Below are 71,827 nucleotides of genomic sequence, written 5' to 3'. Positions count from 1 at the left end.
AAGATAGATACACAAATACCAAAGTACAAATGGACAACATCGAAGACAGATCTTCTGAGGTGACATGGGGACCAGCAGGCAGGATACTCCAAGCGACACCAAAACCAACCTGGTACCTGAAAAAGATAGTGTCCACGGGGGTGAGTTCAACAACTCAGCGAATACCAATAGACATGCCTAGTAAGATATATCTATCAGCAATAAACATGGAATACAGCTTTCTAATTATATATAGGAAATATGCAAAACTGAAAGGTAACTGAGAAAGCTGTACTCACCAGGAACTCCTATCCAGAACAAAAGGGTCGTCAAACCAGATACACAATATGCCTCCTGTATGCATGTCAAACAAATGCATCCACCAAAATGCAGCATATAAGTGCAGCAAACACAAGCAACTAAATGCAATAAATGCATATGATGCCAATGACATGGTCACCCCTGACGCCAGTCAGTCATCTCACACACAATGGTGAGACTGAGTGGGTAGGGTTATGACAACCGTGCACTCTGACGTCACTGCTCCTGATGAGTGACCAAGTAGACGGGATGCTGTTGGAGTACACACATACTCCTACCTCAAATCATAAGTGGGGGAGCGCAATGCTCTCATCTCCCGGTACACCATGACGGGGAGGGATCCCTGACGTGCTACCACGCTGCATCACACTACCCATGAGCGGACCAACGGAGCACCGAACAGAGCAAAACTGATGTGCTACCACGCTGCGTCACACTACCCATGAACAGACCAACGGAGCACCGAACAGTGATGAAACTGGCGATATGCTCTACAATAATGGAGCAGCATACTACGCAGCATGCAATCATGCGAATGGTGCATGAAACTAAGCATGACAATATCCTGAACCAAATCCACATATATATAAAAATGTGTACCCTAGTACAAGTAAATCAAATCCACAGATCTAGGGTATACAGGTCATCTATGGTATGACAACCTAGGTCCTGAACATATCCACCTCCATAAAATATGTACCATCAATGTACATGGATCAAAACAAAAGGTCTAGGTACACAGATCAGGTATGATATAAAAATATAGATACACATGTCAGATAATAAAAATCCAGAATCTAATCCTAAACTCAGTAAAGCATGGTATGTCACTTACTCTAGGAACTAAGGTACTCATGGCAATAATCACGACGTATAAACATGGATACATAACAAGCGACAAAACAGAACATGCTATGGGTATCAAACCGTGACATACCAAAGGCAAACATGACCATTGCTTGTAGCTATAAAATACTATGCATATCCAATTGACAATATCATAAAAGATAAGTCAAGAGGTACCCGCCTCCAAATAGCAGGTCCAATCCAATCAAATCCAACGTTGAGATACTCGTCTCACGTCAAAGTCCTGTGACACATAGTATCCAGATTTAGCTAATTACATATAAATAAATTAGCTAAATCAAATCCTCGAGAAGCTAACAAAAATCCATATACAATTATAAACCCTAATTGTATCATCTAACTCCTCAATCGGTTCTACAAATCTATTCGAATTAGGATTTACAATAAGCATAATCAATCATAGCATCTTCCTAGTTTAGCCCTAATTCAACACATATCAAATCCTTATGCCTTACCTCAAATCACAGCCTTGTTACTGCTGATGGAAATACGACCCAAGGGGTTCACCGCTTAAGCTGGATCGCCGGAACTGTGAATCACCCGTAATCCGTATTAACCGAAATTATACTGACTATACAAGCATAAAATCTGATACAAACCATACACACCAGATTCTGAAACCTCAGCTGAAGCAAAATCACTACAGCAATTTCCAAAAGCCCTAAATCAGAAATATCATCACAACCATATCAATGTTTCCAACCAAAAGACTAAATCCAAATACTCACCCTAACATAAACGCCCAATCTGTTGAGTCACTGTCGTATGTGGTTGCAGTCGGATAACGTCGGAAACCAGTGGCCGGAACAAAACTCCAAGTCCAGTGGTCGTCACAGAGGAGAGCAACAACCCTCAGCCGGCAGTGAAGAACTAGCAGGGTCCGGTGGTGTCTGTTGGCGTCGACAGCGGCGCTAGGGCACAACAAGAAGATGGCAGCCAACACGAAGGCAGAGAGGGGAAGCACTCAACACTGTGGCTCGCGGCGAGAAGGAAGACTAGGGCATCGACTTTGGGGTGGTGCTCGGGTGGTAGTTATTGGCGTCGAAAGAGGCACAGTGTATCAACTCTAGGGCACGACATTGGTGAAGAGAATCCCGGCGATCGTTGGCTGCTCTAACAAGGAATAAGGCGGCAGTCGGCGCTGGGGTCTAGGGCACAGCGGCGTCATTTGTGGTAGCCGGCGCGATGAAGAAGATGGAGAGGAGAAGATGATTTTGCGGTGCCGGTGGGTGGAGCAGTTAGGGCAGAGGGATCGGGAGGCTCGGCGTCGGGTATGTGGGTTCGGCGAGGGAAGAGAAAGAGGAAAATAAGAGAAAGGAAAAAGAAAAATGAAAATAAATAAATAAATTCAACTTTTCCTCGCTTAATTGGGGTACCTTAAACAGGCCTTTCTCGGGCCCCGTTTTTATCCCCGTAAACTCGTCCATACAAGCTCCGAAAAATTCTCGAAAAATTTCCAAAAATTTCGGAAAATTCCCTTATTATTATTCGTCATTTTCTGGTATTTTACATTTTTATTGGAGGTATTTTGTCGATTAAATCTATGTTATGAAATGTACACATGTGTTTGAGTGTTTTATTGGAGGTATCTTATCGACTTAATCTGAGTTGTGATATGTGCAGATGTGTTCGGTGTAATATTTGAGGAATCTTGTATATTATATGATTGTTCTGAGTGTATACTCGTGTTGATTATGATTTGTTGGAAGTATTACGTTGATTATACTCTTGGCATATGTGTATATATGTCATGTGAGTGTTGTTGAGGTGTATTGTCGATTAGATCTATATTGGTATATGCACACAGGTTCGGTATGCATTGTTGGAGGTATCACGATGATTTTTACCTGTGTTATGAGTAGGTTTGGTGTGAACTAAATGGATGATCATGTCGATCATCCATATTTGTGTGTGAGATGACTGACTGGCGTCAGGGGTGACCATGTCATTGGCACCATATGCATTTATTGCATTTATTTGCTTGTGTTTGCTGCACTTATATGCTGCATTTTGGTGGATGCATTTGTTTGACATGCATACAGGAGGCATATTGTCTATCTGGTTTGACGACCCTTTTATTCTGGATAGGAGTTCCTAGTGAGTACAGCTTCCTCAGTTACCTTTCAGTTTTGCATATTTCCTATATATGACTAGGAAGCTGTATTCCATGTTTAATGTTGTTAGATATATCTTACTAGGCATGCCTGTTGGTATTCGCTGAGTTGTTGAACTCACCCCCGTGGACACTATCTTTTTCAGGTACCAGGTTGTTTATGGAGTCGCTTGGAGTATCCTGACTGCCGGTCCTCACGTCACATTAGAAGACCAGTCTTCGCATTATATTTATGTTTATCGTGGTATATGGTATGTGTGTATTTGGCCTGGTGTTCCAATTTTGTTTCCGTAGTATTGTGTTGTTGTGTGGTGTAAGCCTAGCCGGCTAGCAGTCTTGTATATTTAGTTTTCTATCCTTTTTCGCTGTATTTTAGTTATTTGGTATCAGCCGAGTAGGCTGTATATATAACTGCGTGGTTGAGTGTATATTCCAGCCGCCTGTGGCTGAGGTATATTGTGGATGTAGAAAGTTTCAGATTGTCCGCCGTACAGGGGAGGTGCTGCCGAAATTTCTTCGGACAGGGGCTCCTCCGGGGCGTGACAAGGTAGAATACACAAGATTCAACGTAGACATGTCTTCGACAAAGCTTCCTTGACATACTATCATCCCAATCCATTCTGGTGCTATGTTATAGGGTTTAGTAAACATTTTTAACTAATCATTCTAAGCTAAGTAAACTAAACCTACTCCTAATCATGGAAGGTAGATTGATCAAGTTGGTTGTGTTGGAACCCCAAGGTTGTTTTGATGTGATCAACAAGTTAAGTTAGGTCCTGTGGTGTTTTAACTTTGTGTCTAAGTGTGCAGGAGCTTAGAAGCACATGGGGTCGAGTGGAAGACGTAGCTAGTGAGAAGGATATGTTGGTGCGGGAAGCATCCGACGATCGAACCCAAGTTTTGATAATGGAAAAGGGATTCAAAGTTAAGTTGTTTTGTTATCTAACATGTGTGAATGAGGTTTTTCAGGAAAGTCCTAACTGTGGTTAGGCAGGCGGAAAAGCCTAAGGGGCGATAGCCTTAGGTCCTAGGGGGTGGTAACCCTAGGTGGTGGAAATCCTAAGGGGGATAACCTTAGGTCCTAGGGGGAGGTAACCCTAGGTGGCAAAAAACCCTAGGGGGTGGTAACCCTAGGTCCTAGGGGGTGATTACCCTAGGTGGTGGAAATCCTAAGGGGGGTAACCTTAGGTCCTAGGGGGAGGTAACCCTAAGTGGCGAAAAACCCTAGGGGGTGGTAACCCTAGGTCCTAGGGGTGGTAACCCTAGGTAGAAAGTCCAGTCGGTCTGGAGGATCGGATTGGCATCAGGTCTGCTCTCCTGAGTGGAGTAGGTGAGGACGCATTCCCAGCTAAGGGAACAATAGGCGTCTGTTCGACCTAGGGTTTTCAGTCGGAAATCTGAAGTCAGAACCGGACAATCCGAAGATTGTCAAACTTATTTTTCCAATATATTATCTGTTATGTTCTAACTCTATTTTGCAGGAGACTAACATTTTGTGTAGGGGTAGAACTGACCGGGATCTGTCGACCGAACGTTTGGATCGATTGACTGAACCCCCCAAGCAGTAGGTTAGATTTCCAGCGAGTGGACCGAGCTCGACCAGGGGATCAGTCGATCGAACCTGGTTATCGGTCGACCGAACCGGAGATAGGAGTTGACCAGATCAAAGCGGAGCGAGCAGATCGAGCGGATCGGATGAGGAGGAGATCATCTGATCGGTCGACCGAACGTGGGGATCGGTCGACCGAACGTGGGGATCGATCGACCGAACGTGGGGATCGGTTGACCAATCCGCCTCGGGTCAAACCTGATCCCGAGCTTTGAGGATCTGGATCAGTCCTGCGGAGCCTATAAAAGGAGCCTCGAGAAGTAGCTTCAACATCAACTCGAACAGAACATCCTGTGCACTTGTACATTGCTCTGAATGCTTAAACGACGCTCCGCTGCTCCGACAACTGGCGACGAACTTTCCTCATCTTTTGTGTTGTCGGTATTGTAATTCTTTATTCAACACTTGTAATTTTAAGTTGTAAAAGATTTACGGATTGATAGTGATTGCCCACCGAAAACGATCAACGATTGCGGGCCTTGGAGTAGGAGTCGCCCAAGGTTCCGAACCAAGTAAAAAACTTGGTATCTTTGTTCTTTGTGTTTGTCTTTATCTTATTTCCGCTGCGAGTTTTCCGAAACGCGAGTGAAAGCCATGAGCATTATTCCCCCCCCCCCCCCCCCTCTCTAACGCTTCGAACAGGTGAAACCACCTTTCAAGCAAATTTTTCGTGGTATTTTCAATTTTTCGGAGTCGATCAGAATTAGTATAATTGCTATATTCAGATCTATCTTTATCGAATCGATTTTTGCTCGAAGTTGGTGCAACACCACTCGAGTTCATTTGTTTTCTTTTTCTTCCTGCACTATTAATCCAAGACCAAGTCTTGGAATAGATTTTTCCTATTTTTATGTGTGCAAGTTTTCAATGGCTCAACAAGAAGACTACGGCTACTGCCCGCCCACCGCTCTTCACCGGAGAAGACTTCGGCTACTGGAAGGGTCGAATGGAGTCATACATGCAGATCCAGTTCAAGATGTGGATGATCGTCAAGACCGGACTCGAACTTCCAACTGACGGCGTCGACAAATCGATACCTTGCGAGAACTAGGATGCAACCCTAATCAAGAAGGTAGAAGCAAATGCCAAAGAGACCTACACCCTCCAGTGTGGCCTAACAAAGGAGGAACTCAACAGAGTAGGATCTTTCTCAAGTACAAAGGAGTTGTGGCAAAAGCTAATCGAACTACACGAGGGTACATCAGACACAAAGGTAAGCAAGAGAGACCTTATTTTAAATAAACTATATAACATTAAATTGTAGGAAAATGAAACGGCAAGCCAACTGCACGCCCGCATACAATACCTATTGAACGGACTCCACACAATCGGCCAAAGGGTGGAGAATCGCGACATATTGAGGTATGCCTTAAACGGCTTTCCGAGGAATACCTTGTGGGCATCTATAGTTGATGCGTTCAAGGTTTCTAAGGATCTCTCTTCAATCAAGTTAGATGAGTTATTTGTAGAATTTGAATTACATGAACAGATTAACTCATGTCCGGCCAAGAAGGGTATAGCTTTGGTTGCAGGTACAAGCAGAACCCAAGAAGCTAAAACAAAGCGCAGAACCAAACCAGAATCAAAAGAAGAACTAGATTCAGACGACGACGACGATGAGCTCACGGCCGAACTCGTCAACCTGGTGAGGAAACTCTACACAAAGAAGAGTGGCTTCAACAAGAAGGATGTCAAAAAGGTAATCCAGTCCAAGGAGGCCCAACCAAAGGTGAAGTTCGAGGTGACGTGCTACGGATACAACCAAAAGGGGCACAATAAGGCCAACTACCTGAACCAGAAAGATGCGAAGAAACCAAGAAGGAAGAAGGCCCTGAAAGTGACTTGGGATGAGTCTTCTTCGGAAGAGTCTGACGGTGAAGAACTCGAACAGACAAGTTTCCTCGCAATGATGGCCCGGTACCAAATCAATGAATCCGGAAGCGAGGACGAATCGGAAGCTGAGTCCGAGAGAAGCCACGGATCTGTATCCATTTATGAAGGGTCAAACCCCTCTGTAACTACATTTTGTTTGTATAATTTAATAAATTACTTAATGCGTAAACTAGCTAAGTCTAATGGTCGAATCAAGTCACTTCTAAAGGAAGTAACATCCCTTAAAGAAGTGACTAATACCGAATCCTTGGCTGACCCTATTCAAACTGGAACCTCAACTCAAGTCCAAAAACTTGAGGAAGAGAATTCCAGCCTAAAAATTCAAGTCAAGGATTTGAAAACTGCATTGGAACGGTTTACACTAGGTTCCAAGAATCTTGACTTAATTCTTGGAAAATAAAAAGTCGTATACAATCGATCCAGACTAGGATTTAAAGCTAAAAAGAAATATTAATCTTATTTATCGCTTGTTAACAGACCGAATAGAAAGATAGTCCAAGCATGGGTACCTAAGTCCAACTTGGTCAATCAAGTTGGACTTGGTCAATATTGGGCCCCCAAGGATCAAGTACATTATCTTGATAGACCATATCGAGGCTATGATCCAGAGGGACCAATAGAAAAACTATCTTAAAAAATAGATAAAATTGCTTGATGTTTATTTACTTTTTTCTTATAATAAGCATGTTTAGACTAGGATAGATTAAGGACCTAGGCATAATTTACACTTATTTAGTTAAACCTAGGGGTTTCAAAAGGGAAATTAAATATATATTTTCTTTGAAAGGCTCTGTCTAGAAGTGGTGGATGATCCTATACTCAAGAAGGCCTAGTGCCTCGCCACAATCTGGGAGCCAATCTTCGAAATGTATATTTAATTAATCAATTGGAAGCCCTAAGTTTTACTCAAATATAAATTAATCCTTAGAAATAATCTAAATTAAGATAATCATCTCACAAAACTACTCAAGGTTCCCTGATTGATAAACTTAGAATCGGGTGATATGGATCTTGGTTGAACTTAGTCTAATCTAATTAAATAATTTAATCCAATCCAATTAATTAACTTAATAATTTAATCTAAGTAATTAACAATCAACTTAATAATTTAATCTAATTTAGTGAATAATTAACTCAATAATTTCTAATTAATCAATTTAATAACTTAATTAACTTAATAATTAACTAAAATCTAATTAAGTAACTTAACTAATCGACTTAACTAATGAATTAACTTAATCAACTTAATAAACTAAAATAAATTAACTTAATCAACTTAATAAACTAAAATAAATTAACTTAATTAACTTTATAATTAACTAAAATCTAATTAATTAACTTAACTAATTGACTTAACTAATAAATTAACTTAATCAACTAAATAAAATAAATTAACTTAAACCAATTAACTTAATAAACCATCTCACAAACACCCATAGGAATACCATGGTTGATCATCTAAACTAGGTGAGATGGAACATTAAGTTAATTTAGTCAAATTATTTTCTAAATCCATCAAATTGACCCAAATCAAATACTTTATGTAGGAACATAAAGAATTGGATCAATGGATGCTAGATAGTGAATGCTCCAGGCACATGACTGGAGACAGACTGAAATTCACTAAACTGAAACTCAAGAACCTAGGGTCGGTTGCATTCGGTAATAACTGAACCCTTAAGGTAATCGGAATGGGTAATATCCAATTAAATTCTGATTTTTATATTCGAAAAGTGTTATTAGTTGAACAATTTAGTTTCAATTTACTTAGTGTTAGCCAGTTATGTGACTCAGGATACTTAGTCACTTTTTCAAAAAAATGAATGCATAATTAAGAATATTAATAATCCTGAAATCACACTTAAGGGAATTAGGAAAAAGAATATTTATACAATAGACCTACCTACCTCTTCACAAGAGTGTTTATTGACACAACAAGAGGAAACCGAGTTGTGGCACAGGAGACTGGGTCACACTCATACTAGACTCATTTCAAAAATGAGTCAAAATGGTTTAGTTAGAGGTCTACCTAAATTAAAATTTATTGAAAATTCAACTTGTGATGCTTGTCAGCAAGGTAAACAAACCAAGTTAAACCATAAGTTAACCAACCTAAACAAAACAACTTCTATACTTGAGCTCCTTCACCTAGACTTGTTTAATTCACACGGAGCCAAGTCACTAAGCAAAAACCAATATTGCTTAGTGATAATCGATGACTACTCAAGATTTACTTGGGTAAAATTCATAAAAACTAAAGATGAAACCTTTGAAGTTTTTAAAATCTTTTGAAAATTAATAGAAAATGAAAAAGACACTCAAATAAAAAGAATTAGAAGTGACTATGGGGGAGAATTTGAAAATCATAAATTTATTGAATTTTGTGAAATTAATGGCTATAAACACGAATACTCATGCCCTAGGACCCCCCAACAAAATGGTCTAGTAGAACAGAAAAACAAAATCCTACAAGAAGCCGCTAGGACCATGTTGAATGAATACAAACTATCTAACCAATTCTGTGATGAAGCAATTAATACAGTTTGTTATATACAAAATAGAATTTTACTTAATAAATATCAAAATAAAACACCTTATGAAATATATTATAATAAAATTCCTAACTTAAACTATTTAAAAGTATTTGGCTATAAAGTATTTATTTTAAACACCAAAGACTATTTAGGAAAATTTACATAAAAAACAACCCCAGGAATATTTTTAGGGTACTCAACAACTAGTAGGGCATATAGGATTTACAACAAAAATACCCTAAAAGTTGAAGAAACTACAAATGTAATTTTTGATGAATTACCTAATGTAGTAAATGAAAATATCAATATAGAAAATATTAACTCAAGAAATTTAGAAGATGATGAAGAAATTCCACTTGAACCTAGTGAATTACAAGAACCAATTACTGACCCAACTATAAGACCAACAAGAATAAATATTAATCACCCATCTGACCAAATTTTGGGTGATCCAACTCTAGGAGTCAAAACTAGGTCATCCTATAGGAACCTAAGCCAAATAGCCCTGATTTCCAAAATTAATCCAAAACTTTAGACGAAGCCTACCCGACCCAGACTGGACACTAGCAATGCAAGAGAAATTAGCCCAATTTGAAAGAAATCAGGTCTGAGAATTAGTACATAAACCCATTAACAAGACCATAATTGATACTAAATGGGTTTTTAGGAACAAGTTAAATGATCAGGGTGAAATAGTTAGAAACAAAGCAAGGTTAGTAGCTAAAGGGTTCAACCAAGTAGAAGAGTTAGACTATGATGAGACCTATACCCCTGTAACCAGACTTGAATCTATTAGGATATTGTTGGCCTATGTAGCACATAAAGGATTCAAGCTTTATCAAATGGATGTAAAATCCACTTTCTTAAACAGATTTATTAAAGAAGAGGTATATGTATGTCAACCCCCCGGATTTGAGGACTTAGAATATTCAAATCATGTCTTTAGGCTAAAAAAGGCCCTATATGGACTAAAGCAAGCACCTAGGGCTTGGTATGAACGTCTATCCAATTATCTAATATCTAAAGGGTTAACCAAGGTCAAATAGATCCAACCCTATTTGTAAAAAACCCTAGAAAATTATATTTTTATAGCTCAAATATATGTAGACGATATAATTTTTGGCTCAACTAATTTCAAATTTTTAAAAGAATTTACCAAATTAATGAAAAATGAATTTGAAATGAGTCTAGTAGGTGAACTTAACTTTTTCCTAGATCTACAAATTAAACAAACCAAAGATGAAATTTATATTTTTCAAACTAAATATGCTAAGGAATTAATTAGAAAATTCGGAATGGATAATTCAAAAATTACTAATACACCAATGGCTAGCAACATAAAATTGACTCAGACTTAGAAGGAAAACCTATAGACCTGAAATATTATCGAAGTGTGATAGGAAGTTTACTGTACCTAACTGCGAGTCGACTGGACATTCTTTTTGCAGTAGGTATGTATGCAAGATATTAATCTTATGCAAAAGAGTCACACTTCACATACGTTAAAAGAATACTTAGGTATATTAAGGGAACCCTAAATGTAGGATTATGGTACCCTAGATCTTTCACCCTTGATCTAACCGGCTATTCTGACTCAAACTATGTCGGGTGCAAACTAGATAGAAAAAGCACAAGTGATAGCTGTCAATTTCTATGTCAGTGCCTAGTAAGTTGGTCAAGCAGAAAGCAACGCTGTGTTGATTTATCTACCACTGAAGCTGAATATATAGCCCTAGGAGAATGTGCATCTCAATTATTATGGATGATGCATACCCTAAAAGACTATCAACTAGGATATCAGAAAATAAAAATTTCAATTGATAATATAAGTTCAATTAATCTAACCAAAAACCCAATTCACCACTCAAGGACTAAATATATAAAAGTAAAGCACCACTTTGTAAGGGATCACGTAGCTAAGGGTAATATTGTACTTAACTATGTTGAGTCAAAATCAAACCTAGCTGACATATTCACAAAGCCCTTACCTGAACTTGAGTTCAGTTCACTTATAAGACAAATAGGGATGTGCTTAGTAGAATAGAACTTATTTTCTGCTTACTATATTTTCTCAACTTGTTTTTAAAATTAGTTTTAAACTCCTAGGAAAATTATTTTTCAAAATTTCAACTTTTGTTAGTTTTTCAAAAATCTAGTTTAGCCTAGGATTGCACCCCCTAGAAATCATGTACCCCTAGTTTTAGCCAGAGCATCTCGCAAGCACCCTAGGGTTAACTTGCTTGTGTTTGAAAATACTTAGAATGGTGTGAGAGGCATAGGGACTACCTGGATTTCAGTATGCTTATGTATGTGCATCGATATAAGTCTGGGTTATAAATACCTAACTTACATTAATCAAGTTAAGTTATCCAGACTTAGTCAAAAATAACTGGATCACTAACCTAACTTGACTAACAAGTGAAAAATTGTTGTTCTCTATGTAGACAGTTAGTAGCTAATGGTTATACATGTGGCCAAGAAATTAAGTATTGAGTTTTATTTTTTTTTACTCATGCTTGGACTATAGGACTTTTTGAATGTTTTTTTAGGGTGGCCTTAGCTAAAATTATTTAAATCAAGTGGTGGTGCTAAAATTTAAGCTAAATTTAAATCAACTTCTTAACCCAAAAAAAGTTCTTTTCTATAAGATTTTTTAACATTTTATATACTTTAAAGTTTTATCATCTACAAACTTTTTAGCTAAGTTACTTTTCAAATCAAAACTTTCCCTGAGCTAAATCTATTTCTAAAATCAAGTTTTGAGATTTTGAGTTCACTTAGCTAAAAAATCTTACAATAAAATTTCCTCTAAAAAGCTAAGTGTTCTTGCAAAAAGTTTTTCAAATTTAACTAAGTATTTTGTAAAAGCTTTTTAAATTTGGTTAAGTATTTTTCAAAAAGTCTTTCAAAATTGGCTAAGTACTTCAAATTTGGCTAAGTATTTTTCAAAAGCTTTTCAAATTTATCTAAGTAAAAAAGGCTTTTCAAAATTTAAAAGAAAAAGCCTTTTTAAATTTATGATAAAACCTTTGATTTCACTTAGCTAAAAGTGTTACAAGAAAATTTATTCTAAAAAGCTAAGTATTTATCAAAGTATTTCTAATTCTCTATGTAAACGTTCTAAAAAGATAAATTATCTCTCAAAAAGAAGTTATTCTTAGCTAAGGCCACTGATTATTTTCCTATTTTGTCTTTACTTTCTTGCTTATTTTGATATATGGCAAAGGGGGAGAGTATAAGAAAATTCAAACAAAGAAATTAAAATTCAAATTAAATTTTTAAGAGGAGCTTTTATTAAGGGGGAATTTTTGTAAGTTTTTATTAAGGGGGAGTTCTTTTTCAAAGTTTATGTTTGTCCTATTTTTATACCGTTATGATTATGCTGTCTTTGAAAATCCTTTATAGTATTGTTTTACTTAACTTTAAATTTTCGTTGTCATAATCAAAAAGGGGGATATTGATGGTGCGTGAAGCATCCGACGATCGAACCCAAGTTTTGATAATGGCAAAGGGATTCAAAGTTAAGTTATTTTGTTATCTAACATGTGTGAATGAGGTTTTTCAGGAAACTCCTAACTGTAGTTAGGCAGGCCGAAAACCCTAAGGGGCAACAAAATTAGGTCTTAGGGGGTGGTAACCCTAGGTGGTGGAAATCCTAAGGGGGGTAACCTTAGGTCCTAGGGGGAGGTAACCCTAGGTGCCGAAAACCCCTAGGGGGTGGTAACCCTAGCTAGAAAGTCCAGTCAGTCTGGAAGACCGGATTGGCATCAGGTCTGCTCTCCTGAGTGGAGTAGGTGAGGACTCGTTCCCCGCTGAGGGAATAGTAGGCGTCGGTTCGACCTAGGATTTCCGATCAGAAATATGAAGTCAGAACCGGGCAATCTGAAGACTGTCAAACTTATTTTTCTAATATATTATCTGTTATGTTCTAACTCTGTTTTGCAAGAGACTAACATTTTGTGCAGGGGTAGAACTGACCGGGATCGATCGACTGAACGTTTGGATCGGTCGACCGAACCCCCAAGCAGCAGGTCAGATTTCCAGCGAGTGGACCGAGCTTGACTAGGGGATTGGTCGACCGAACCTGGTTATCGGTCGACCGAACCAGAGATAGGAGTTGACCAGATCGAAGCGGAGCGAGCGGATCGGGCAAATCGGATGAGGAGGTGATCATCTGATCGGTCGACCGAACGTGGGGATCGGTCGACCGATCCGCCTTGGGTCAAACCTGATCTTAAGCTTTGAGGATCTAGATCAGTCATGCGGAGCCTATAAAAGGAGCCTCGAGAAGCAGCTTTGACATCAACTCAAACAAAACATCCTGTACACTTGTACGCTGCTACAAATGCTCAAACAACGCTCTGCTGCTCCCACAACTGACGACGAACTTTCCTCATCTTTTGTGTTGTCGGTATTGTAATTATTTATTCAGCACTTGTAATTTTAAGTTGTAAAAGATTTACGAATTGATAGTGATTATCCACCGAAAGCGATCAACGATCACGGGCCTTGGAGTAGGAGTCGCCCAAGGCTCCGAACCAAGTAAAAATCTTGGTGTCTTTGTTCTTTGTGTTTGTCTTTATCTTATTTCCACTGTGAGTTTTCTGAAACGCAAGTGAAAGCCACGAGCGCTATTCACTCTCCCCCTTCTAGTGCTTCTCGATCCAACAGGACGCCACGGGAGAGTGCGTTTGAGGGACGAGGCGCTACTGAAGAGTACACCGGCAGACGAGAAGGAAGCATACGGTGTTTCCGAGGGATAAGAAGCTGGAGCGGAAGATTGCTCGGAGAGCAAGAAACACAGCTAGCGAGAAGGTCGGCACGGGGTGCGACCGAGGGACGAAGAGCTGCGGATGAGTACACTGGCGAACGAGAAAGAAGCACGCGACGATTCCGAGGGACGAGAAACCGAAGCGGAAGTCTGTTTGAGAAGGCTAACATTAGATTCGGGTGAGCCTTATTTCGGTTGGCCGAAATCACCCAAGCGAGCCAGAGTGAAAGATCTGGACCAAGACGAACGGAACCGGAGTAGAGGGCCCGAACCAGAAAAAGTCAACTCTATTGACTTTCTTGGTCCGAGTGCTTGAATCTGAAGTTTATCAAGATCGCGGTCAAACGCGATCTATGTGAGAAGGGATAAAGTTTGATCTCCTCACAAGCGCCTGGAACCCTTCCAAGCACCCCGACCAAGGCTATAAATATAGCCTTGGTCCAAGAAGATGATCAACTCAAGCAATTAGCATTTCCAACACTTGTGCGCTCCATTTGTAGTTTAGCTTCTTTATTTTCTGTGCTTAAATGTTGTAAGAGACTTCTCCGCCTGAAGGTGATAGTTAGTGCGCTTCAACTTCCTTGGATTCACAACCTCCCCGGTTGTAACCAAGTAAAACTTCTTTGCCTCTTCTTCCCTGTTTTATTTGTTTACATTATTTATGGAAGTGTTATTTTGAAAGATCGAGAAGGGTTGTGTTTTTAATTTTTACAGGGTTATTCAACCCCCCTTCTAGTCAGTCCAGCGGTCCCAACAGGTTGAATTGTTTTTCTACTTGCTCCCCCTGAGTCATAGCTTAGATATGGTCTATCTAAGTAATGGATTTGACTCCTAGGAATCAAGTATAAATTTGGTTTGATTGGTTTGATTAAATATTTTATTGGAACTCATGCTTGGACTTGACTTTTAAATATTGTGAGTGTCTAATATTAATATTTTTAAAGTTTAGGAAATAATATTTAACCTAAATAAAATAAAAATAAAAAAATATATTAGATTCTCATGAAGTGCCCACAAATGGATACGTAAGATAACAAAACTTTTAGGAGGTGTATTCAATGTTGAACTTTTAATTATTTTGAATGACTTTTGTGGATTTTAAAAGTCTAGGCATATTCAATCTAGACTTTTATAAATTTTATAGAAATGTAGTAGTATTTAAATTAGATTTTTATAGAGTTTAAAAAGTCATATGGTATTCAAACTTGACTTTTTTAAAACTCTATGAAAATCTTTTGATATCAAAAGTTTCAATAGATTTTTATAGATTCTTTTAGAATTTCTTGGATACAAATTTTAACCAATAAAAGCTCTCCAAAATACTTAGTACAACTTTAAAAATAAAATAAAATAAGTCTGCTCCTCACCCTTGAGATTTCTATATACTTCAAATCTCCTACGAATAAGTCCTTTCTCTTCTCGATTTTAATTATTTCTTTGATCTTAAAGGTCCTATCCTTTTTCAACCTTTTAGCAGCCTACATCACCTTTTGCATGCCCCAATCGTTCCACTCTTCGAGTTCCTTCTCGAGTATGCATTTTATGCAAAGCCGAGAGTCCTCTAAAGTATTTTGTCAAGTGCTCTCGCAGCTATGTTTGCTCGAATGCCTGACAATTTGCTCATTGATTGTAGATAGGAGACTTTTCGAGTCCAATTGTGACTCGATTTGAAAGGTAACAAAAGTGTCCAATTGCTCAAGATTTCTAGAATAGGCACAACAAACATCAAGGTCGAGTCGCAGCATCAAGCGCCACAAAACCTCACCTTTACTGAGTGACTTGTTTGCCTTACTGATCACATCATTGACCATCTCTTTCGAGATTCTCATCTTCTTCTTCTTCAATTCGTCATAAGCTTTCAGTTTATAAAAATGATCTGTATATAACATTTTTGTTAGAATAATCATGGGATATAAAGGCTTTAATTGCTGTTCAACCCACAACTTGTACCAACTAACCCGATAATCTATAAGCTCAGATATTTTATTTTGAGTTTCTTTCTTTTTCTCTTTTTTCATGCATTTTTCTTTTTGGGTCATCGTGAATTTTATTGTTTGTGTTTATCTATTAATCTATTAATTTGAATTAACTTTTTGAATTCATTGTTTTTTTATCTTTTCCCCTGGTATCCTCTCCTCTAGCAAACCCTTTATCCTATTACTGTGCCTTTATAGTTGATTCACGATATATTAAAAACTATAATATATTTTATTTTTTCTCAAATTATGATTGTTTTTTTTTCTTTCAATGCAATACTTTATTAAAAGTTTGACCAAATTAAATAATAAATCAACATTTCACGATAATTTTGATCAAATTTATAAATAAACAATATTTAAAATTATTATAATATTGTTGGATTTAAAATTATATTATTTTTTTTTAAGTATAAAGTGAGACGTTATTCTATTTTTGTTTTAGCCAAAATAAATTAAAAGTATAAAAAGTTGAAAAAATTTCTTATGTACAAATTTGTTATTTATTATTTTATTAAAAAAATAAATTTAATTGTCATGGAATGATTTTTCAAAATATTTTGACAACTAATTGTAACTTTGATTTAAGATTCATATATATGCTCAGTGGGGGATCTATCCATAATTCAAATATTTGACAGATGTTTTATCAAGAAATAACGGGCTTAAAATTCCACAAAGTATATATATTTTATTCTATATATTACTTGCTTTTTTTTTTTTTTTGTAATTTTTCAAAATTGCATATGTTATTTATATTTGGTCTGGTTTTATAGGTAAATATTATTTAGTAGATAGTGGATATACAAATTGGCATCAATTTTTGGCTCATTTTGAGGTATGCGATATTATCTCTAGGAATTCACTGACCAAGGTCGTCACCCAAAAAATGAAAAGAAGTTGTTCAATCATTGTCATGCCTCCTTGAGGAACATCATTGAGAGGGTATTTGAAATATTTAAATCATAATTTAAAATATTCAAAACAACTCTTCTATTTTCATATACTATACAAGTCGAGCTTGTTTTGGCTTGTGCCAGATTACATAATTTTCTTCGTAAAGAATGTTGTTCTGATGAATTTTTAGTTGAACCAGATAATGAAGCTTCATCATCCTTGTCAAAATAAGTTTATGGTGTTGATTGTTTTGATCAATTATTTGATACTCAAGAACAACAATGAACAAATGTCAATGCATAGAGAGATATAATAGCGAATCGAATGTGAAACGATATTTATCATATTGGCAATAACGAAACTTAAAATTTTTTTTTCCCGTAAATTCATAAGTTTTCATAAAAGTTTACAAATATTTATAAAAGTCTTACAAAAAAAGTCTATAGAACTCCATGAAATTTTTTTCACAACTATATGAGATTTTATAAAAATTAATAAAAATCTATTAATTTTATAAAAATCTATTATTAAATAAAATTAATAAAAAACATTCCATCTCTTAATTAAATACACTCCCTAAACTAACACTAAAGTTTGATTTGAATTTTTTATATTAAAGACATGTAGATAACCCGTGGAACATCGAAAGGTCAAATTTAAATAACAATTAAATACATTTTATTTTAATATAATATCCATATTAATCTAGTCATATTATTTATATTTTAAAATATAATTAGGTAAATATTAAAATCTTAATTAGTTTTTTATGTTTTAATAATATTATTATATAATTAAAAAAAATAGACACTGAAGCTCATGGCTCCGTCTGGCTGGGGCATGGGCCATCTGGACCCAAGCCCGTTTTCGGGAAGGTCAAGAGAGTTTTGAGTTATGCCCGAACAACCCGTTTAAAGCGTATCAGGTCATACGCAGCTTGAAAAACGCACCAGTACCCAACCCGACCGGCCATACCTTTGGCTTCTTCCGGCGGTCAACTTCCGCCCTTTTCTTACTCTCTCGATCGCAGTGTCTTGAGTTGGAGCCATTCCTTCTTCTTCGGGGTTTCTTGATTTGAACTGGTAGCTTAGCAGATGGGTTCAAGAGAGATTGCTCGCCCTGCGGTCCCATCTTTCGATCAGACTGAGATTAACTGGGACAAGTAAGCTGTTATTTCCTTCTTTTCCCTTTGAGATTCGACTTTCTTAGTGCGATTGGATGTTGCTAACACCGTTTGTGTGTTTATTCTCTGTTGATACGCTGATCTTGTTTTTGTTTACTTGGGTGTGAGTTTGCCATTGGGGGTCTTCATGATGTTTTGTTCGGTTTTGTTTCCATCAAGTTTAGGGTTTCTGAGTATTCCAGGTTGTAATTGTCTTCTGGGTCCGGATCTTGCTGATAACCTGAATATGTTCTTGTGAGGTTTGTTCATTTAGACCGTTCTTGTTTTTCTATTTGAAAGATTCAATATGTTTGGCGTCACCCTAGATCTATTACATGTTGAGGTTATTTAGCTGACAACATTTACACTTCTTGCGTATTGTGCTTGCTGTTATTTTTCTCCGCCTTTTCTTTTTTGAAAAAAAAAAGTATTTAAATAGATGTAATGATGGAAGCTCGGTCTATTTGATGAAATAAAATGCTCTATTTTGTCATAAACAAACAACTATGATTGAATCATTAGGTTTGAACCTTGAGATGTTATATTAAGAAAAGTTTGTTCTGAAAGATGAGATTTGAGATATAATGTTTGGCATCCATGGGAAATGCTGCAGATGAGAACAAATTGATCCACTTCATTTTCAATTGTACGGAGGTTATTTTGCTATGATTTCCCTACAACTTGTCCATTTCATTATTGTTGAAAGGTGTTCATGCCAAGAACACTGATTTTACTCTCTTCCTAATTTATGTGTCGTAGTTATGTTTCTGTTTGTTTATTACAACCTACGTTTCTTCATCATTCTAGTTTCTTGTTATAGTTGCAACTTGTGTTTTATTCTGCAGGCTTGACAAGACCAAATTATATGTTGTTGGAGCAGGAATTTTCAGTGGTGTTACTGTGGTACTGTATCCTCTATCTGTAATAAAGACCAGGATGCAAGTGGCTTCAAAAGATGCTGTGCAGAAGAATGCATTTTCGGCTTTCAAAAATATTCTGAAGACTGATGGCATACCTGGTCTCTATAGGGGGTTTGGGACAGTAATAACTGGAGCTATTCCTGCCCGGATCATTTTTCTCACTTCTTTGGAGATGACAAAGGCAGCTTCGTTAAAGCTGGTGGATCCATTTAAGCTTTCTGAACCAGTTCAAGCTGCTATAGCTAATGGCATTGCTGGCATGTCAGGGTCTCTATGCTCGCAAGCTGTGTTTGTTCCTGTAGATGTGGTATGAAATTTATTCCAACAGGCAACCACCTAGGGATTTCATCTGCATGCTTTGCCAACATCTTTGTTAGTTTTAAGATTCTATCAAATCACTTCAGGGATTATCTACATTCTACTTTAATGCAACTCTATTCATCTTTAGTACTACGAAAAGGAAGTATCTTTTACTGTTTTTCCTGATAAGTTGGATATCTGTTAGGTTAGCCAAAAGTTGATGGTTCAAGGATACTCTGGTTTCGCTAAATATAATGGTGGATTTGATGTTGCTCGCAAAATTTTGAAGTCTGAAGGAATCAGGGGACTTTACAGAGGATTTGGTCTGTCTATCATGACATATGCTCCTTCTAGTGCTGTGTGGTGGGCAAGTTATGGATCAAGCCAACGGATTATATGGAGGTTTGATGCTGATTCCCTCCCTTTTTAATCATTTGAAAAGCTTATTCTTTTTAAACTAATAGACGAGTGGATAATATACTGCTTGCTTTATTGTCATAACTTATGTTCATTTGTTGGCATTTCCTTTTGATTGCATGTACAAGCATACCTGAGATAATGCTTTCTATGCTCATTCTTTTTGGGAAATTATGATTCATCACTCTTCCTACGTCCACCAAAGATGCCTTCCTTGATCTTGTCCACTCATGTATTGTCTGGCTTGTTTAAATATGCCAATTCAGGCTTTTTCCCCGGCATGGGTGGACTTAGAGGATTAGATCCAACATCAATAATGTCAATCTGTGTTTGTCACTATCCTCCTATTCTAAAAATTTACATTCCGGGAATCATCTCTATTGCTCTTTGGCATCACAAACCTTTTTATATCTGCTTTTATTCTCTTGAGACTCTTTAGAATTCTATGGATGGCTTGTGATGCCTTTAATAATGAGCATGTTTGTCTTTATCCATCCTTATCATAATTGACCACATTGGCAGCCATGTCATCCTTGCTTCTCTCAAACTAAGCATCATGAAACGATTCATTGCTAGTCATTGTGGTCTTCTTTGATAGATTGCATAATGGTTCATAGATCAGGTGGCTCCAATATGACATTACGTGGGATTCTGGGCTTTAGTATTGTGGAGATGCTGCATAGATTATATCATCACAAAGTTTGTGAAGGTCATCTTCTAGGCAAGTTGTCTCATACGAGCTGATTTGGTAACCTGGAAACACCAATGTCTGATGCACGTCATATTGTTCAGTTTGAGGGAGAAGAGAGTTGTTAACAACTACAGTGAGTCCATAGCTCAGAAATTATCTACTTTCCCATAATGCTATTGTTTCATTTTTTTTCTCATGATAATTCTGTAGTAATTGGGCTTTGCTCAAGCGAATAAATAATCCAATTCCCCTATCCTGTTGATTCACAAGTCACAACATGCGATAATATTGTAGGTCCGCTATTCTTTTCACAAGGATTTCTTTCCCACAAGAAGGGGAATTCTCCATTGATATCCTCTCTGGTCTCTCTTTCCTATAGCATGGTCTGGGACATGTTTAAATTCAGTCCCTAACCCTAGGTCCCCTGACCACATCTTTGTTAATCTTTAGTCAATCAATTTTCTTCTTATTTTGCATGTCATGTCTCAACAGTTCTAATTTTGTTGGATGATGACAGGCTTTTTGTCATTGGCTTGCAAGGAAAAAACTCTCATGTTAGAGATTCTCCTCTTGATACAAATGTTTAACCTTATACAATCTGGAAGTGTTATGTTATATTGGCTATACCATTCTACTGCTAATAGCTATAGGATTCTCTCAAGAAAACCATTTTCCTCAGGAAAAATCTGCTTCTTTTGTTGATGCATTGTATCATAACATCTCTTTTTGATGAAATGATCAGTCTATGCTGGATCAATTTTGCAGATTCTTAGGTCATGGCAATGACAAAGAAAATGTTCCTCCTAGTCAGTTGAAGATAATTTGTGTCCAAGCAACTGGCGGTGTTGTTGCAGCTTCTGTAGCATCATGTATCACTACACCACTTGACACTATCAAGACCCGACTGCAGGTAGCCATCTTCACTTTAACAGTTCAGATTGGTTTTTAGTACTTCAAATAGTTTATTCTCACTGATAAAGTTTAGTCATCAGATCATAAACTGAAATTGAATGTGTTTAGAACATTCTTGATCCCTACAATACAAACAAGGAGCATCACCTCTTTAATCTCAATTAGTAAATGAATTATAGATCTTGAAATTATATTTTGATTTGTGATAAAGATGCCATACACTGGGATTCACCTTAATTGTCTTATGAATTGTTTTATTGTCCAGTCACCTTTTTCATGCTTCTACATTAGTTATTTTCAAGGTAGTTCAGTCAAGATTTTTTTTTTTTTAAGGTTATGGAAATACCCAGATACCTCAGTTGAATCATGAATTTTCTGTTTAGGTATTGAAATACCCATATAGCTCCTGCTCATTCAAAATTTTTGTGTTTAGATTATGGACAATGCCCAGATGTCTCCAGTTTAATTAATAATTTTCTGTTTAGGTTATGGACAATACTCAGAAACCAAATGTAAGACAAGTGATTAGAAGATTGATTGCTGAAGATGGATGGAAAGGCTTTTATAGAGGGCTGGGTCCCAGGTTTATCAGCATGTCAGCATGGGGTACTTCAATGATTGTAGCATATGAATATATGAGTAAGGAGATTCATCTTTCTCTGAAAATGATTGAATATTTTAGATAGGCCATGCATTCGGACTGTAGGACTTTATTATGGTTCACTAAGCTTCTTCCTAGAACATTGATCTTGTTTCTGTTTTTCTGTGAGTGCAATTATTTTTCTAATTTTGATCTTCTTGGTGTTTCAGAGAGGCTTTGTGCTATAACTGAAGAGAGTTGAGTGTGAGAATCCTATTTGAAAAAGCAAGTTATCTGCATCTTCAAAGTGGAGATATACGAGGATCTGATACTATTAGCCTTGTGCGGTAGTGAAATCTCTCTTAGACCATCATTATACCTTAAATTCATTTACTGAGGGATCCTTGTGAGATGCATTTACGGTCACTAAACAGCTGAGGCCTCATTTTGTTTCATCCTTTTGACGAGGAATTTTACCCAGTTTAACTCTGGTAAGTAATTGATTCTCATTCAAAGATATGATTTTTTTCCCCCCAACTCAGGATCGTAGTATGAAGAATTCCATTACGGTTTACAGTTGAACCATGTAATAAAACAACTAACAACGTTTTCTTCCTAACATTATTCTTGGTGTCAGTATGATGTTTGTTTCTTATTATCGTTTTTAAAAAAGTGATTAAAATAATGTGTTACCATTTCATTCTAATTTCATTTTCCGATTCATCTCCTTTCACTTCCTAATTCAGCTTTGATTTTTTTTTATTTGAAATGATATATTTTCATTTAGCACATTAATCTATTATCATATTTAATTTCATTTTCCTTATCATTATGTGCAATCTTTGTGATAATCACTTCCGTCCATAGGTTTTTTGCATAAGATAACCACACTTAAGCTTTTGCTTTGCTTCTTGCGTATAACTGAATTGACATTTAGATTTATGGTTGCCTCTAAAACGAACTTTCGAATGCCTTTCGTGGGACATTTCCTATCCATCTTTGGCACTTTCAAAGCATCTTCTCTTGCGTTGTATCTGTCCATCATAAAATGTCGGTCTTGAGGTGAAATAGACGATGCGTAAAGGGCTGTTTACCATGTTGACAAACAAAAAACATGGTACTGCCATGTTAGTGGTCTCTAAATTGACAAATATATGAGTGGAGATATATAGATTTGATAAAATTCTCTATCAAATTTTGATCCCCTAACTACTGCCATCATTATCACATATGTATTTATCAACTAAGTCAGCCCTGACCTAACCTAACCCCTTTGACAAATAATGGTAGTAAAAAAGTGAGATCCATTATTGGCGCAGCGGGTCGGTAAGAGGGGAGGAGGGGAGGGATGAATTATCTGAAATAAAAAAATATTCTCTTCGTTCTTTCAACTCTTAAAATGCAACAATACATAAAAAAAATAAAAAAGTAGAATTAAAGAAGAGACTCAGAGATTTATTTGGTTATAATATAGGTGGTTGTTAATTCAAGGCGGTTGCAAAGCTCAGAAAGAATCTTCTTCTCTGAAGGCGGAGAAGCCTTTTACACACAATGAAAGCTTAACAGTTGTTAGGAATTGAGTACAAGAGTTATGATTAATTCCCAGTTCTAAGACCCTTTTTATAGGGCCTGGAAACTCTATCTTCAGTTTGAGGGCGCCTCCCACAAGTATGGAGGACGCCTCCAGCGTGGCATTTGGATAAAGTTTTATCTAAATGCGAAACGGTCATTTTGACTGGTTTGAGGACACCCTCAATGGAGGGCATTGAGGGCACCCTCAATGCTGCAGCGTATAAATAACTCCAACTTTTCTTTAGATCTTCCACTGCTCCGTTCGCTTGGGTGATTGCGGTCAATCGAAATAAGACTCACCCGAACTCAATTTCCGGCCTTCTCCTCGAGCAGGCTTCCGCTCCGGCTTCTCGTCCCTTGAACGTCGCGTACGTTCTTCTCGTCCACCGGTGTACTCTTCCGCAGCTCTTTCGTCCCTCGGACGCACCGAGTCTATCGGTTCCCTTCCCGTGTCGTCCTTCTCGCCAGCTGCGTCTTCCGCTCGACTTCTTGTGCTCCTAAGCTCCTGCACACATAGACATAGGGATCAAAACCAAACAGGACTTAACCTAACTTGGTTGAGGCCCAACAATCTCCCCTTTTTTTATGTGCATCAACCGATGTTCAAGTTAGGATAAAAACTGATAAGTAGTAATTGAAAAATAAATATTTTAAGTATAAATTTGCAATAAAAGAAATTACAACATAAAATGTAATTCAAAATTGAAAAAAAATCTTGAATAATAAAAACTTAACTCCCCCTAATCCCCCTAGAACTTATATATATTTCTCCCCCTTTGATCACATCAAAAAGAACGGGATACAAACATTAAAAAAAAATTGAAATTTTAAAAGATAATTGACAAGGATTTAAAAGCATTATCAGTTCGTCAATTAAACATCAGTTCAGATCTTCTGTCCCCATTTCTCTCTGTCCCCGTGTCCCATTATCGATCAGACGGATCAGATTACATCTCAAAGATGTTTTACACATCACGAGGATACTGCATATAGTTTAAAGATATCATGATGTCTTGAGATTTAATCTGATCCGTCTGATCGATAATGGAACACGGGGACAGAGAGAAATGGGGACAGAGGATCTGAACTAATTAAACATTCAATTCGATAATCGGCTTCCAGGCTGTGGCGAGGCACTAGACCTTCTTGGTTATTGAATCATCAACCATTTTTTGACAAAACCTTTTAAGGAATTTAAATATTTAATTTTTCTGAAAGCTTTAAAAAAAATTTAAATTAAGTACGATTTCGAAATCCAATATAGGTTTCTTCCTATTGGGTTGGTTAAATATCTTAGGGGTACATATCCTCTAGGTATTCTTCTAAGTTATCCTTGATGTTTTCTAATGTACCAGTTTAACTTTCCATAAATTCTAAGTTTTGATTTTTTTAGAGTTATTTGATTTTAAGCATGCATTTGTTTTCAAACTTTCAATTTACATTTTTAATTTATCATTTTATGAATTTAAATTATCTAGCTGTCTTTTTAAATCAACAATCTCTTTTTCTGAATTCATTAAATCTTTTGTAAGAACTTTGATAAACTTAAAAGACTACTTAGAAGATAGAGTACGTACCTCACTTACCTCAAATTCTGATGCTCCCTTTCATCGCAGCTTTCTTCTTCTGATCTCCCCTTTCATCGATGCTCATCTCCGAGCTTATCTCATCTTCTACTTGGTGATTTGTTGTTAGGGCAAGTCTAACGTAGGCTTCGACTTTATATTCGGAGGACGACAAATCATCCCACGTGACTTGGAGGTTATGTTTGGGTCGAACTAGTTTCTTGTTCTTTTCTTTATTTATGCTCTTCAGTTTTGGGCAGTCATCTTTGATATGCCCTTCTTCGTTACAGTTGTAGCAACGGACCGTCTTTTTATTTCGATACTGCTTACTCAACCGTGATTTAAATTTAATAGTTTTAATAAATTTATTGAACTTTCTTACTAGTAGAGCCGCTTAATTTTCGTCGATCGATGCTTCGGAGTCAGGATCGCCCATCTTGACTTTTAGGATAATATTGAGATTTGACTTTTCTATTTCTTTAGGTTCTGTAATTCGAGATTCATGAAGTTCAAAAGTAGAAAACAAATTTTCTAGCGTACTTACCTTAAAATCTTTAAAGATATAGTATGCATCTACTAAGGAAGCCTATTCTGAAGTTCTCGGGAAGGCGTTGAGCACATATTGAATTAAATTTCGGTTTGTTACCGATTCTCCAAGATTATTTAGTTAAGTAATCAGTTCCTTGATTTGTGCTTGGAGTTGCGCTACCTTTTCTCCATTGTTCATCCTCAGGTTCGTTAGTTAGGTTCGGAGAATGTCTCGCCTTGCTAACTTTGCTTCCGATGTGCCTTCGTAGAGTCCTAGGAACTTCTTCCAGAGATCTTTGGCGGAGTCATAGCTACCAATTCGATTGACCTCCTAAGGTGGAAGAATACTAAGCAAATGGAACTCTGCTTTACCGTTCGCCACGAAGTCAACTTGCTTCTTTTTCGTCCATTGGTATTCTTCTTTATCTTTTGGAACTACAAAGTCATATTTTATAATTAACATAATTTCAAAATCTGTTTTGAAAAATGCCTCCATCCGACGTTTCCATTATCCGAAGTCTCCGTCGAATTTTGGAGGGTGAATGCTTGCACCGGCCATCGTCTTGATCTTGATGCTTCAGTCGGCGGTTAGTCTTTCTCAGGCGGTTGGGCTCTGATGTCACTTATTAGCGCAACGAGCCGACAAGAGGGGAGGGGTAAATTGCTTGAAATAAAAAAAAAATACCCTCCTCGTTCTTTCAACTCTTAATGTGCAACAATAAATAAAAAAAATAAAATAACAGAATTAAAGAAGAGACTCAGGGATTGACTTGATTATAACTTAGGTGGTTGTTAATCCAAGACAATTGCAAAGCTCAGAAAGAATCTCCTTCCCTGAAGACGGAGAAGCCTTTTACACACAATGAAAGCTTAACGGTTGCTAGGAATTGAGTACATGATTAATTCCCTAGCTCCAAGACCCTTTTTATAGGGCCTGTAAACTCTATCTTTGGCTTGAGGATGCCTCCCATAAGCATGGAGGGCACCTCTAGCGTGGCATTTGGATAAAGTTTTATCCAAATGCGAAATAGACACTTTGACTGGTTTGAGGGCGCCCTCAACGCTATGGAGGGTGCCCTCAATGCTGCAGCGTATAAATAGCTCCAACTTTCCTTTGGATTTTCCGCTGCTCCGTTCGCTTGGGTGATTGCGGCCAGCCGAAATAGGACTCGCCCAAACTCAATTTCCGACCTTCTCCTCGAGCAGGCTTTCGCTCCAGCTTCTCGTCCCTCATACGTCGCGTCCATTCTTCTTAGTCACCGATGTACTCTTCCGTAGCTCTTTCGTCCCTCGGACGCACCAAGCCCGTTGGCTCCCTTCCCGTGCTGTCCTTCTCACCAATTGCATCTTCCGCTTGACTTCCTGTGCTCCTAAGCTCCTGCACACTTAGACACAAAGATCAAAATCAAGCAGGATCTAACCTAACTTAATTCATCCCATCAAAATAAGGATCCAACATCCTTCTCCCAAACATAGAAGATCCTATACACGATTGATGACAAGAATCGATTATTTAATTTCCTGTTAATTTCTGATTGAATCCGTTGGCATATGATTTACTTCATGTCTCAAAGATAAAATATTACTCCTTATGGCACACACTTCTCTTGGGAGGAGACAAAAACCAATACGCATTGTAAACTTGCGAACCGCTGTGATCATAACAGGTTAAACCAACAGAACATTCTGCAGTAGACCACCAAGGCATTCTGCAGTAAACCACTACGAACCTTAGTGGAGCTAATGAAAATAATTTATGCTAAAAGGTGAACAATATACAGACTAATGAACTTGTAGAAACTGAAGCTGCAGTTGTTCGTGATGCAGAATGGACTTAGCAAGTCACTCATGTCGAATTTATTCTGGCAACCACAGATGAAAGTAGTAAAGATTCAGCAAAACTTATCAGCAACAGGATGCAACACCAGACAAATAGAATATTACAGCATCCTTAAAAGATTGAATCAGAGATTAATTTTGAAGCATTGCTGTGACAACCACCTGGCAATCCTTCCTCCAAAACCAAATTGCCTCTATGACCTGCCACAACCCTCAAAACTTCCTAAGACGACCTTCATTCAAATGAACTTAGAAATGAATACAAATTTCCATTGAAGAACAAGGCTTGAACTCACGAGCATGACCCCCTTGCGAAGTGGATGCCTTCTAGTTAAATTGGCGATTTACATAAATGAAGATCTCCAGATGTCTTTAAGGCCACCAATTCAGATTATAAAAGTTCAATGCAGTCTTACGTGCTAATGCCAAATCTCTTCTTATTTTTTTTTCTCACTAATCAGACGATTATCAAGGAGGATTCCACAGCGATACTAAACCAGAGATTTCATCAAAAGCTTCATATTTTTCACATCCTCCTCTGTATCTGTGAATTTCTGGGGCTTTAACAGTTTCCACATGTCAACTGGATGTCTCGGTTTAGCTTCCCTAACAGCTTCCCTAACAAGTCCCCCAAAAATCTTCTCGCACTCTGGATATGGCTTCACAAAAAAATTATAAAACTTATGCCTGCTGAGCCTCACTAGATGCTTCAGTCCGACATTAAAACCTAGTCCTCCTCGTGATATTAGATGCTCGACGACATTGAAGCGTGGGATTATTTGCTTGTCAAAATTCACACCCAAGTAATCAGGAAATTCAACCAGGTGCTTGATGCACAAGTCTAACTTGGAAATCAGAAAGTCTATCTTCTTTTCTACATCTTCTAAGTCATATATGAGCACTCTTGGTTCAACAAACAATATCTTGAAAGCTTCGCGACGGATCAAACCATATTGGCACAAGAAATCCACTCTGAGCTTCACGTTGATGCATGCGGCTAATCGTCCGTTACTCAGGATCATCTTCTTGATTGGCACCCTGCATTTCAAACTATTCAAGAGATCTAGGTACCGAGTCAGCTCCCCATGTTCCATGCTTAGAAGCAGTTTGGGGTGGTTGCGAAATGCTTGCTTTACCTCATCCAACCTAAAGTTCAAATCTTGAAGCTCTCCAAACAAAAGTCTCAACCTGCCATTAACATTACATGCTAAGAGTCCAGGAAAGAGATGACAAATCCTATCTATATCTTCGCTATTGAATCCAACACTTTTTAGCATATCCATCGTGCGTCTAATATCTCCGGAATGCTTGATGGTCGCCAAAGGAAATTCTTCCAGAACTTTAAAAATGGTCTTACCACTCAAGTTCAGGCTTTTCATCAACTGCACAGCATAATGAAGGTCACTCGGTTCAGTTTTGAGCTTTGCAGACTGCTCAAGTGTTCTCTGCACGACCGAAGGAGCAAGATTCTGACATTCTAGCTCCGAGAATCCCACCTTCCATTTCGAGAGGAACCCTAGTTCTAGAGTTTGAGGGCAGGATGAAATGATCGAGACCAGAGAATTCTGATTCAGACCGTAGGACAGGAGGATCCCAATGCACTTCTCGACATCAGAAGGCGACGAATTCATCAAAAATCGGTGCTTTCGGAAGAACTCGTGCAGCTGGCTTTGGGGGAAACCGTACCTCAGCAGCAGGCTGGCGATGGAAATTTGCCGAGAGAAGTGAGAGGCTGACGAGGATTCTGACAGTATTGCTCCATGACGAGCGGAACTTTCCGAGAAGAACCGAGTGTTATGGGTTGAAGTTGAACGAGTAGGGAGAGATTCGAGGAGGATGCGAGAGAGATGGAGCTTGACAAAAACCCTAATCGACATTACGGCACGACCGGACTCCGGAGCCCAGGCGGCGATTTCGGGAGTCAGGATAGAATTGGGCCGGGCCGAAGCTAATTAACAATAAGATAAAATACAGAGACCGTTTGATTAATTTTCGACGGTTGATAAAAGTAGAGCAACGAAACCCGGGAAGGGCAGAATTCGAGAAATACTACTTTTTGAAGTTCTATTCAACAACAACAAAAAAAAAAACAAACTTCTAACAAAACTGATAATGCTTTGAATTCGCTAGTTAACAGTCGCTTGGAAGGTAAGCAGATAGCAGAAGATTCTGGTTTGCTTGCTTAGCACCAAGCTCTTTGTTTTCTGCTTGCCTTTTCTTGACAATTAAATGCACCTTCCTCACCAAGAACTTCGTCGATCAAATCTCTGAATATACACCACTCTACCTCTAGGACTACCGTCTGTAATTCAGCACTAGAATAAAGCCAATCTTCTGATTGCCACAGTAGTAATTGGCTTCCAAGACTACATATCGAGACACTAGGCCTTCTTGGGTATGGGATCATCCACCACCGCCTAGACAAAGCCTTTTAAAGAAATCTAATATTTAATTTTTTATATAACTCTAGGTTTAACCAAAAGGAACAATCGAATCACAAATTCGAAAAAACAAAACAAAAGAAACATAACTTCGAATATTTAATCCAAAAATTTAGAATCACTAGCCTCTTGTGTTTGGAATTCATACAAAGAAAACTAGTATGATGCGGAAAACAATTACTAGTTATACCTTTTTTTGTAAGTAATAACCTCTTGATCTTCTACCGTATTCCTCTTCTTATCTCGGACATTGTGTGGGCAACGATCTACCGAGATGAGAACCATCAACACCTTCCTTCTTGCAAGATTCGTCCACCAACCTTCAAGCTCCAAGGGATGCAAGAGCAAAGCCTCCTTTCTCTCCTTCTTCTCCTAGCTAGAACCGGCAAGGAGGAAGAGAAAAGGAGAAGAGCAAGGAACTTATGGCCGACCACCACCAAGGAAGAGAGGAGAGGAAAATAGAATAGAGTTGTGTCCCATGAAGGCACCCCTCCCTCTTTTTTATAATCTTTGGTCTTGCCAAACAAGGAAAATTTAAATAAAAACTTCTTTATTTTTTTTTGCCATGAAAAGAAAAATTTAATTGATTAAAACCAATTTCCTTTACTTAAATCATCATGGCCGACCACCTCATAGCTCCAAGCAAGAAAAGTTTTAATAACACAAGAATTAAAACTTCCTAATTTGCTTCCGAAATTTTTAATAAAAATTTCTCTAATGATTTTTCCCTTCATGGTTGGTTATAAAAGGAAATTTTTATAAATTAAAATCTCTTTATTAAAACATATGGATGATTTCCAAAAAGGAAAGTTTTCTTTAAAATTAAAATCTTCCTTTCAATCTACAAATAAGGAAAGATATCAAATCTTTTCTTAATATTTTGTAGAAACTTATAAGAGAAAATATTTAATTATAAAACTCTCTTTTAAATCATGAACATGGTTACAAAGAAAGAAAGTTTTATCAAAAATTAAAATATTCTTTTTAACTACAAATAAGGAAAGATATCAAATCTTTCATTTAATCTTTTGTAGAAGGAAAAAATTTAAATTTTAAACTCTTTTTTAAAACCATGATATCCATATAAGAAAATATTTTAAATAAAATCTCTTTTATTTTTCTAGTGGTCGGCCACCTTAAATTGGCTCTACCCTTAGCTTTGGCCGGCCCTAGCTTGGGCTCCAAGTTAGCTTGGTCGGCCACCTCAAGGTGGGTAGAAAGGTGGGTATGTGGTGGGTATAATTCTCTATATACAAGAGGTTACGATAGGGACCGAGAGGAGGAATTGATTTTGGTCTCCCAATGAAATTAAGCTTCCCGTGTTCGCCCTGAACACCCAACTTAATTTTATCAATAATAATTCATACCACTAAAGAATTATTATTGAACTACCGCACCAATCCGAAATTACATTTTGAGCTCCTTCTTATTATGAGTGTGTTAGTTTCCCCTGTGTTTAAGATGTCGAATGACCACTAATTAAATGAGTTACTGACAACTCTCTTTAATTAATATCTTAGTTCAAGAGTAGTACCACTCAACCTTATTGTCATGTCGGACTAAATCCACCTGCAGGGTTTAACATGACAATTCTTATGAGCACCTCTTGGGGACATTATCAACCTAGATTACTATGACACAGTTTCCTTCTATAATCAACAACACACACTATAAGTAATAACATTTCCCAACTTATCTGACCTTTTGATTTATCAAGCTAAATCTCACCCTTTGATAAGTTAAAGAAATGAATGTTAAATATATGTGTTTGTTATTATATTAGGATTAAGAGCACACACTTCCATAATAACTAAGGTCTTGTTTTTTTATTAAGTCAGCACAAAAAGAACTTACCTTAAATGATCCTGCTCAATACACTCAGAGTGTACTAGTGTAATTTTATAGTTAAGATGAACTAATGTCAAATTACACTACGACTATTCCAATGGTTTGTTCATATCCATCTTAGTCATGAGCTACTGTTTATAATTTATAAAGAACCGATAACATAATCTTCTGTGTGTGACACCATACACCATATTATCTACAATATAAATTAATTGAACAACTACACTTAGCATATAAATGTAGACATTTTTGACCAATGTGATTCTTTATTTCAAAATAAATATTTACAAAAGCTAGGCTTTTAGTATACACTCTTACAATCTCCCACTTATACTAAAAGACTAAGCTGTTATATCTGCTGTCATACATCTGATTCCTATCCCCTCCACATACCGATCAAAAGCTTTCGCCGGAAGGGCCTTAGTGAAAGGATCTGCCAGGTTATCTACTGATGCAATCTTGGGGACAACAACTTCTCCTCGCTTGACGATGTCTCGTATCAGGTGGTACTTGCGCTCTATATGCTTACTCGCCTTATGGGCTCGTGATTCCTTCGAGTTTGCAACTCCACTGCTATTATCACAATAAATTATGATGATTTTAGGCAAACTAGAAATCACATCTAAGCCATACAGCTTCTTTGGCTGCCTTAGAGGCTGTCATATACTCAGCTTCCATGGTTGAGTCTAAAACGTATTTCTGCTTAACACTCCTCCATGAAATAGCTCCATCTCCTAAAGTAAATACATAGCCTGATGTAGACTTACTATTGCCCCTATCTGATTGGAAGTCAGAATCCGTGTATCCCACAGGGAGCAAATCATTTGCTTGGTAAACTAGCATATAATCTCTAGTTTTCTCAGGTACTTCAATATATGTTTTACAACAACCCAATGTTCTTGTTCAGGGTTACTTTGATATCTGCTAACCATGCCCACGGTAAAATAGATATCTAATCTCGTACATAACATTGCATACATTAGGCTTCCCACAGTCAAAGCATAAGGAACTGCCTTCATGTCCTCTATCTCCTTTGATGTCTTCGGAGACATCTCTTTAGATAAAGCTACTCCATGCCGAAAAGGTAAGAAACCTTTCTTAGAGTTTTGCATGCTAAAACGAGCAAGGATTATATCTATATATGAAGCTTGAGATAGGCACAACATCTTTTTCTTGCCATCCCTTATAACTTTGATCCCGAGAATGTGTGCACATTCTCCTAAGTCTTTCATATCGAATTGTTTAGACAATCATACCCTTACGTCCAATAACATCTTGATATTGTTGTCAATTAACAAAATGTCATCTACGTATAGTACAAGAAATACCACTACATTTCCGTTACACTTCTTGTATACACAAGAATTATCCGGACACTGAATAAATCCATATGACTGGATTACTTCGTTAAACCGGATGTTCCAAGATCTTGAAGCTTGCTTCAGTCCATAAATGGACCGATTGAGCTTGCACACTAGATGCTCTTTGCCTTTTTCAATAAACACCTTTGGTTGCTTCATATGAATGTTTTCTTCAAGACTTTCATTAAGGAAAGCTGTCTTGACATCCATTTGCTAAACCTCATAATCCATATGAGCGACAATGGATAAGAGTATCCGGATAGACTTAAGCATAGTTACCTGTGAAAAAGTCTCCTCATAATCGATTCCGTCTTTTTGAGTATATCCTTTCGAAACAAGCCTTGCTTTGAAGGTTTCTACCTTCCCGTCTGTCCCTCTTTTCCTTTTGTAGATCCACTTACATCCAATGGCTTTTACACCATTTGGTGGTTTTACAAGCTCCCAGACCTTATTAAAATATATAGATTCTATTTCAGAATTCATTGCTCTTTGCCAAGATGCTGCATCTTTATCTTGGAGTGCTTCGCCATATGTCCGGGGATCAGGTTCATGTTTACTCGAGATCAAGTCCGAAGACTCTCCAAAAACATGAATCTCTCAGGTTGCCTCACAACCCTCCCACTACGATGAGGCACTGTCTGCGGTTGTGTATCATTTGTGACACGTGTTGTAGTTTCTTATGGTACTTCATCTTGTACTGTTGGTACTAAAGTAGACGTATCATTTCTAATTTCTTCTAGAACAATTTTACTTCTGGGCTTGTAGTCCATTATATAGTCTTCTTCTAAAAACTGGACATTGGTACTAACAATGACCTTCTGGTCTTTAAGACTATAAAATAAACCACCTTTCGTTCCTCTAGGATAACCTACAAACACGTAAACTTCTGTACGAGATTCTAACTTATCAGCATCTGCTTTCACACATATGTTGGACTACCCCAAATCCGAATATGTCTTAGACTGGGCTTTCGCCCATTCCACAATTCTATGGGAGTAGACGGTACTGATTTAGAAGGTACCAAGTTCAGAATGTGCGCTGTCGTTTCTAGAGCGTATCCCCAAAACGAATTTGGTAATTCTGAATAACTCATCATCAATCTAACCATCTCCATAAGAGTCATATTCTTTCGTTCTGCCACACCATTCTGTTGGGGTGTACCAGGTGCGGACAATTGGGATTGAATCCCAACCTCTGATAAGTAATTCCTAAACTCTCCTAAGATGTATTCGCCACCACGATCAGATCGTAGTGTCTTGATACTTTTACCATGACGTTTCTCTAAATCAGCCTTGTACTTTTTGAACTTATCAAAGCACTCAGACTTGTGGCGCATCAAGTAAATGTATCCGTATCTTAAATAATCGTCTATAAAAAAGATAAAGTATTCGAAGCCACCTCTTGTCTGGATAGACATAGGACCACACAAATCAGAATGAACCAATTCTAACACATCTTTGGCTCTATACCCCTTGGCCTTAAAAGGTCTCTTGGTCATCTTACCTTCCAAGCAAGATTCACAGGTTAGAAAGTTTTCCACCACTAATGAACCCAAGAGTCTATCAGCTATAAGCCTTTGAATCCTGCTTAAGTTAATATGACCAAGCCTTAGATGCCAAAGATATATTTGGTTCATTTTTGAAGGTTCCTTTCTCTTATTAGAATTAGAAGATGCGTTATTAATTTCCATTTGTTGTTTTGTGGGAGAAATTGGATTTAAAGTATATAAATTACCAACCAATGCATCAGAACAGATAATAACTCTATTTCTCTTTATAACCACATTGTTATTAAAAGAAACAGAATATCCATCCAAATACAGTTTAGAAACTGAAATTAAATTCTTCCTGAAACTAGGTACATAAAGACAATTTCTTAAAACCAAATTTCTATTCCTATTAAAAGATAAGTAGACGTCTCCCACTGCAACAGCTACCACCTTAGTAGCATTGCCCATGTAGACGGTTATCTCTCCTTCACATAGTCGACGGGTTTCCTGGAACCCTTGCAAAGAGTTGCAGACATGATCAATGGCTCCCGTATCTACACACTAGGTGCTGGTAGATAACACCACTAAACATATTTCAACTACTAGAAAATGAGATATACCTCTATTGTTCTCTTTCCTTCGAGGGCAGTCTGTCTTCCAATGTCCTGACTACTTGCAGATGAAGCACTTGCCCTTCAGCTTCTTCATTTCAGTTTTTTGTAACAACCTAAATTTCCTTATTTTGAGTCCTAATAGTAATTAAAAATATTTAGAAATACTTTAGAAATATTCTGGAGATTTTTAGGAATTTTTAGAGTATTTTTATGTAATTTTTGGAGTTCGTTTGGTATTTTTACCAAAAGAAAGAAGTTTCAAAAAATAAGGAAGTTTGGCCGAGGTTCGAACCCGCAACCTCCGACCCGGTCCAAGACTTAAGCGAAGTGCGATAGCCAAGCGCCCAAGAGGGTCGTGCTGATCAAAGAAGGGGCGGAAATAATTTAAGCAATAGTTAGATAACAGAATACCCTAGTTATAAAGAGAGAACTTAGGTTTTTCCTGTGACAAAAAAAAAAAAAACTTTCTTCTTCTCCCGACTGCGCGCGCGGCGACTTCTCTTGGGCGGAAACGGAGAAGGAGCTAGGTTTTGTCTCTGGCAGCCAGCTAAGGACCAAATCGGAGAGTCTTCTACACCATCGTAATCCTCTCATCGAGGAGAACCTGTTGGCACAAAGAAGGGGCCGAGATTTCAAGTTATCCGAAACCCTAGAAGCTTCTTCTCGGTTGTGAGTCCAAGAAACCAAGGTAAGTGCTTCTCACCTACGGTAGGAGTAGTTTTCGGACCTTGTTTCTTCTTGATTTTGAAGCATGCTGTAAAGATTATCTATTTCGTGCTTGCTGCCGTAAACCTCAAAGAAAGAAAGAGGATGACTGGTATAGGTTAAGCATATGAGTTGTGTTTTTAGGCCTTATAACTAGAAATCCAGATGTTGATTTAAATCATTCTGTTCATGAATTTTTTTTGGGTATGATCGGTTAGTTGGAAGGGTTACAGGCTTCGGATTCCTGCTGCTAGGCAATGAACAAGAAAGAGTTTAGTTTTTTATTAAAAAAGCATGTATGTTTGTTTTTTTTGTGGATTACTGCAGAATGGTTATGCTTTGGTTTTTTTGTTGTTGTCGTGACACTGGGCATGAAGAACAGTTATGGTTTTAGGTTTCCAGTGGCAATTTTCCTTACTAGTTGCATTGTGTATAAACTGCTATACATTTTGTAAGCATGCTTAAAGATCTCTATTTTTCTATAAAGTATAAGCTTTGCATAAGATTTACATAGGTTTCAAGCTTCAACAGGTTTTAGTTTTGAATGATGTATGTAAATGTAGCACCTTAGTTTAGACTTTTATTGCTGCAATGGGCACGAACAGCCTCACTGCCTAGTTTCAATTTGTGCATATGATGAACATAAATGATGTATATAAATGTAGCATCTGGATTTTTGTACATATACATCTATGAGTAATTATAGGTAAAGGAAGACCAAGGTCTTAATTTTTGATCCCAAATTCCAGCATTTGAGGATCAGCAGCACGCCTAGTGCTTAAAGAAATGCCGAGGCATTATATATTAGAAGTAATAAAAGATAATAGATATTTTATTTGAAAAGGCTAGTACCCGACTTCCGAGGTTGTCGTTAAACAAATTCAGGTGACCAATTCCGAGGTCTTGGCCCTGGTAAGACCAAGGTCTTTACCCTCGTAGGACTGGTGACTCACTACCTCAGTTTCTATTAGGGAGCACGCATTGGTACTAAGCCTGGGCCCAAGAGATTATTATTATTTTAAAGTATAAAAGTATAAATTTTAAACAAATGAAATAAGCTTTACATGGGTTTAAAGATCAACAAGTTTAGTTTTCTTTTATGCTAGCATGTTGTTTAGATTGTTCTTACTACTATTTGCTATTAGTTGAGCAGCTTTACATGTTTAACATTTCAGTATGTTTGATTCCTTTGTTATTAGATGAGCATGAGTAGTATTTCTTTTAAGCATTCAGTTTTTAGATTTCTTCCTATTCACATGCATATTCGAGTTTTGTGATTTAGATAGTGCTTACTAAGCATTTTTCTTATAGTTGCATTTCCTCTTACTGCAGATAAAGGAAAGGAAAAGCTATAGCGAAGGAAGGCGACAAGGAGGTGCGGATGGATGTATGATGTTTGGACTATGGAAGCCTCGGGACTTAACTTAAAATTTATTAAGATTTTGTATTCAGAATGTTGGAACTATTCTTTCATGTTGTTAGATTTACTCATTGGATATTTTATGTCTTAGAACTCTTTCTTTTAATTGCTATGCACATTGGTTTATTATCTGAGTTGTATCTTTGTTGCATGCTTGTGTAGATTGATATGTTTTAGTTGCGAACATATATATACTTGAGTAGAATGTTGGGATGAGTTATTATGTTTTCTATTGCTACTAATTGCATGCTTTGAGTTTTTGAGAGTTTTAAGTATAGATATTTTCATGAGAACAACTTTAGTTAAGTATAGTTAGTAGTCCAGTAGTGCTCCACCCTCACAGACTAGTAGGGAGGAGGGTGGGGTGTTACATTTTTGGTCCTGTACCTAGAGGTTTATTCACCTTCTTTGCTGAGACAGCATGTTTCTTCTTCTTCTTGCCTTTCGACTTAGAAATAGAAACGTTTTCAGCAAAGTAAATCTGAGAACTGTGACAAAATATTTCTTGTGCTGCCTGTAGTTCTGTCAGAAGTTTCGCCAACGTATACTCCCTTTTGTTCATGCTATAGTTCAGGTGGAACTGCTCAAAACTTTTGGGTAGCATTTGGAGAATAATATCGACTTGGGTTTCCCCATCGATTTCACCTCCAAGGATCTATATTTCGTTCAGATAACCAATCATTTTGAAGATATGATCCCTTACGGGTGTCCCCTTTGACATGGTGGATGTCATTAACTTTCTCATTGCCTCTTGACTAGCAGCCTGACTCTGGTGTCCGAAGAGTTCTTTGAGATTGTTCATCATGTCATAAGCAGTTGGTAAATCCTGATACTGATATTGCAGCACATTTGACATTGAAGTCAAAATGTAACACGGTCATCTTATCTGCCTTTACCCATTTCTTATGAGCCTCAATCTCCTCTTGACTAGAATCACTATTAGGCACATTAGGACAAACCTCTAACAGTACAAACTTATAGCCTTCAGCAGTTAGGGCAATGTCCAGATTTCTTTTCCAATCTATGTAATTGGGACCAGTAAGTTTGTTCTCTTTCAGTATAATGGCCAGTGGGTTGAAAGACATCCTAAGAATCACAAAATAAATTTTGGTCAAGACTCTAAATTTTAAAATAATATTGATTCCTCAAACAATATTATTTAAATTTACCAACACCTTAAAACACCGTGAATTTTACGTGTCACGATAGTGTGGACGTATATAAAATCAATCATTTGTAAAAGAAGGTTTTACCCATTAATTTTATTCTTGTCAACCTAATTTTATGATAAATAAAATTAATAGTTGGTTTTTCCTTCGGTCGCACAAATAATAGCAGTGACTCCGATGGGGAGGATACTATTAATTGTGCCTAAGTGTATACCATTACTTGATACTTAGTCTATTAAATAAGATTGTGCCACTTCCGATGGGGAAGATCACACGCTCCTAATTAATTTCCTATAATCATCCAAATAGAAGTTTGATCTAGTGATCCGCAAACAAACTCACACTTTCTTGATGAAATTGGGTAATCTAGGATTTAATTTTAAGATTAGCTAAGGTTTAAAGACACTTAGATAGGTAATCTATGAATTTTATTTATGCTAATTTGTCATATTTTGTTTGCCCATCATATGTTATGACATCATATTTATTTTTGCATTCATGATTATTATGAAAAATACAAAAAAAAATACCATGTCTTGTCATATATACATCATGTAGTTATAGAAATTTTTTTAAAAAAATTATTTCTTTTTGATGTATGTCATAACATATCATGCATCATGTTTAATTCCTTGCAATTAAGGACCAATGACATTCACTAACAAGTAACATCCTTGATGGATATTCATAACCATCAAAATGCCTAGGTAGATATGCATGATCCCTTAGTTTAGGGCAAAACCAAATATACATCTCACAAAAAATCATAAGGTGACTTGTATGTGTTTTAGTACACATTAGATACAAGTGAGATGTTAGGATGATGAACAAAGCTCAAGATGTTGATTTAGTGCATCTTGTTGAGTTTTAGGCTCATCAAAACACATAGTTATGTGTTTTCCAATCATTGGGAAAGCTAATGTACAAGTCATGTGCATTGAGCCCAAGGAACATAGTTGGATATTGGTTTTTAAAATGCTTTTGAAAACCTTGGTGAAGACTATCTTTTGATAGTATTCATCATTGAAAAGTTAGACACAAAGTAGGAGAAAACATTGAAGTTTTCAAGAGTTTTCAAATTTGTGTCAATCTTTGAAAATAGGAAGTGTTTTCATAGAAAACTATTTTTTCTTGATAGAGTATACCCTAAAGAGTATCTACATGAATTTTCATGATTTTTATAATTTTGTAGAATTTTTGGAGAGTTTCTGAATTTCGCTGAAACTAAATTTCAGAAAATCAGAAACTCAATCAATCAGTCAATCGATTGGGATGGTTTTAATCGATCAGTCGATCGATTGGAATGTCCAATTCCCATGAACAGAGAGTCAATGGATGGATCACCCGATCAATTGACTTAGGCTGGATTGATCAGCCGATCGATTCAGAGGGAATTTCTGCAAGTAGAAGCTTGCGGAATTGATCAATAGATCGATTGAAGTAGCTTCAATCGATTGAGTCCCAACTTCAATCGATTGGGAAGTCTAATTATGGCTGGAAAAGCCTGATTTCAGTACATTAAGTCACTTCAAGTTCCAATAACCATTCCAAATCCCTTGGCATACATTTGTATACATTTAGGGGGAGTTTTCTTGATGAAAACAGGTATGCATTGGTTAAGATAGACTTAGGTGAAGTTTAGGTTGGGGTTTAGTTTCATTATTGAATTTTAAACCTCAAAACTTCAAATTTTGATTTTCCTAACTGTTTAGGAACTCTAAGTTATTGTTGGTGCAATGACAGAAGTTTGACCATGTTTTTAGGGGGAGTTACTCCTTGAATGCATGAAAATTTACTTTCATGGACCTTGGAAGGGGGTTAAACCTTCGTGATGGATAATACTCAGGGTCAAGTATTGGGGAACAATGGAAGATTGGTTATCTTCATTGCTAGGATGATAAATGCTCTCTGATGAGCATTATGGAGTAGGTTATTGCTCAAGGGGGAGCATTGGATTAATGAAGGGGATCAGACTTTCATTGGTAAAGTGAAAAATGCTCTTAGATAAGTATTAAGAAGAAGATTACTACTCAAGGGGGAGCATTGAATACAATGAATGGGAGTTTCATTGGGAAGTTGATGCAAGTTCTAGGATGAGCATTGTGAAGTAAAGTAGAGCTCAAGGGGGAGCTTAGGCGGCAATGAAGAATATGAGATCTTCATTATGGGGTTGTTAACAACATATGAGGTTGTAAACAACGTAGAGTTAATTCTTATGGAGAAGAGTTTATTTTCAATTTTTGATGTGTGACAAAGGGGGAGAATGGAAGGTTAAGTTAGGTCTTTATCCCAAGCAGGGGGAGTTTACCCTCTAGGAAAGGGAGAGAATGAAAGAAACCTTCATTCATGCCTTGTCATGAAAGAGGTTAAGGCTATGAGATTTAGCCTTGGTATAAAGAAGAGGTTAAGCCAATGAGATTTAGCTTTGGTATAAAGAAAAGTTTAAGGCTATGAGATTTAGCCTAACTTAGAGGTATTATCAAAAATAAAAAAGGAGGAGATTGTTGGGACAATTTCCCTAAGTCAAGTTTGACCAGTTTGACTAACCTTGAGTTAAGTCAAGCTTGAGTCAGGATTTGAGTTTTGATTTTTGACAATATAAAGAGATTGCTAGAGCAATCATCCGGTTGTGGAAATGGTCAAAGGATTGACCAGGTTGATGAGAATACAAGTCAAGTAGGTCAAGGTTGACAGGAGACTTGACTGGGAAAGTCCCAACTGGAGGTTAGGCATTTGGAAAGTCCTGGTGAGGAGTCAGGCAACGGGAAAGTCCTAGTGAGGAGCTAGGCAGGAGAAAGTCCTGGTGAGGAGCCAGGCAGTTGGAAAGTCCAAGTGTGATCTTGGCAAAGAAGAAAGTCCTGGTGAGGAGCCAAGCAACGGGAAAGTCCTAGTGAGGAGCTAGGCAGGAGAAAATCCTGGTGAGAAGCCAGGCAGTTGGAAAGTCCAAGTGTGATCTTGGCAAAGGAGAAAGTCCTGGTGAGGAGCCAGGTAATTGGAAAGTCCAAGCATGTGGTCTTGGCAAGGTAAGTCCTGGTATGACTTGGCAAGGAAGACCCGACAACTAGGATGAGGCCAAAGGAAGCTCTTGAAGGCAAGGCGTGAAGGATGGAGAGATATCCGAGGGACGCGAGGCTGATGGAGGAGGCTAGAAGGCTAGTTCTGTTGGAGTGTATACTGAAAGCCTAAGCTTTGTAAACATTCATTATGAATAAAAAATCACATTTGGTCAAATTGTCTACATTTAGTTGTAGTTGTTCAATTAATTTATACTGAAGATAACATAGTATGTGGTGTCACATGCAGAAGATGATGTTATCAGTACCTTATAAATTATAAACAGTAGCTCACGACCAAAATGGAAAGGAACAAACCATTAGAAGGTCGTAGTGTAATTAGGTATCAGTTTATCTTGACTGTATAATTACACTAGTACACTTAGAGTGTATTGAGTAGGACCATTTGAGGTCGTTTCTTTTATACTGACTTTATAAAGAAACAAAGACCTCGGTTATTATGGAAGTGTGTGCTCTTAATTCTAATATAATAACAAGCACATATATTTGATATTTATTTCTTTAATTTATCAGTGGGTGAGATTTAGTTCGATGAATCAATAAGTCCGATAAGTTGGGAAATGGTATCACTTATAGTGTGTGTTGTTGATTATAGAAAGAAACTGTGTCCTAGAGATACTAGGTTGATAATGTCCCCAAGAGGAGCTCATAAGGATTGTCATGTTAAACCCTGCAGGTGGACTTAGTCCGACATGACGATAAGGTTGAGTGGTACTACTCTTGGACTAAGATATTAATTAAATGAGTTGTCAGTAACTCACTTAATTAGTGGACATTCGATATCTTAAACACAGGGAGACTAACACACTCATAATAAGAAGCCCAAAAATGTAATTTGGGATTGGTGCGGTAGTTCAATAATAGTTCTCTAGTGGAATGAATTATTATTGATAAAATTAAGTTGTGTGTTCGGGGCGAACACGGGATGCTTAATTTTATCGGGAGACCAAAACCAATTCCTCCTCTCGGTCCCTATCGTAGCCTCTTATTTATAGAGTACTATACCCACCTATACCCATGAGAAGGAGGTCGGCCAAGCTTAGCTTGTGGTTCAAGCTAGGGCCGGCCAAGCCTTGGTTCATGGGTGGCCGGCCCTAGCTTGAACCCAAGCTTAGGTGGTCGGCCCCCATTAAATTAAAAAGAATTTTAATTTTAATTTTTATTATGTGGAAAATATAATTTATTACAGAGAATTAAAATTAAAATATTTCTCTTTAAAAGATCTACAAATTAAAAGAAAGAGATTAGATCTCTTTCCTTATTTGTAGATTGGAAAGATATTTTATTTTTTCTCTCTGAAAAATTATTCACATGTTGAAAATTAAAATTATAGAAATTTCTTTTTATCAACCATGAAGGGATTTTAAAAGGAAATTTTATTTTTTAATTTCCAAAGACAAAAAAGGAAGTTTTAATTGTTGATTAAAATTATCCTATTTGCTCTACATGAGGTGGCCGGCCACATACAATTAATTAAGAAAATTTATTTAATTTTTTCTTAATTAATTGTTGTCAAGGAAAATTAAGGAAATTTTATTATAAATAAATTTCCTTATTTACCAAAGCCAAGGAATATAAAAGAAGGGGTAGGGGTGCTTTCATGGTAGACAACCTCTATTATTTCTCTCCCTCTTTTATTCCTTGGAGTGGCCGGCCATCCTCTTCCTCTCTCCCTCTTTGTGGTGGCCGAAACTCTCAAAGGCTTGGAGCTCTTGTGGCGGCCGGATACTACTTGGAGAAGAAGAAGAAGAAGAATGAGAGAAAGCTAGCATCTCTTGGAGCTTGGTTAGTGTTTTGTTCTTCATCTTTGGTAAAGCTTTTTGTGGCCGAACCTAGCTAGGAGGAGAAGAAGGTGGTTGGTGGTTTCTCATCTCGGAAGATCGTTGCACACACAACGTCCGAGGTTAGAAGAGGAATACGATAGAAGATCAAGAGGTCTTTCTAGAAGGTATAACTAGTAGTTTTTCCTTTTCCGCATCATACTAGTTATTTATGGAAATAATACCAAATACAAGAGGCTTACGATTCTAGTATTTCGAATATGTTTTTCGATATTGTGTTCTTTTGTTTTATTTTTCCTTGTGATTTGATTGTTCTTTTCGGTTAACCTAAAGTTATTTTAGGAAATTAAATATTAGCTTTCTATAAAAGGTTTTGTCTAGTCGGTGGTGGTTGCTCCAATATCCAAGAAGGTCATGTGCCTCGCCACGTCAGTACTGAGAACCAATTATGGAAAGTAATATTTAATGGAATTAATAACTTAAGGTGATTTGGGTCGAACGTGTTAAGTTCCGCAGGAGATCCAAGTCAAAACCTAAAAGAACAAATAGATTAAGTTTTGGATCAAACGTGTTAAGTTCCGCAGGCGATCCAAAATTTAATTTAAAAGAATACATGGTAGCTAGGAAAAGGTTCAGACCTTTGTACAAAATTTTTGTACAGTGGAACCTCTAGGTTTTTCGAGTAGCAACCAACAAGTTCGAGGTTGGTCGGGTGTGGCCAAATGCTAGGCATGGAGACCCAACAGGTCACGGTTGACTGGGAGTTGGGTTGGAGACTTTGACTTAAGATTGAGTCAAGTCTAGGATGGTCAATCGATTGGGCAATCGATTGAACCAGGGTCCAATCGATCAGCCGATCGATTGGAGTGTGCTGCGAAGGAAGAAATGACCCAATCGATTGGTCGATCGCTTGGGAGCATAAGTCGTGAGCACAGAGGTCTTCCCAATCGATCAGACAATCGATTGGGAATCTCTAATCCATCGGTCAATCGATTGGAGCTGGGAGTTCTCGCGCGATCGAGAGAACACAAAAAGCATCTGAATCGATCGGTGAATCAATTCAGACTGTCCCAATCGATTGGCCGATCGATTGGGATTCTACTGTTGCGCAGGATACAAGTGATGGACGGCTGCGATGGAGCGGTGCTGACGTGGCAATCGATTGAGGATGAATTCAATCGATTGGGAGCACTTTTTAAAGCCTGGGCGGAACGTTTTCTATACCAGATCTTTGTGATTTCTTTCCTGCGAGCTTACAGCGATCTTCAGCGACTTTCTCCAATCTTTACCGTTAGTTCTTGAAGGCTCTTGGGAGTGTTCTCTCAAAGTTCAAGAGGCAACAACAAGCAATAAATAAGTAAGAAGAAGTAGTGTTTTCATTTGTATCTTGTACTCTCTTCTTGTATTTTTGTTTGTATTGTTATGTGAGTTTGTACGAGGCTTCTCCGTCTCCGGCTGCGACCGAGAAGGAGTGTTTCATTAGTGGTGATAGTGTTGTGTGTGGATCCTTGGATTAGTCACCTTATCTCGAGGTAGATACCAAGTAAACCCTAGGTGTTAGCATTGTAAGTGTTTGTCTTCGAGTATTCCGCTGCACAACAACAAGACAAAGCAAACCGACGCAAGCGCGACGAAACGCTATTCACCCCCCCTCCTCTAGCGGGCACATCAGTCCCAACAGTTATAACATATGCATTCAATGGAACCTTCTTACGAAGGTGACTATACAACTATCATTATTGCGGAGGTTATACGAAACTACTCATATACCTGTAACAGAAGATTCCTTAGAGAATATATAAATGTACAAATTTCAGACTGCACACCTTTTATTATCTGATATTTTTTGACACAAAATATTTCTTATCACCTCATTATTATGGAGTTATGAGAGGTGATATAAAAAGGGGATTTTCTCCGTAGAGGAGGTACGTTTTTACATACTATTACACAACATTACTCTTTACTACGATCACTCAATTTGACTATAATTCTTCTCCACTTTTTGCTCGGTACTTAAAAGTCGGAAAGTCTATGCCAAGGGCCCCTTCCTTAGTCTTTGCCCGAACATTCTTTTGGTTGTTTCGAGTGTGTGCAGAAAGGAGCTGAAAGAAGCACTAGGCGTCATCATATCTCCCTAACAAAGTCTTCTCTAAGTCAACACTAGAGTCACCTACCCAACACGTCATCTCTGCAGCTTTTAGTCAAGATCATTCTTCAACAAGAATCAAAAGCACATACTAAAAAAAATAGTGGCACATTTGCTTGGGGTAACCAACTCATCAATTTTTGTTAGTTGACCTCATATATTCATATAATCCTATAAGTGATCGATTTAATCCTATAAAAAAATTTCATTGGACACTAGAATAAATTAGAAAGTATTCACGACAAACAATCCATTAACCCAGTGTTCTTTGGTCAACTGTCAATTAAAAAAATCACCCGTTAATTTACATAAACTAAGACCCGATTCTTAGATATCTGATAAATTAATAAGCTGTCATGTCGCTACACTATTGCCCTGGGGCTAAGAAAAAAAAATCATGTCATCAAAATTTGAAAACTAGTTCTGCCCCGGGAAATGGTATAATGATAGGATGTCTTTTCAATTTTTCAGATATTTAAGGATCAAATCTCAACTTTAACAAATTAATGAACTTAATAAATAGCTTATCTAAGAACGCTAAACTAATAGATCACACTATCAGTATAAGTACTTTTCAATTTACTTAGATAGTTGGTAAAAGATTTTCATAAATCCTGATCCATTATTCTAGAATTAATCAAAGTAAATGGAATACATTGAATTCCTTATGGCAATTAAAATTAAAAATTAAAAATTAAATAAATAATTAACATGGGATCAATTGTGCTGGCCACTGGTTGATAAAAGAATGTCAGTGTATCAGTGCATTTTAATTACAGCAGTAGCATAAGATAAACATTTGCACACTGATAGCTCTCAAAGTACCAGCATTACAACTTTGCTCAGCTCAACAAGGCCATGCATGTACCAGTGGCAGCAAATAGGAGGGCACCCATGCCTGGCTCTAGGACCAGACCGCCATGGTCGGTGTCACTGGAAATGCCGGTTGAGGGTCCCAAGCCTCCCAATCCTCCAGTAGATGGAGTGAAGGAGGTAGGGGTTGATGTGCCCGGGGTGCTCGTTGATGGTGTAGAGCTTGAGCCTGCAGCACTGAATGAAGAAAAAACATAAAGAGAAAACAAGAAAAAGCGAAAGCAATTTTTATTCTAAAGCATAAAAAGAACAGGCTGGAGATACCAATTAACTGAGAAGATTACCTTTGAGTTGCAGGGTAAGTGCAACTACTGTAACCTGTATACAATCCATGAGATCAAAATTATGGCTTTACTAGTTAGAATGCACAGCAGTGTTCAGAATCAGATCAGGTGACCTACTTGGATCTGTTGTGGTAAGAGTGGCAGTGCCCGAGAAATCACAAGCCCCTTGAGCCTGCCCCTTTCTCTGGTAGTAGCTGTTGGTAGCATAAGAACAATGAGACCTCACAGTGTTGGGACTATAACAAGCTCCATTTTGGAGAATAGGATTGCAATCAGCCCCTGCTCCACAAGCATAGTCCAGTGTCTTCTGGAGAGCAGTATCCCCCATTTCAGGCTTACAAACGCACCAAGTCGCCTCTGAACATTTCAAATGATTTGTTCAGTTTGATTTTCACATGCTATAATAGCTATGTCCTTCTCGAGTAAGCACTAATAAAATCTGTCTCAAGTAAACACTAATAGCTTCTGGTTCACAGATTATCCTCCCAAAAAAAAAAACACCATCTTCTTCTCACAAGTTTTTAAGTGCAAGTAAAATAGACATCAATCCAGTTGAGAAATTAACATCCCTCAATTCACAAGTAAACAAAGGGTCTATCTTTTTCATGGAAAACTTGAAAAAGAAAGCCGAGGGAGGAGTCAATGGATCTTGGGAAGTGGGACAGCGTGAGAATGAAAGAGAAACGTTCACTGATATCGCGATCTCCAAACTATTCCCAAAAGAAAGAAACTCTTGTAAAAAGATTCAAGTGAAATAAAGGTTACCTGATCCACCAATCATAGCCAAGAAGAGAGCTGCTACAGCAAGAGCAGCCATGGCAAGTGGGAAGATGCAAAAAACTTGAAACACACAGTTGAGAGTGGAAACAGAAAGAGAGAGCAGAAAAGTGAGCAAGAACTCGAAAAATGAAATGGCAGAGACAGATGTGGATGTATGTAATTACTGCAAGGCTTCTTAATTTTTCACCAACCAAATGGCACACCGGCCTCTGCAGACTGCAGTCTTTTTGAAGAGAGTTACTGAAGTTCTTTCGGCCGTTTCCTTTTGGAGAACGGCCAAACCCATGAGTGGGTTGGGGAAGAAGATCAAACACCTGATGGACAATGATGAACTCAACCCAACACACCTTCATGGGCATGTTTGGGTGAACTGGATCCAGCAGTAAGGCACACAGAATCCAGTTGCTGATTGGTATGGGACCTCTAGAAGACGCTGAGAGGCCAGAGGCCAAATTATTTTTGAAAAGAGACATGTTATTCTTCTAGTTCAAGATTTTGTACTGCTCCAGCTAAAGGTGGTGGCTTTTGAGTTGTCGGTCCACCAAACATAGGCTGTTCTTGTTGCGTTACAGGAGTAGAATCTAAGTTTTATAACCTACTTATTCTCCATTTTTACAAATTCCAAAGTATATCACAAAGATTTATCAATTATACATAAAACTAAAAAAAAAGTGCTAAAGAATTACAAGCTAAGAAATGATGTATCAAAGATGATATTGGATCAGAAGTTTAGTGATTACCCATCAGAACACTCACAACACAAGCGCTTAGCGTAGGACCAAGCTCGCAACGATACTATTTTAAGGATCTTCAATCCAGATTTTAGTATCTTATTTTAGAAAAATATGGCGGACTCGGCGCACAGGCTACATTACGCGCAGCAGCCAGCGCGAAATTTTTTTTTGGACTCGTTCCGACGAGATCCGGTCCGTAATTTCTGGTCTCCTCCCCTTTCCGGACCAGAAGATTTACATTGCCATCCGACATAGGCCATGGCCCATGGGGAGAAATCCGTTCTGACAGGCAGCAAGCGATCCTGACAGATGAACGGGCCAATGGTGGTACCGGTGAAGACGTTAGGTTACATTTTTTTCGGATTAAAATGGTCAAAAATTAGTTTAATTTAATAACTTTGATGGTTGGCCCTCCGGTGCCAACTATGGAATCATGAACAACCAACTTGTTTAGGTTGAATTATATTTTAATTAATTATTTAAATTATTCTTGAAACTATTAAATTTTAACAACTATTAAATTTTAACAATTATATATAAAGTACATTTTAAATTACTTATTAAGTCTTTATATATTAACAATTAATTAGAAAAGATGACTGCGTCCTATTAAATTTGTATTTATATTTTATTCATCCCCATTAAATGGTGGCCATTAAAGATTGTAGAGAAGCAAATGCATCTCCCTTAATTTTTAGGGTTTAAAATGTATTTACTGGTGAAGAAAACTGAAGTCGACGCCAACGAACGTACCGAGGCTGCAGCGTGAAGCATCTCTTCATCTCAAGGGGTATTTTTTTTAATTGTTCTGAAAATTTATTTTCCGTGTAGATTGCTTATCGCACACCCTTTCTAGTGTGATTTTTTAACGCACGTACGGTGTTTCTCCTCCTTTGGCTAAAGTTGTAAATTTCCCTTTTTTTTTTTTTTTGTTAACCTCCATTGCCGTTCTTCCAATGTGAGCTTCCATGAGTTTGCCTTTTTTTTTAAAGTTGTTTCTAGGTTTTGCATCTTCTCTTGTCGTGGAGTTGTAGAGTCAGTGCTGTGTTAGCATTGAATCGTGGATTCGTGGTGAAGGCATGGTTTAGAACTAGCGACCACGGTTAGGAATTGAATCGTTCTAATACTTAGCAATACATTGTTCAGTTCCCGAAAACCTATTCTGTTCGCAGATGCACGTTGGTTGGACAGAATATTCTTATTAAATGAATTGTAAAATGAGTTGCTGAAAATCTACACTGTTCGAAGATGCATGTGAGTTGGACAGAATCTTCTTATTAAATGAATTGTAAAGTGAGTTGCCGAAAATCTACACTGGTCGAAGATATACCGTACTCAGATACATGTTTCCCATTTTTGTCTTTGAAAAAAAAAATTCCAATCGCATACACACACAAACTAGAGTTATGGCCTCCTGAAATGAAACTTATGTGTTGGGTATTATTAGATCAATAAATGTATTATTAGGAGTTGAGCAACCTCCTGCGTGGTGTGACAAGCGAGATGGTTCCTCCCCTTTCATAACACAGAGTTGAGGCACCTAGTGGGTCAGGTACACTAGTGAAATCAGGTTAGAGTGAGAAAATATATCCCCACATAAAATTTCTAATATAAGTTTACTTCTCAGCCTATCACAATGCGTAGAACATCAATTAGTCTACAATCCAACGTTGATGCACAGAAGCAAATAGAAATTTTATTATAGTGGATTCTTCAGACACTAGACTAGCTATCACAGGCTTGTCTCAAGAGTAAAAGTTGGATGCTTACTTATCTGCTTGTACCGGATGATCTGTAGAGCATGATGTCATTGATCATTCTTCCTGTTAGTGCTATGGTAACTAATAGAATGAAAATAAAGTTAGTTGCAAAATCCGAAAGTCTGTGGTTTTGAGCTAAAAGTTGGACACATTGTTGAAACAGATGGTCAACAGTTACAGGGAAATAATGGACAAGTTGGTAAATGGTAGATATACTACAGGTGGCCACCTTTTCTTTTGTTGCTCATAGGATCCTTGAAATTTGTTGGCTTCCAGCTTAGCTGTGAAATTAAACTTTCTGCAAGTGTGTTCTAGGAAAGAAAGGCGCTTGGAGTTTAGAAGGGATTGTTATAAAGGCAGGAAGTCGATCTTCACTTGTTCTATATTTTTTTGCTCCGTATGCTCTCTTTCACACCTCGTAGTGAAAGCATCCGCTTCTTCCTGTTCTCCTGCTGAAATTAGACTCGAAGGTGCTGTAAGAAGATTTTCTTATTCTCCTGCTGAAAGCATCCAAACGTCTAATGCTGTTTTACTCGTGTTTTTCTTTGTCAAATGTTTCTTTAAATGCTAATGTGATAAAGCCATTACGAAATTTGATGGCTGTGATTTTGGAGCTATATTATAGTGAATCCCACTTTGTACAGGCTGTTTATCTTCGTACCTATGCATTTCTCCTTGATTACAAGGTATAGTGGGATTTGGTTGAAGGAACTATTATGCTTCCACCATATGTATTTCTTCCCAACTTGTGCTTTTGGAATAAAAAATAAACTATTCGTTGTGGAAATAATGCAACTTGAAGCTTAAGCAAAGTGTTTCTGTTTAATTGTATTGGTATAATATACTGATATCTTTTTTGTCTTCTTTGTACCATGTCTTAAACGTTCTGATCACAGACTAGCCAGTCACCATATGCAGAATTCATTTCTTCTTAAATCATCTTGATTTTATGTTCTTTTACACATTAAATTATCCTTGACCATGTTTTCTCAATAATGTATTCTTTTTTTGTTATTTCTATGCAAAGTCTATCATGGAGTTTTGATAAACTAATCTACAAGAACTCCAACTGAAGCGTCATCACCTTTTCTTGCCGATTCATAGTTTTTCTATATGTAGATCGAAGAATCATATAAATCTGCCCGTTTCAGCTCTTTGATCTCGTTGCCGTCCGGATTGTGAACGAGGTTGGTTAAGTGGAAATATGAAGATCTGCTGCATCGGAGCAGGCTATGTGGGCGGCCCGACAATGGCAGTAATTGCCCTCAAATGCCCATCCGTGGAGGTAGCGGTCGTGGACATCTCTGTAAAGCGTATTGCTGCATGGAATAGTAACCGACTGCCAATTTATGAGCCAGGGCTCTATGACATTGTCGCCCAGTGCCGAGGAAGGAACCTTTCATTTAGCACTGATGTGGAGAAACATGTCTCTGAAGCTGATATTGTCTTCATCTCAGTGAACACACCAACGAAAACCTTCGGCCTCGGGGCTGGCAAGGCTGCAGACTTGACCTACTGGGAAAGTGCTGCTCGCACAATTGCTGATGTTTCCACGTCCGACAAGATTGTGGTGGAAAAGTCCACTGTTCCGGTGAGGACTGGGGAATCTCTCAAGAAGATTCTTACTCATAACAGCAAAGGAATCAACTACCAGATCCTCTCCAACCCAGAATTTCTGGCAGAGGGAACAACGGTCCAAGATCTACTGAGGCCTGACCGGGTGCTTATTGGTGGCTTGGAGACTCCAGAGGGGCAGAAGGCTGCCCAAGTTCTGAAGGATGTTTATGCTCATTGGGTGCCTGAGGATAGAATCATAACGATCAATCTTTGGTCCGCAGAACTATCAAAGCTCGTGGCAAACGCCTACTTGGCTCAGAGGATCTCCTCGATAAATAGTATCTCAGCACTCTGTGAGGCTACTGGAGCTGATGTTTCTGAGGTGGCCCGTGCTGTCGGCAAGGATTCAAGGGTTGGACCTATGTATTTGAATGCAAGTTTTGGTTTTGGAGGGTCGGCATTCATCAAAGACATCCTCAGTCTGGTCTATATCTGCGAGTGCAATGGTCTAACTGATGTTGCTGAGTACTGGAACCAGGTGCTTAAGATCAATGATTTCCAAAAAAACCGTTTTGTCAAGCGGGTCATTTCCTCTATGTTCAATACGGTCGTGGGGAAGAAAATTGCTGTGCTTGGGTTTGCATTCAAAAAGGACACAGGGGACACGAGAGACACACCTGTAATTGATGTCTGCAAGGGGTTGTTGGACGACAAGGCCACACTGAGCATATATGATCCCCAGGTGAGCGAAGAGCAAATCAAATATGACCTCACAATGCAGAAACTTGATTGGGATCGCTCGAGCTCAAATCAGCTGCTGATCTTGAGCCCAACAGAAATGAAGCAAGTGCATACAGCGAGAAACGCGTATGAGGCAGCTGAGGGGGCACATTGTGTTTGCATCTTGAACGATTGGGATGAGTTCAGGGAATTGGACTACCGAAAGATATATGAAGCGATGTGCAAACCAGCTTTCATCTTCGATGGGCGCAATGTTGTTGATCCAGAAAAGCTCAGGGCGATAGGATTCATTGTGTACTCCATCGGGAAGCCTCTGGATGCATGGGTAAAGAGTATAGCTGTTGCAGTGTAATGTGGTAAAGCAAACTGACAATTCTTTGTAGCTTTAATGTTTATATTACAAACTCCTCTGATTAACTGCTTCAGACAGTATATCTCAACTTACAGTCTTGTAATTTTTGAAGCACTTGTATGTTCATTTCTCTCTTCGATTTTGTTCCTTATCTGAGGCATGGTAGATCCTCATTTTTTGTCAATGAAATACCATTCCTTCAAACACGATTTGATGTGGACGTCAACAGAAATGTATGATTCAACTAAGAATGATCCCCCTACAATGTTCCATATCCGCGCTAGTTTCTTGAATTACTTATGACAGTTTTTCTATTGCTGACAATATCTACTAAACACAAAAAAAGCCTCCATTTTTTTCTTCAACAAGAGGTACATTAGCACCTCTACATGCTTATCAACAATCTTAGCTGAAGATTATCTATCAGATGTTTACTTTAGTCTCAGTTTACCTTGATCTTCTAAATCTTTATTGTGTTGATCCGTGTATACCTAATATGATTCTGAACTCCTGGAGACCCAAAAATTATGTTAATGTTATATTTTGGTCGAAAAATATTGTTTAAAAGGTTAGATATATATGATGTGATCATCGTGAGGTGCGTGACCTATATGGTAGTCACCTTTATTAGAGACAGGAATCATCTGGATCACTGCATCACACACTTTTTTTTTCCCCCTGCAAGTGAGCTCATTTAGTTGGATCGATCAAAAATCCACAAACTTTTCTCTATCAAGTTAGGTGCTTGGAGCATTTCTTGAATCCGAAGCAAAGGAAGAAGTTCTACAGTCCGTTGCAGGATATGCCAATCATCTGACTAAAACCCATGTTACAGGTTGTCTCACACATATATGTTTGATCTTTTTTTTAAAAAAAAAAAGGGAAAAAATGCACTAAAAACATGTGCTGCTTTGCTTGTGCTATAGGCAAGAACTTGGCTTAGATAGTTTAGAAATTATGAAGGATGCATGGTGAGCATGACTAAAGAGATTTTAGTAGCTTAATAATCCCACGAAAGGTTTGCCTACTTTTGCTATTAGAAAAGGATACCCTTTATTCACAATGTAAAAGCTCTTCTCACAAGTTCAAATTCTTTGATTTTTGAACAGATAGTTTCTATAGCTAAGAACTTCATTTCTATATTTTGGTTTGTATTTCCTTAGTTAAAATCTATACGAAATTATATAGCTAATAATATTTAGATCATTTGGTTTGTATTTATTCATTGAGAATCTACACTTTTTGAATTCATGTAGAAGTTCTATATCAGCTTGGCAGGAAGCACGATGCCTGTCATTGGACAAGCTGGCTCTGAAAGGATGTAACCATTTCAGGCAGAAACATGGGAAAGCGTCCAAACTCATTGATTACTGATTTGCTTGAAAAAGTTTATTCCAATTCCCTGTACATGATTTTGTTTGCATCTTACGAGCAATTTACTGATGAGATAAAAGGAGCCCGAATGTAATTTTGTAAATGAAAATATTTCTAATAAATAGAAAAAGGAAAAGTTAGACCGGACGGAGGAAAAAGGGTCGGGCTCGTGACCCTAGTGAAATGATAGTCACCATCAAATGACCCCATATTTATTCCGGATTTATCCTCAATATCATTTGCTATGTCTAAATGATGTGTCCTCATAATTTTACTTTTAAGCCCTTCCTAAAAAATTTCATGCCAATAAAAATATTCTATATCTTTTAATTCCATGATTTTTTTTAAATTTTTTTCTATGTAGGTAGCCACGGTCCCTTCACTCCTTTTCATCCTAGCACAGCTCGGAGAACATCAAACGGATACAAGCTTTCTATGGAATAGGCGAATCAGATCGCAGAGCGGTGGGTGGGGTTACACCGAGGTAGGATGTGCGAGTGGCCACGATTCCTTGCGTCATCTTCATCCAAGCACTGCTCTGTATAGGAAGTGAATCACAGAGCATTGCAGTTGGAGTCGTGCACCGAGTAGATTTTCCGCTTAATATATATGTGGACGACTTGGGGTTGTGTTTTTATTTCCGTTGTATAGAATTTTCTCCATCAAATTTTAGATACCGCGTGTCTTAAGCTCGAACTAAACTGCTCGAGTAGCTTGTATGAATAAAAATGTACTCAGTTTAAAGGAAAGTTGATCTTTTAAAAGGCCTTACCCCCATAGAAATCAATTATCAGGGAAATCCATCTTAAATTCCAGTCGAACACAAGACTTCTCACTGAGCTACAACAAACAATCACCCAACACATGGCACTCGGGCCAAAACACCTCCCAATTTCCCATCCATTGTTTTGTTTTTGTCCATCGACAAAGAAAGTAAAGGGCAGTTGGCTTCGCTGGAAGATCCAACCATATCCATGGCACAATCCCGACCGTCCATTTCCATTTCCATTTCTATTTTCATTTCCATTTCGAAGGCCACCATACTCCTGTTGACTAGTTAATTTTGCTTCCGTGCATGAATTTCTCCTCCCAAATTCCTCCCCACTCTATATATATAAACCGCAAAAGGAAGCCTTGCGGACCCAATTCCCTGCTTCATCCCTCGATTCCTTACACTTCCCAAGAACAGAGAAGGAAGCAAGCAGCGGTCACAGCTGGGAGACTCGGAGACTGAGTTGGATCGATGAGTTGGTGTGGAGTTGCTTAGGTCTCTCTTCCTCGCGCGGTTGGATGAGTCAGAAAAGGAAGCCGCTTCTTGATCCCTTGTAAGCTCCGCAATTACCTCTTCCGTTTTCTGCCCTGCTTTCCTCTGTTTGGTCGCCTATGGAGGGAGACCGGCCGCCGGCGCATCCATGTAAAGTGTGCCAGAAGAGCTTCCCCAGTGGGCAATCCCTCGGCGGCCACATGCGGTCCCATCACAATATCTCGGCGGATGCGGGCGGTAAGGACCCGCGGACACCGCCGGGCTCCTACCGACTCAGGGCGAACCCCAAGAAGACGTGGCGGATGTCGGACGCCGGCGACGGGGCGGATGCGGAGAAGCGGTGCGGGGAGTGCGGGAAGGAGTTCTTGACTTGGAGGGCTTTGTTCGGCCACTGCGAGTGTCACTTTCTGAAACCAGAACCGGACAGACAGACCGATTGTAGGATTGCGTCGGCAGCGATCTCGCCCGGGAGAAGGATGCGGATGCCGGCGATGGCTTCGTGCTCGTTCTCGAGCTCGGATTACGAGCGCGAGGACGAGGATGGAGCGATCGGGCTTATGATGCTGTCGAGGGATTGCAGACGCTGGGACGGAGGCGGCAGCGAGGGCAGCAGCGAGTCTTCCGTCAAGGAAGCGGAGTTGGATCTTCCGAGGAAAGGGATAAAAAAGACAAAAGTTTCCCATGATCAATTTGCCGGTGATCTTGATCTGCTCAAGAATCAAAAGATCTACTCTTTTCCAGCCGATGAGTTCAAATGCTCCTCCAGTGAGGTATCAGGGAAGGGTTTCCCCCGCAAAAGGGATCGTAAGAACAACTCAGATTCTATCTCGCTCGGCGCTACGTTCCAATTGGATGATCAAAGGAGCCAATTCCAATGCGTCGACTGCAAGAACACCTTCCAATCTTACCAAGCTCTCGGCGGCCATCGAGCGAGCCACAAGAGGACGAATGGTTGCCGTAGAAGCAAGATCGATTCCGCCCATCGGATTGCAAACGAGGAAGAAACGGTGGACGGCGGTGAAGTCTCGGAAGCAAGCTTCGAATCAACGAAGAAGAGGTGCCATCTCATGATCCAGCAGCAGCCGCTGGAAATGGCCAATTTGTTCGATCTCAACTTCCCGGCCGGCGTCGACGGCGATGCCGAACTGGATTCGTGCTTTTCGGTTGCTTATCAGGTAAACATAGCTTCGTAATTTGCTGCTCCGAAGCTTCACTATCTTCTACTGCTTGGTGTTGCGATTGTTAATTAGAAATAACTCCAGAACAACAAGTTACACTCCATTGGCTGCTTCAAGTGTGATTGATTCATGGTGGTGCACAGAAGCACCTCAAATAGCTGATCGATTTGCGTTGAACATTGCACTAGACAAGTTTGGTTCCCTTTTATTGCAATTTTCATTTGTTCTTTGGACACGAAAAAGCATGCGTAGCACAGGTTGTTTACAGTTCGTCTGTGGCACATGCAACTTGGAGGGTCCTCCTCCTTCAGGTTACATTAAAGTGCTCCTCTCCTGTGACCTGTCGGTCCTGCTTTATCGTACTGAGTTCTTGCCCTCCAACTCTGAATATGTTAATTGGGTAGAGTTTCAACATATGATTTGTTCGAATTATGATTGCTCGAAAAGGTCTCGTCACTCTGTAGGGAAGACGTGGCAAAATGCGTCGTGGTCTATTTACACAACACAATTAAACTTTCAGTTTTAGGGGTTTAGATTCAAGATAATTAAGTTTGAGTCATGTGATTATTACTAGTATTCATTGGTTATTCTTTTATGAGTTGCCTAACTCATTTAATTAAATGAAATTACCCTACATGCTCATCTAATTAATTTGTCCAAACCTCTTTAATTAAATCAGCCGAATCAAATCAATTTGTTTGAAACCATACTGTGTGAGATAGATGGAATATTGAATTTGAATTTAGAATGAACGGGCCATAAGTAATGAGATAAAGACGATGCCTTAATCTGAGTTGACGCCTCTAGGAATAACATCTACCTATTATCTTATCGGATATCTATCTTCTGTAATTTTTTGGTTGACTGGGGCGTCAACAATTTTGAGTGCAGTCTGCATGTGTAAATATAACGTAAGACTAATTGGATTAGAAAAATGTTTGCATAAAGATATTGGTCCATCTAAGTTAGGACAGGCACCCAATTAGCCAATTGAGGGACGACAACAGCCCGAACTGGGGCCTAGCAACCCACAGTTATAGTTGAGTTCCAACCACTGGAAGCTAATTGTGGTCCCAATACTAGGGCGGCCCTTGTGGGCAGGCCCAGATAGAAAGCGAGAGGGCTCAGTCCCTCTCATTGCAGCACTTACTGTGCCTTCCGCAGCACCGGTGCAAAAAGTCTGTTTTTTTTTTTTTTAATTATATACTCACCAATTTTGATTTGAATCCAAGGGTTACAATCTCTTCATTATCACCCTTCAAGCTGCCTCTCCGTCCATGAAAACGTGCATAGATTACCAAGGGGGATGTCAAGTAAGTGCTATAATAACGTATAAAAATGAATAAACCAAAATAATATCTTATTCCATCAACAACTCGAAGAGGTGCATTTGAAAGGTTATGTTGACTATGACTATTTAAAGAGATGTATCAACTAATTGAAGATCTACCTCTCTAAGCTATTATCCGCTAAACCATTGGTAAGTGTAAAAACTAACCATTCATAAGGAGACACATTAAAGACAAGACAACAATATAAATGTATTACATATATTTTAATTAATCACCCAAATGGACGTGATAGCAAATAACACGATTCTTAATCAATTGTAAATTGATGCGGCTATAGCACCCACCAAGCGCGGGTTAAATGTAGAGACAATGGTCGATGTGAAAGTCAAAATTCAAACGATCAATGGTGGTCAATGATCCCATCAAAGTTGACCGAACATAAAACGACTTCAATGGTCGATCGGACTTGAAGTGTCTGATCTACCATACGACTTATCTGAGCAGAACACCCGCTCGGTCATGAGCATTACAGCCAGAACATCAGATACTCATTACATATCAGAGGAATGTTAAAGTGACTGGAACGCTTGTCCGATCGGGCAGAAACAATCTACTGAACCAAGTCACTGTGGGGAAAAATAATAAAGGTCGACCAAGCGGAGGAGTCCCGACCGAACGGCTATCCTGCTCGGCCGAACTGTGAAATCATTCTCATATCTCTTAATATCCCTTTGGGAGGTAATGCCACTGACAACAGGGCATGGTCAACAAGCGGATCGTACGACGAAAACTTCTACTGTCTTATCAGGGATTTACATGTCTTGTTAAGATATGATGTCATAGATATTTTTTTGACATGTTCTATCATAGGCTAGTTAGGGAAGCGTGCTTGCACCTTGAGGAACGTGCACGTCACCCACTGGGGCATTATATAAAGGGGGGATTCATGCACTGGCGGAGGTATATGTTATTCACTATTCATACTTGTGTTTTCACTGTTGCTCCGCTTTCTTCTACTGTTCTAGTGACTGACTTGAACGTCGGAGGGCCAACGCCGAGGACCCCTTCCTTGGCCTGACACTGACATTTCTTGTGTTGTAGAGCGGAGCGAAGTCTACACACGATCAACCAAGAAGCCACATCCCCAGCTAGCCTTCTTCATGATTTTTGGATAGGATCATATTGGCGCCCTCTATGGGAACATAGCCTATATCCGAAACTTGAAGATGACATTGGACGACTCATGATGGTGACACTGACGTGGAGGAGTTGGATATGTTGATACAAGCCCGAGCAACCAAGATGGTGGAGCAACAACAACAGCAGGCAATGCTGAGCGCTAGGTAGATGAACCCACGACATCAGTAGTGAGGCAGCATGCAAGAAATAGAGACCGAGCAGAATATGACTCCGTTTGAGGGAAGAATAAGAAGCCAACCGACACATATGGGGATGCACCCAATGCACTGATCCCCTTCCATCGAGCACTGTTCCAAACTCCTTCAAAGGAATAGGGCCAAGCGGATAGAGAGCCAGGGTTGTCCTCGGACGATGCGCCTATATGGGACTGAAGGAAGGGAAAGGCACCTCGAGTCGATGACTCGCCTGAACGGACCAACGGGCAATTCTCTCAAGGGATCTGGATGATCCACTACCGTGACACGATACCCCACTAATGATCAGGGAATACAATGGAACGACTAATCCAGAAGATCATTTGATCAGATTCGACAATGCAGCCACACTCCATCAGTACACCGATGGAGTGAAATGTCGAGACTTCCTGTCATGCCCCGGGGGTATAGTTCTCGGTACCTCACTCGGTGACCATATAATATAAAGAAATTAAACCCTAGGAACTATCAAGATAGAATAACCAAGAAATGTATCAAATATTATATATATATATATGTGTGTGTGTGTGTGTGTGATAGTTTTCGTAGACTACAATTACTATACCAATAAATGACATCTGTAATAAAATTACAGAATGTAAATAAACGAAACAAAAGTAAAACAAACTAGAAAATCAGCACGTCGAGATCTCTGAGCAACTCTATGGAAGTTCAAAATCAACTACAATATCAAAAGGATCCATGTGCTCGCAAAACTAGAGGCCAAGGAATGTAGAAAGTTAGCCAAATGGCTAAGTGGATACTCAAGAAGATTTAATCTTGTTTAAGAAGTCAAAGAAGTAGAGTAATTCATAATCTTTTGTTACAACTTTAGGTTATATATATATATATATATATATATATATATATATATATATAATCTGTTGGGACCATCATGTTCGCTAGAGGGGGTGAATAGCGTCTCGTCGCGCGCTCGTCGGTTGCATCTTGATGATGATATGCAGCGGAAATAAAATACAGGACTCACACAACGCTAACAAGTAAATTTACTAGGTATCCACCTCAAGAAGAGTTGACTAATTCAAGGATCCACACATGACACGCTCCTCCACTATGAAAACCTCCTTCTCGGTCGCAGCCAGAAGCAGAGAAGCCTCGTACAAATCCACACACAACAACACAACTCACCGAAGAAGAAAAATACAAGATATAACTGAAAAAATGCACCGTTCTTCTTGCTTACTTGTTGCTTGTTGTTGCCTCTTGAACCTTGGGAATGCACCCCAAGTTCCTTCAAGAACTGGCGGTGAAGATCGAAAGAAGCTCGCGTGAAAATCGCTGAAGATCGCAGGAAGAAGAGCAAAAGTTCTGGCGAATAAAACGCTCCGCCCAAGCTATATAAAGTGCCTCCAATCAATTGAAATCAACCCCAATCGATTGCCACGTCAGCACCGCTCCATCACAGCCGTCCATCACCTGCATCCTGCCCAACGGTCGAATCCCAATCGATCAGCCAATCGATTGGGACAGTCTGAATCAATCCACCAATCGATTCAGATGTTTTTTATGTTCTCGTGAACGCGCGAGAACTCCCAGCTCCAATCGATCGACCGATCGATTGGAGATTCCCAATCGATTGCCCGATCAATTGGGAAGGCCTTTGTGCTCGTGACTCATCCTCCCAATCGATCGACCAATTGATTGGGTCATTTCTTCCATCGCAGCACACTCCAATCAATCGGCTGATTGATTGGACCCTGGTTCAATCGATTACCCAATCGATTGACCATCCTGGACTTGACTCAATTTCAAGTCCAAAGTCTCCAACTCAAACTCCCGGTTAACCATGACCCGTTGGGTCTCTATGCCTAGCATTTGGCCACACTCGACCAACCTCAAACTAGCCTTCTAGCCTCCTCCATCAGCCTTGCGTCCCTCGGATATCTCCCCATCCTTCACGCCTTACCTTCAGGAGCTTCCTTCAGCCTCATCCTAGTTGTCGGGTTCTCCTTGCCAAGTTACACTAGGACTTATCTTGTCAAGACCACATGCTTGGACTTACACCCTTTGCCAAGATCACACTTGGACTTTTCAATTGTCTAGCTCCTCACCAGGACTTTCTCCTTTGCCAAGATCACACTTGGACTTTCCAACTGCCTGGCTCCTCACCAGGACTTTCCAATTACCTGACTCCTCACCAGGACTTTCTCCTGCCTATCTCCTCACTAGGACTTTCCCGTTGCTTGGCTCCTCACCAGGACTTTCCCCTATCTAGCTCCTCACTAGGACTTTCCCGTTGCCTGGCTCCTCACCAGGACTTTCTCCTGCCTAGCTCCTTACTAGAACATTCCAAATGCCTAACATCCAGTTAGGATTTTCCCAGTCAAGTCTCCTATCAATCTTGACCTACTTGACTTGTATTCTCATCAACCTGGTCAACCCTTTGACTATCTCCATAACCAGACGATTGCTCCAGCAATCTCCTTATATTGTCAAACATCAAAACTCAAATCCCGACTCAAGCTTGACTCAACTCAAGCTTAGTCAAACTGGTCAAACTTAACCTAGGGAAATTGTCCCAACAATCTCTCCCTTTTTGATGCTTGATAATACCTCTAAGTTAGGCTAAATCTCATTGCCTTAACCTCTTCTTTATACCAAGGCTAAATCTCATAGTCTTGTCCTCTTCTTTATCACAAGGCTAAATCTCATAGCCTTAACCTCTTCATGACAAGGCATGAATGAAGGTTTCCTTCATTCTCTCCCTTTCCTAGAGGGCAAACTCCCCCTGCTTGAGATGAAAGCCTAACTTAACCTTCCATTCTCCTCCTTTGTCACACATCAAAAACTGAAAACAAACTCTTCTCCATAAGAATTAACTCGACGTTGTTTACAACCTCATATGTTGTTAACAACCCCACAATGAAGATCTCATATTCTTCATTGCCGCCTAAGCTCCCCCTTGAGCGCTACTTCACTACACAATGCTCATCCTAGAGCATGCATCAGCTTCCCAATAAAACTCTCATTCATTGTATTCAATGATCCCCCTTGAGCAGTAATCTTCTTTTCAATGCTCATCTAGGAACATTTTTCACTTTACTAATGAAGGTCCGATCCCCTTCATTAACCCAATGTTCCCCCTTGAACAGTAATCTTCTTCATAATGCTCATCCAAGAGCATTTATCATCCTAGCAACGAAGATAACCAATCTTCCACTGTTCCCTAATACTCGACCCTGAGTATTATCCATCACGAAGGTTTAACCCCCTTCAAGGTCCTTGAAGATAAATTTTCATGCATTCAAGAGTAGCTCCCCCTAAAAACACGGTAAACCCCATCCTAAATTTCACTTTGATTTATCTTAACCAATCCATACTTGCTTTCATCATGAAAGCTCCCCCTAAAAGTATACAAATGTATTCCAAGAGATTTGGAATAGTTATTGGAACTTGAAGTGGCTTAAAGTGCTGAAATCAGGCCTTTTAGGCCAAACTGAGACTTCCCAATCGATTGAAGTTGGGACTCAATCGATTGAAGCTACTTCAATCGATCCACTAATCGATTCTGCAAGCTTCTGCTCGCAGAAATTCCTTCTGAATCGATCAACTGATCGATCCAGCCTTGGTCAATTGATCGATTGATCGATTCACTGACCTTCTGTTCATGGAAATGGACTTTCCAATCGATTTACTGATCGATCGAAACTCCTCCAATCGATCGACTGATCGATTGAGTTTTTAATTTTTCTGAAATTCAATTTCAGCAGACTTCAGAAACCTTCCAAAAATTCTACAAAACTCTAAAAATCATGAAAACTTATATAGACATTATTTAGGGTATATTCTATCAAGGAAAAATAGTTTTCTATGAAAACACTTCTTATTTTCAAAGATTGACACAAATTTGAAAACTCTTGAAAACTTTAATGTTTTCTTCTAGTTTGTGTCTAACTTTTCAATAATGAATACTATCAAAAGATAGTCTTCACTAAGGTTTTCAAAAATATTTTTAAAAATATTTTCAAACCAATATCCAACCATGTTCTTTAGGCTCAATGCACATGACTTGTACATTAGCTTTCCCAATGATTGGAAGACACATAACTATGCGTTTTGATGAACCTAAAACTTCACAAGATGCACTAGATCAACATCTTGAGTTTTGTTCACCATCCTAACATCTCACTAGTGTCTAATGCATACTAAACACATATAAGTCACCTTATGATTCTTTGTGAGATGTAGATTTTGTTTTACCCTAAACTAAGGGATCATGCATATCTATCTAGGCATTATGAAATTTATGATCATCCACCTAAGATGCACTTGGTATACTCCCACTTGTTGGAATATTTACCATTCATAATAGATGTCATTTATCCTTAATAGTAAGGGAATTAAAATAATGCATGATGTTATATGGCATACATCAAGATGAGTAATTTTTTAAAAGAAAGACATGCTACTGCTACATGATGTATGTATGACATGACATGATATTTTTATATTTTTCATAATAAAGATGAATGCAACATATGATGTCATGACATATGATAGGCAATTAATCATGACACTTTAACATAGATAAAATATATCTAGATAGATTATCTAAATATCCTTAATCCCTTAGCTAAGCCTTTAAATTCTAATCCTAGATTGCCTATTTCATGAAGAAATGCCAAAACCCAACTTGGCATGTCTTTTATCCTTTTATATTTGTGCCAATTGAGATTAAGAATTAAATCCTCAAAATTTTGTTTGGCACATGTTACTCTTTTCAATGAGTAATCGATCCGATTAAGGCTTAGATTTCCCTTAACCCATTAAGAGAACACCAAAATCTCAACTTAGTATCTCTTATGGTTTTCCTTTAAATATGCCAATTTAACCTAATTTCAAATCCTCAAAGCTTGACACCTTTTTGCTCTTCAAGGCTTAATCACATTTGATTAAAGCATGAGTTTTCTCTTAATTTATTAAGAAAGTATCAAAATTCTAACTTGATTTTTCTTATATTTTTCTTAAGTGTGTCAATTTAGACTAAGTTCAACTCTTCAAATTTTGACACATTTTACTCTTTCAAAGAGTAACACTAATAATCCTTTTCATTTTCAAAAGTTAATAATAACCTTGAAAATGCTCTCAAATGTCAACTTTACCAAGGTAACTTAATTTGTTACCTACCCTTCCAATTAGAGTTGATATCCTCTAAACTCATCTAGAGTGTAGAGAATATGCTCCTAGGAACCCAATACATATTGGTGCTCCTTGGATGCTCTAGGTACTCACTAGGGATAACTTCCCTAGATATCTTCCTAAGGACCTTTCTAGGCTTCTTAGAAGCCTTGGTCACTTCTACTAGGTCACTCCTAGGGATAACTTCCCTTGTAACCTTCTTTGTGACTTTGTTAGACTTCTTAAAGTCTTAGTCACATTGGTCTTGTCAAAGAACCTCTAGGGATTCTTTCCCTAGTATCCTTGACTTGACCTCTACACCTAGGATTGGTCCCATAGTTATATGGAACCCTATGAAAAGAAGTCACATCCCTCTTGACTTCAGGTTTGTATCCCAAATCCCTATAGCCATTGGATGACTCTTGTCTAGATTTTCCTAGGTTATGCTCATTTTGACCCCTAAGCATGTTTTCCATTCTTGCTAGAGTCCTTTCTAAATTATCAAGTCTTGTCCTCAAGCCTTGATTTTCACTCCATAAATCTCTAGATTTTGGTTTTTCCTTAAATTCTTGAGCATTTCTATTCTTAGGCATATATCTAAAGTCCTTGGTGTTATTGCCTAAGTTGTTATTTACCTTCCTAATCTTAGGTGTGGTAAATCTAGCATGAGGAGGAATGTATTTTCCATTAACGCTATCATGCTTCCTACTTTCATGATAAATAGCATTAAGATGATAAGAATTATTTCTATCAAGCTTTTTATCATGTGTCAAAGAAATAGATTCATTAAATGATACCTTGGTTTTTACCTTGGAAGTTCCCCCTAGACTTGTGCTTTCTCCTTTGACTTTAGTTGTTTTCTTCCCTTTTGGGCATTGGCTTTGATAATGCCTATTTTAGTTGCACAAGAAATACATAATGTGTTCCTTGCTCTTCTTTGTTATGGGGATTGTCTCCTTGGGTTTCTCCTTGCCCTTGAGTACTACTTGGCTCTTCTTCTTGGCAAACTTAGGACACTTGCTCTTGTAGTGCCCATGCTCCCTACACTCAAAGCAAATGATATGGTTTTTATTTTTAACAATTGAGCTAATTATACCTTCACGTGTAGGGATGGTGCTTGATCCTCCATCTGATTCATCTTGCATTGTGGAGGTTGCATCATCTTCTTCTTCTTCTCCTTTTGAGGATGTGGGTGCTTCCACCTCTTCAACCCTTGAGGATGTGGGTGCTTCCACCTCTTCCTCTCTTGAAGATGTGGATGATCTCTTCTCATTTTCCTTCTCCTCCACTTTCTTTTCCTCCTCGAATGTTGCCCTCGTGTCAACATCGGATTGGTCCTTCTCTTCTTGGACCAATGAGCCCTTCTCCTTAGGCTTATCCACTCCTTGAAATTGAGTGGGGTTCTCATGATAGGCAATGACCTTTTTCCAAAGATCACTTGCACTCGTGCATTCACCTACACTCAAAATTATGTTAGAGGGTAATAGATTTAACAAAATTTTTGTTATCTCCTTATCCGCCTCCGCTTGCTCCATTTGTTCCTCGGTCCAATGTCGAGGTCGGAGGCGCTTCCCCTTTTTGTTCTTTGGAGGCTCAAATGGATGTTTCAATGAAACCCATTGATTACAATCCATTTGGAACAAAGTTTCCAACCTCGTCGTCCAATAATTGAAGTCTTCTTTGTCATATAGAGGTGGAATTCGGATATCCCATCTGAGTGGTCCTTCAATCTTCATCTTATTCTTCCTCTAGCTTCTTGTTCTCTTGGCGATTAGTCCATAGAAGAGCGACCTCACTCTGATACCAATTGTTGGGACCGTCATGTCCGCTAGAGGAGGGTGAATAGCGTCTCGTCGCGCGCTCGTCGGTTGCGACTTGATGATGATATGCAGCGGAAATAAAATACAAGACTCACACAACGCTAATCAGTAGATTTACTTGGTATCCACCTCAAGAAGAGGTGACTAATCCAAGGATCCACACACGACACGCTCCTCCACTATGAAAATCTCCTTCTCGGTCATAGCCGGAGGCGGAGAAACCTCGTACAAATCCACACACAACAACACAACTCACCTAAGAAGAAAATACAAGATATAACTGAAATACACCCTTCTTCTTGCTTACTTGTTGCTTGTTGTTGTCTCTTGAACCTTGGGAATACACCCCAAGCACCTTCAAGAACTGGTGGTGAAGATCGGAAGAAGCTCGCGTGAAAATCACTGAAGATCGCAGGAAGAAGAAAAAAAGTTCTGGCGAAGAAAACGCTCCACCCAGGCTATATACAGTGCCTCCAATCGATTGCTATGTCAGCACCACTCCATCGCAACCGTCCATCACCTGCATCCTGCGCAACGGTCGAATCCCAATTGATCGGCCAATCGATTGGAACAGTCTGAATCGATCCACCGATCGATTCAGATGCTTTCTGTGTTCTCGCGATCGCGTGAGAACTCCCAGCTCCAATCGATTGACCGATCAATTGGAGATTCCCAATCGATTGCCCAATTGATTGGGAAAGCCTCTGTGCTCGTGAATCATGCTCCCAATCGATCGACCAATCGATTTGGCCATTTCTTCCTTCGCAGCACACTCCAATCGATCAGCTGGTCGATTGGACCCTGGTTCAATCGATTGACCATCCTGGACTTGACTCAATCTCAAGTCCAAAGTCTCCAACCCAACTCCCTGTCAAATGTGATCCGTTGGGTCTCCATGCCTAGCATTTGGCCACACCCGACCAACCTCGAACTAGCTTTCTAGCCTCCTCCATCAGCCTTGCGTCCCTCGGATATCTCCCCATCCTTCACGCCTTGCCTTCAGGAGCTTCCTTTGACCACATCCTAGTTGTCGGGTTCTCCTTGCTAAGTTACACTAGGACTTATCTTGCCAAGACCACATGCTTGGACTTACACCCTTTGCCAAGATCACACTTGGACTTTCCAATTGCCTGGCTCCTCACAAGGACTTTCTCCTTTGCCAAGATCACACTTGGACTTTCCAAATGCCTGGCTCCTCACCAGGACTTTCCAATTGCCTAGCTTCTCACCAGGACTTTCTCCTGACTAGCTCCTCACTAGGACTTTCTCATTGCCTAGCTCCTCACTAGGACTTTCCCCTACCTAGCTCCTCACTAGGACTTTCCTGTCGCCTGGCTCCTCACTAGGACTTTCTCCTACCTAGCTCCTCACTAGAACTTTCCAAATGCCTAACATTCGGTTAGAATTTTCCGAGTCAAGTCTCCTGTTAATCTTGACCTACTTAACTTGTATTCTCATCAACCTGGTCAACCCTTTGACCATCTCCATAACCGGACGATTGCTCCAGCAATCTCCTTATATTGTCAAACATCAAAACTCAAATCCCGACTCAAGTTTGACTCAACTCAAGCTTAGTCAAACTGGTCAAACTTGACCTAGGGAAATTGTCCCAACATAATCATCTTCTCAGTATCTATAATTAGGTAAAATTTTTATATTAGAGTTTAGGATCTTCACCTTATCATCATTTGTCATCATCAATTAAAATCAATTCTTCAATTTTATTATTTAATCAATCGGTATACAAGTTATCATGGTAATATCGACATGTATATCCATAGTCTAAATCTGATAAATCAATTAAAAAGTGAATCACTGGAGCCAATATCATTAGAGTGTAATATCACATGGATAGGTTAAAAGCCTCCTCAGAGTATAAAACTATCGCATACGTCATCTGACGTACGAGCTATCAGGTCTCACCGATAGAAGACATAATAAATACTAACCGAGGTCTGAATCACACCACCACGCCTCGGGTGTACGGTCAGGTACTCTGGAACGCAGGCCACTGCGCTACCACAATAACATGTGGACGGTCCAGTACTCTAGTATAAAGCTCTGGTACAAAGCTAGGCTCATGGTCTTCACTTTTTAATATTCTTCATTTACCATCTTTCTTATTTCACTTTAAGGATTCCATTTTATCCATTTATCATAATTATTTTCTTTTCATATCAAATAGTCAATTAAGTTAACATTTTCGTATCAAGTCTTTTAATTTATCACCCTAGGGTTCACATATAAAAAGCTACGAGCATCAACAAATGGAATATCAAAAGCATGGAGTATAGAAGGTCAAGTAAGTCAAAAAGGTAGGTATCAACAGAGGAGTAATTCAAAATATTTCTTTAATTTTAAAAACCACCCTTCCCATATAAATCCCAATATAAACCTACATGTGAACCAGAAATAATATCAACTATTTATCCCCCAATGATTTAATTATTTAATACTCATTTCACTATTTTAAATATCATTTTTAATTCCCTTTTAAAATAATTATACAAATATATATAATTTCATTATTACTTTATTCATGCACAAGGATAAATATATAAGAGTCAAAGAGAGATGTACCCACTTTATTTACAGTAAAATCTTCGAGTGTCGGTAGGTCACCGTGCTCCACTCGAACTCATATCTACAAAATATAATAACTCCAATAATCAAAATGATAATAAAATCATGACATAAATTTGAACATGATTTATGACTCGAAGCCACTAGATCATTATTTTTGATCTCACTATTGCGTACCACTTTACATTCCTAAATGAAATCTCTGTTCTAATCTAGATAACCCTCCTAACTATACATCAATTAACCCAAAGCATAAAGTATACCTTTTAAGGATTTTTCTATGGCTGCTGGAAAAAAAAAAGAGGACAACAATTAGGGTTGTTTTCCCTTTGTCCCTAGCCGTCTCAGCTAGCTCCGGCGAACTCCGGCAGTGCTGCCAAGAAAAGGACAGCAGGTCTGCTGTTGGAGAAGATGAAAGGTAACTATGGCAGTTAGGGATGGTTGAAAAACAAAGAAGGCTGCTAGGATAGTGAAGGGGCAAGGAAAAAACTTTTCCCTTTTTCATCGGTTGTCTCAGTGAGCTCCGGCGAAGGCCACAGCTAGCTCCGGTGGCTGCTGTGCTTGGCTAGAAAAGAGGGCAGCAACTAGGGCTTTGTTTTTCCCTCTTTCCTAGTGGTCCGGCAAGCTCCGGCACACTCCGACGAGCTTCGACGATGCTGGCGAGAAACAGGACAGTAAGGAAGGAGAAGATTGTTGTCGTTGGAGAAGAGAAAATAAGAAGAGAAGGGGGTTGCAAGCTTGGAGAAGAAGAACAAGGAGAGCCCTGTTGTTCGTCACCGCTAGAGAAGAGAAAGAGGAGAAGAATAAGGAAGAAAGGGGGAGAAGAAGAAAGGGGAAAAAGAAAAGGAAAGGGGTGCACGTGGATGGGTATAGGGTGGCAGTGAGACCCATTTGCTCGTTTTTTTTATACTTAACATTTCCTCACCACCCTCTCAAGATCAGCATGACGCTGGTTCAGGCGACTACCGATCAGATCAATCCACAACGTCAAGGACTTTCTAGTGACATTCCTGCATTATTTTGCTAGCAGTCGCTGTCACCAGAAGACGAGCATTAATTTATTCACAATAAAGTAAGGGTCTAAGGAGGCACTGAGAGTCTACATCAAGCGGTTTAACCAAGTGGTCATAGATATTCCAACGGTCTCATCGGAGATATTGGTAAGCGTCTTCTCCCAGGGGCTTACCAAAGGGAAATTCTTTCGTTCACTCATCCGGAAGCTACTAGAAGAGTTTGACCACCTGCTCAGGCATGCCACCGAATACATAAACGTGGAGGAAGCTCAAGCGGCTCGAAGGAAGGAAGTGTCGGCTGAGCATACTGCTCCCCCTGAACGGCGGCTGACCACCAAAAAGCCCCCAATCAAAAGTAGCACAACCACACTAGGAGCCCAAAGCACATGTCGTGTAGCACGTAGCAGCAAGTCGACCCAAAGCTACAAAAGGCAGGACTTGTACGTCGTTGTTTTGCTCATTCCACCAATCAGTGACACACAACACTCGAGACTGTTACGACTTGAGGTCAATTTCCAGCCGATTAGCTCCTCTAGGATACTGTTGTCGCTCACCAACTCCCGATCGACGACATCAATGTTGGTCGAACGAGCAAAGAGAAGAAGAGAGACCGGCGGATGAGTAGTGCCATCGCCAACCTTAACGAAGGGGAAATGCAAGTCCTGCCTGAGCTTCGGTTGAGTGTGTTGGAACCTTAAGGTTGTTTTGATGTGATCAACCAAGTTAGGTTAGATCCTGTGGTGTTTTAACCTTGTGTCTAAGTGTGCAGGAGTTTAAGAACACAAGAAGTAGATCACAATATGCAGCTAGCGAGAAGGACGACACGGGAGAGAGCCGACGGGCTCGGTGTGTCCGAGGAACGAGGTGCTGCAGAAGAGTACGCGGGCAGACGAGAAGGAAGCGCACGACATTTTCGAGGGACGAGAAGCCGAAGCGGAATGTTGCTCAAGAAGGTCAAAATTGGGTTCGGATGAGCCTTATTTCGGTTGGCCGAAATCACCCAAGCAAGCGGAGCAGAAGATCTGGATCGAGGCGAGCAGAATCGAAGAAGAGAGCCCGGACCGTAAAAAGTCAACAAAGTTGACTTTAAGGGTCCGGGCGCTCGGAATGTGACTTTTGACCAGATCATGTTTGAACGTGATATGTTGCGAAGGGGATAAAGTTTTATCGCCTTTCAGGCGCCTAGAACCCTCCAAGCGCCCCGACCAAGGCTATAAATACAGCCTTGGTCTAGAAGCTTTTCAATTCAACAAGCAATTTGATATTCAACACTTGTACGCTTCTATTATTTTGTTTAGCTTCCTTCTTTCTGTGCTTACACTGCTGTAAAAGAGGCTTCTTCGCCCGAAGGATAATTTAGTGCGATCATCTTCCTTGGATTAACAACCTCCCCGATTGTAATCAAGTAAAACTCCTGTGTCTCTTTTCTTTTAAATTCAGTCTTTAATTATTTATACAAGTGTTATTTTAAAAGTCCAAGAAGGGTATCTCTTTTATTTGTGTAGGGCTATTCAACCCTCGTTCTAGCTGGCCAACAGCGGTCCCAACAAATGGTATCAAAGCAAGGACGTTTCAGGAGGACTAACCGCCGATCGAAACAAAGACAATGGTCGGACCAAGCATATACCCGCTAAAGTTCAAGGGGGAGTTCGCTAGCTGGAAAAAGCGAATGCAAGTATTTTTTAAAACTGATTTCAATTTACTTCTAATGATGGAATTCGGTTTTATAGCACCGGAAGGTAAAGAAAAATACCAGTGGATAAAAAAGGAGCAGGCCGACTACGTGTCAAACGACAAAGCAGAGTTTCATCTGCTGAGCGTCCTTCCGCCACAAGAAGTCAACCGGATCGACAACTATGATTCAATAAAGGAGTTTTGGGAGAAGTTTCTTGAGCTACACGAAGGGACGTCTGAAGCCAATCTCGTGAGAGGGGACTTACTTTGCAACCAGCTTACCAACCTACAGCTTGAAGAAGACGAAACAATTGTGCATCTTCACTTGAGAATTAAGGAGCTCATCACCGGACTATTGAATATCGGAGAAAAGGTAAGTAACCGAGATTCACTAAGGTACACGTTAAATGCATTCCCTAGGAATACGAAATGGACTTCACTAGTATATGCTTTTTATATCTCTAAGGACTTAGAAACTATTACCTTAGAAAAAAAATTTTCTGCGTTTGAAGTGCATG

At 38.8% G+C, this 71,827-nt stretch overlaps 5 protein-coding genes across 9 annotated transcripts; 3 read left to right on the top strand and 2 right to left on the bottom strand.

The window, feature by feature from the left end:
* The first annotated feature begins 17,896 nt into the window (after window positions 1–17,896).
* LOC122034487 (solute carrier family 25 member 44-like) lies at window positions 17,897–22,597 on the top strand. Of its 2 annotated transcripts, none has more exons than XM_042593765.1 (6): window positions 17,897–18,122; window positions 18,968–19,349; window positions 19,548–19,744; window positions 21,216–21,360; window positions 21,848–22,001; window positions 22,173–22,597. In XM_042593765.1, the coding sequence occupies exons 1-6, from the start codon at window positions 18,055–18,057 to the stop codon at window positions 22,202–22,204; spliced, it is 978 nt and encodes a 325-aa protein (XP_042449699.1). In that variant the 5' UTR covers window positions 17,897–18,054; the 3' UTR covers window positions 22,205–22,597. The 2 variants fall into 2 exon arrangements, with proteins under 2 accessions (XP_042449699.1, XP_042449707.1); XM_042593773.1 differs by having other exon boundaries at window positions 17,908–18,122; window positions 19,003–19,349.
* A 4,630-nt stretch (window positions 22,598–27,227) lies between these two features.
* LOC122034482 (transcription termination factor MTERF15, mitochondrial-like) lies at window positions 27,228–29,363 on the bottom strand. Its single transcript, XM_042593754.1, has one exon. The coding sequence runs from the start codon at window positions 29,321–29,323 to the stop codon at window positions 27,938–27,940; it is 1,386 nt and encodes a 461-aa protein (XP_042449688.1). The 5' UTR covers window positions 29,324–29,363; the 3' UTR covers window positions 27,228–27,937.
* Window positions 29,364–46,209: 16,846 nt separating this feature from the next.
* LOC122034466 (PLASMODESMATA CALLOSE-BINDING PROTEIN 3-like) lies at window positions 46,210–47,833 on the bottom strand. Of its 2 annotated transcripts, XM_042593733.1 has the most exons (5): window positions 47,599–47,828; window positions 47,420–47,494; window positions 46,772–47,011; window positions 46,655–46,688; window positions 46,210–46,547 (listed from the first exon to the last, which is right to left on the bottom strand). In XM_042593733.1, exons 2-5 carry the CDS (start codon window positions 47,469–47,471, stop codon window positions 46,340–46,342), a joined length of 534 nt encoding a protein of 177 aa, XP_042449667.1. In that variant the 5' UTR covers window positions 47,472–47,494; window positions 47,599–47,828; the 3' UTR covers window positions 46,210–46,339. The 2 variants fall into 2 exon arrangements, with proteins under 2 accessions (XP_042449667.1, XP_042449675.1); XM_042593741.1 differs by having other exon boundaries at window positions 46,235–46,539; window positions 47,420–47,833.
* A 2,245-nt stretch (window positions 47,834–50,078) lies between these two features.
* Window positions 50,079–54,000, top strand: LOC122034447 (UDP-glucose 6-dehydrogenase 5-like). Of its 3 annotated transcripts, none has more exons than XM_042593715.1 (2): window positions 50,079–52,582; window positions 53,835–54,000. In XM_042593715.1, the coding sequence occupies exon 1, from the start codon at window positions 51,133–51,135 to the stop codon at window positions 52,576–52,578; it is 1,446 nt and encodes a 481-aa protein (XP_042449649.1). In that variant the 5' UTR covers window positions 50,079–51,132; the 3' UTR covers window positions 52,579–52,582; window positions 53,835–54,000. The 3 variants fall into 3 exon arrangements, with proteins under 3 accessions (XP_042449649.1, XP_042449655.1, XP_042449639.1); XM_042593721.1 differs by lacking the exon at window positions 53,835–54,000 and having other exon boundaries at window positions 50,080–50,398; window positions 51,080–52,720; XM_042593705.1 differs by lacking the exon at window positions 53,835–54,000 and having other exon boundaries at window positions 50,081–50,398; window positions 51,048–52,720.
* Window positions 54,001–55,335: 1,335 nt separating this feature from the next.
* Window positions 55,336–56,409, top strand: LOC122003466 (zinc finger protein ZAT4-like). The gene has a single exon (XM_042558576.1). It carries the CDS (start codon window positions 55,336–55,338, stop codon window positions 56,407–56,409), a length of 1,074 nt encoding a protein of 357 aa, XP_042414510.1.
* The last annotated feature ends 15,418 nt before the right edge of the window (window positions 56,410–71,827 follow it).

The sequence above is a fragment of the Zingiber officinale genome, chromosome 1A (assembly GCF_018446385.1).
Source record: "Zingiber officinale cultivar Zhangliang chromosome 1A, Zo_v1.1, whole genome shotgun sequence".
NCBI lineage: Eukaryota > Viridiplantae > Streptophyta > Magnoliopsida > Zingiberales > Zingiberaceae > Zingiber > Zingiber officinale.
This window is presented reverse-complemented; position numbering and strand designations above follow the sequence as displayed.

Coding starts and splice junctions, on each gene's coding strand:
- LOC122034487 (XM_042593765.1), top strand. CDS start 18,055: ATGGGTTCAAGAGAGATTGCTCGCCCTGCGGTCCCATCTTTCGATCAG. Junction 19,350..19,547: donor TGTTTGTTCCTGTAGATGTG/GTATGAAATTTA, acceptor GATATCTGTTAG/GTTAGCCAAAAGTTGATGGT. Junction 22,002..22,172: donor TGTAGCATATGAATATATGA/GTAAGGAGATTC, acceptor TTGGTGTTTCAG/AGAGGCTTTGTGCTATAACT.
- LOC122034482 (XM_042593754.1), bottom strand. CDS start 29,323: ATGTCGATTAGGGTTTTTGTCAAGCTCCATCTCTCTCGCATCCTCCTC.
- LOC122034466 (XM_042593733.1), bottom strand. CDS start 47,471: ATGGCTGCTCTTGCTGTAGCAGCTCTCTTCTTGGCTATGATTGGTGGA. Junction 47,012..47,419: donor GGCTATGATTGGTGGATCAG/GTAACCTTTATT, acceptor TGAAATGTTCAG/AGGCGACTTGGTGCGTTTGT. Junction 46,548..46,654: donor ACTTACCCTGCAACTCAAAG/GTAATCTTCTCA, acceptor TTCTTCATTCAG/TGCTGCAGGCTCAAGCTCTA.
- LOC122034447 (XM_042593715.1), top strand. CDS start 51,133: ATGAAGATCTGCTGCATCGGAGCAGGCTATGTGGGCGGCCCGACAATG.
- LOC122003466 (XM_042558576.1), top strand. CDS start 55,336: ATGGAGGGAGACCGGCCGCCGGCGCATCCATGTAAAGTGTGCCAGAAG.